The sequence below is a fragment of the Perna viridis genome, chromosome 11 (assembly GCF_037379345.1).
Source record: "Perna viridis isolate PV_CMFRI_1.1 ecotype Kerala chromosome 11, ASM3737934v1, whole genome shotgun sequence".
NCBI classification, from domain to species: domain Eukaryota; kingdom Metazoa; phylum Mollusca; class Bivalvia; order Mytilida; family Mytilidae; genus Perna; species Perna viridis.
The window spans coordinates 6987088-7044260 of NC_142455.1; the positions used below are offsets into that span (position 1 = coordinate 6987088).

Consider the following 57173-nt stretch of genomic DNA (forward strand, 5'->3'; position numbering starts at 1 on the left):
TTAAATCAATGCAAGGATAAAAATTAGCAAGAAAATGGCAAACATTTTGAAAGCGGCCACTAGAACAACCTTTCGTCATCACTATTCAACTTACAAAACCATGTTTTCTTAACAACCAAATCATCGGAATCCGAGCAACTAGTAAATACAGCATAGTCGCAAAATGGCTAGAAAAATCAATACTGGTAGTCAACACAGAATAACAGTCATGTTTATCTTTTGAGTAGCTTCCATTTTCATGAAAATGATTATTCTTCTAGCAAAAAAGCATTTTGACATATACGTTTTATTTTTAGTAACATTTCAACATTTTCAAACAATTAGTTTGTACAGAATACCCTGAAGATCTATCTGAGTTTCAATAGGAGGTTCGAGGTTCAGAGAACATTTGTTTGAAAAAGTAGCATAAAATAGCCAAATATGTCGAAAAGGGGCAATAACTCAAACATCAGCGGACAGATTTTCACGAAAATGCTAAATACCGTTGTTTGACTCTTATGTTCTATTTTAGGAACGGCAGCCATGTTATTCGACAGATCAAAAAGAGAAACATGAACTTTGCGCATAATACCGTAAGGAACAGTCATGCTAAGTTTCATCCAAATCCATTATGTGGTTTGAGAGGAGAAGATGTTTGAATAAATTGTTAAGGACGACGACTCGTGCCAAGTGATAGCAATAGCTCACACGAAGTTCGGCCAGGCGAACTAAAACTTCATTCGAATTTTGTACGGACGGTGTGTTCAACCCGTAGTAAATGAGAAATAAAAGGGATATTGGATTAATGTAAAAATAAACATGTCTTTAGGAAATACGAATATCTTACAATTATGAAGTTCTTGGCGTCTACCTCATGCAGTTCTACCCAACATTTGTTTTGCCCGTACTACAGCTACTATGTGTAGTTTTAAAGATCCGTTGTGTTATATATGTACTATCTAACATTTATAAGGTTTGTGAATATACCACAACTGACTTCTTTTTTTAGTTTAGTTTGACATACCCGGTCAAAAGTGCAACAGTGTCCGATATTTTGTGTGCGTGGATGTTTCCAATTTTTTTAATACTGATATTTCACTAGTAATTATTTCAGATATTTTATGCATACGCAAGGGACATGAACTGTATTATAAGACTTTTTTTATACTGTCCTTAATCATAAACATTTGATATATGCACACAAAAACAAGCAGTATATATATATAACGTCTCAGAATGTGACGACTCTATTCACTACACTGCTCCATCGGATCAAATTGATACAGGGAAGATAACGTAAACTTATAGAAGGGTATGAAAAATTCCCAACGATGTTAGAACTGTCAAATTTGCGAAGCAAATTTTTGTCGTTCCCTCCGCGGGACTCGAACTCGTACCGCTGTGACATCTATGGCAACACCGCCTGCACTAAGTCCAGCGCCCTAGACCCCTCGGCCAGCTAGGCTATATAAAATATAGCTTTCGCTGGCCGGGTGATTCCTCCTGGTAGGATTAATCTAGGGCTGTAACTTAGTACACACATATATATATAAAGTATAAAGGAATCTGCCAACCAGCAAACTTTTCAGTCAACAAATGACCTTCTTCCATGCCTTAAATAATCTGAGTGTGTATGAAAGTAAATGGTCTGTGAACACAACTCGCTACCTAATCAGGTGAATACCTGTGACGTATAATTTTTTTTTTTTTACCGACAGTAACAAAGATCTTGAACATTGTGCTATAGACACACGTTGCGTGTTGATCTTGAATACTGAACTATAAAAATAAAAATATTTACAAACACTGTTATAAGAAACTATACAAAATAGGAAGAACTTCATGTTTTTTTTGTTAATTCCGTCTGGGTGTAAAACACGGAGTTATTTTATCCAAAATCCCTCCCGCTTCACTCTCTGTAGATCACTCCAGATCGTGTCTTGTTCCACGATGAAGATTTTCATTTTGTTGAAATCATCGAGGCAGTGGTTAGGTAATCTAAAGTGTTGACTCACTGGGAGTAAAAGCTTTTTTGTTAGGTCGCTCCTGTGCCCGTTCAAGCGCTTGTGAAAAGGCTGTTTAGATTCACCAACATATTGAAGGCCACAAATGGGACAGTGGAGCAAATATATTACATTAGCACTCTTGCAGTGCACGTTGCAAAATATTTTGTAGCGTTTCCCCGTGACTTTGCTGGTGAATGATGACGAGTGGTGCATTTGGTTGCAACATTTACACCTTTTGTCACCACAGGAGCGACTCTCGCCTGGAGTCAAGTTGGGCTTAGATATTTCAGCCCTCACAAGTAGACTACGCAAACTGTCTGGCTGTCTGAAAGCAATCATAGGTGGTTCGGGAAAGACTTTGGATAATGTTGAGTTTCTCTCGACAGAGGCCCAGTGCTCACGAATGGTGTTGTGGCTATATATATATATATATAGACAACGTCTCAGATGACTCTATTCGATACACTGCTCCATCGGATCAAAGTAATACAGGGAAGATAACGTAAACTTATAGAAGATCTGAAAAATTCCCAACGATGTTAGAACTGTCAATTATGCGAAAAAAAATTTTGGTCGTACCCTCCGCGGGAATCGAACTCGTACCGCAGTGACATCTATGACAACACCGCCTGCACCAAGTCCAGCGCCCTAGACCACTCGGTCTAGCTAGGCTATATATATCACAGCGGTACGAGTCCCGCGGAGGGAACGACCAAAAATTTGCGTCGCAAATTTGACAGTTCTAACATCGTTGGGAATTTTTCAGACCCTTTTTCAGTCCCTATATATATATATGTTGTTTGAATGGCATTGAGTTATAAAGAAAAGTAAAAAATAATAATCTTCAGTTATAACCCAAGAAACAACGACATCAAGAAAAATACACAAAATTAATCCTAAATTCAATGAGAAATGATGCCACATATGAATGGCCATCCGATTTTTATGTATGATTATCATATGTGTCAATTTTATAGGTGATTATCATTTACATAATTCACTACAATCACATGACTATCTATTGCGTCTTATTATTTAAATGAGGAATCGAGTAATATATGATGATCATATCAAGAATTTTAGCCTGTGTACTTAATATTACAATTTGCTAGCTTTTATTGTCAAACAACCACTTTTTATAATGACGACACGTGTTACAGGACATTTCCAATTGTTGATTTTAAGTAAAATAGGTCAGTGTGTTTTGGCCATCCACTATCAATACATTATAATATAATATAATAACAAATAATAGATAAACGGTTTAGATTTAATATAATTTAATTTCTGATTCATCACCGGTCAGTAATTACGAGTATATTTAATTCAAAATGCCACGTCAAATTCTTTTTTGTGGCTGTAGTTTGCTCTAAATTATCAGATCCAACATAGAGAGGACACAGCTGTAACATTACTTCTGATAAAGATGTGGAAATATCTTATTATTGTGTTTATGTTAGCTGTTAGCCCAACAACAGGTAGGACTACTGTTAACGAAGTGTTCTTTTTTGTTGCTAATTTTGGCGGATTCTTCCACGTGAACATAATTATATATTATATCATATCAGCGAAAAATCAGTTATTTTAATTGGATAAAACATTTTCACGCGATATTAATTAACCTGCATTGTAAAGTTTTACCAGCCAATACCATATGGTGAGAATGCCCGGTTACGAATTTAGTTACATCCCCTTATTAAAACGTATTCGCGATCAAGCAGTTGTCAATGTAAATATACAGAAACACGATTTGCATGACTTTACGAAAAAAATGAGGAAACGGTTCCTCAATGAAATAAACACAATAGTTGTTGATATACTGGTCGATATCATGACATTTAGAGTGCCCGTAGCACAGTGGTATTGACTGCGACAGCGATGATAACCCCTCCTACGGCTCGGTCATTACCAAGGTCTTAGTCAATACCACTGTCCTGTTGGCAGTCTTAATATCACGATATTGACCAGTTTATCGACAACTATCATTTAAATAGTTGTCGATAAACTAAAGCATTTTTGTAATTTTGGCTACTTTTCATATTTCGTTGAGGCAAAAATCTTATATTATATTTTTGATAATACCAAGCAGATAATGCTAAACAGTAAATAACATACAAATCATTTTTGTTATACTGAATCATAACTACTCTAAGGTTATGACATTGAAAAATATAACAATCGAAGCGATTTTTTGGTGAGGTAGGGGTACATTTTTTTTCGTTTTACTCCAAACCCCTAAGTTTTATCAAAACTTTCTTTATATCATCTTAAAGCTTCGACATTTGGCTTTATGGTTATACCTGTCCCAGGAAGACTTAGACATTCGAACAGTTGAGTCACAAAAATCTTGGTTTTTGACCAAGTCGGATACAAATATAGGCTTATACCGAGAATATTCCTTGGCGACAAATCGATTCAGTAATGGGAGGTATAAAAGTACCTGCAATCACCATGAAGTTGATGAGTTGGGGTGCACGGTGGACCTTCCCAGCCCATGGACTAAAAGGGGGATTGTGATCAGACCAAAGTACGTTTACTCCACCACATTTTTGCGTTCTATTATATATTAGAGTTAGCTGCATAGATTCGATAAACTTGTTCTTGGACGAGTTAAGCCGATGCAGCCAGCTTGAGTACATCTTCGCTAAAATATTCTAATCGAAGTCGTTTTACAGGCAAATTGTAGCAAGACACGTGTGTAAATTTGTTACGGTTTTTAGGAGCCTTCGACTATACTTTTGACTCTTTTTTGACTTGTTTTTTATTGGAAGCGAGCATGCTAGGGCTATTACAAAAACAAACTCGAGTTGTTTAATATATTAAAAAATCTCATATTATTTGGAATATATTAATATTTTAGGTTTTTATCAACCGCGACTTCGCTGTCCAGACTCACTGGAAGATTGTCCGCATGGTTTTATGAGTTGTTTTATAAGTCCTTGTCACTTTTCGATGTGCCCGTTTGGAACTGTATGCTGGTTAGTACTACAAATATCATCACCTTTAGTTATCAGGTGTAATGTTTAATGTATTGGGTACTAAGTACATCTCATCAACCCATTTTTGAAAGTACTCTCTGTTTGTTTGGCCTGGCTAATTACTTAAGTACCAATCCATATGAAATTCAAACACTGCCAAGGGTAAAGGGATTCATGGTGTATAAATACCCACCAAACAAACAATGCTTTTTCAGTCAATATATGCTATATTTTCACATTACGATGATCGTTTCTGCATTCAAATCTGCATTTTTAGAAAATCATACATTTATCTTCCACTAAAATCAACCAAATGAAACCACTTCAAGAACGATAACTCTTTCAAAGTGCCAATGTCATGCACAATCTTTATGATTTTTATCTTTTATCTCAAAAGCGCAACAACCAAGTGGTAAAAGCTAAGACTGGTTAAGTGACCAATAACTCTTTAAACAAGAAATTAGATTGAATTCGGTGGGTTTTTGACATGCATGGATCACCTCCTGTCTGATTTTTATAAAGACTGCTACTTGCTGATTTGATTCGGTTTAACACTTCTGCTTCATTTATGACACAAAAGTGCTTCCGCTCGACTAACAAGAAATCTTTTCGACACATAATTGACTTTTGACTTTACCTCAGATCGAAAACTATAATTGGAAGAAACGCTTGTTAATTTTTTTCCGCAAAAGCTAGAAGGTACATTTGTGATACTGAGCTCATGATCAGATTCTATTTTGAAATTTCGTTTTTACACTACAGAATAAAGAATTTGTCTGCCCAAACATCAGAAACATGATATTTTAACACAGAAGACAGAAAACAAGAACTATAAAACATTAATTTGCCTTTTTATAATGATATAGCTTTTAGTACTCCGAGTTATTTTTTTTTATATTTTAACAGCCCAGACTACTGTGGTGGATGTAGCTCTCAATGTATTCACTAAACAATGGCATTATTCAACCTTGGTAGCTGATCATTTAAAATAGAATTGACACTGGTATTGTGTTTTGCTTTCGTATCTCAGTTACATCAAGCAACTTCAAATATAATTGTTTGGGACATTCAAAAATACGATTTATGAAATAATAAACAGTATTTCGAGTACAACATCTGGAAAGAAATGACTCCGTCAGAATTACGTGACAAAATCCAGAAAACAACTGCATTAAAAAGTTTTTACTTTATCGATATCAGTACGAAAAATAAATTTTGAATTTAAATCGAATAAGTTAAAAAAAAAACAGACAAAATCTAGTTGTACAGTTTTCCTTTCCTCTTCCGTCCACCCCGGACTTGACTGTTTATAAGCAGCTCGGCTGATGTTCTTTAGAAAAGTAGAGGACGCTTATCCTACCGGTGCACCTGGTCGATGCTCCCAGTTTTTAGAGGAGTCCCTAGTTGCTCATTTACTTTTGTTATTTGTATGTATTATTTTAGTTACTTTATGTTCTTTGTTGTGTTTGTCTGTTTTCTATGTTTGGTCTTTGTCCCTGGATTACATTCTTTTGATTTCTTCTAGAATCTTGGTTACCATAGTACTCTTTCAGTATAATAATTTCAACGTAACTTAAGAATCAATACATCAATCCGCCTAAACGTGATTCGCACATAAGCCTTATAAAACATCAAGCGCTTTACTGTAACACTAACTTGACCTCATTACGAAAATCGTGGTGGTTGTTCATAAGTACTATTCCTTTGTATTATAAAAAAATAATTATATTGATATGTTTATTAACGTTTTTTTTATTTTACCCAGAAATATTTGTTTTTGAAATGCCTTTGCATTCTGACCACAATGGCTTGACGTTCATAAAAGGTACATATTTAAAACTTTGAATTTTTTTGTTATTCCAGTATATTTTAAAATAAAACAGGAAAAACCACATTGTAATTATAAACATTCAACAGTACCCCACTGTCGTGGTACCTATATACAACATTTATATTAAAACCATACAAAGAAACAATGCTTGTGTCATAAGAAAATAAGATGATTGCCCTAGTTACTAAAAGCAACTACAAAAAATCGAAAACAATTCTTTCGCAATAAATATTAAAAAACGCAGGTTAGAAGGTTTTTCTAATTTTTAATCAAATTCTATCCTAATAATTCATTTTTACACAAATGTAGACGCAAACATTATCGTAATTCAATTTGACATGATAATTATTTCGGATTGAAAAGCCTCGTACAGGTCCGGGTGTCAAACGAATAGGCCTGCAGCAGCGCTAAGCTTGTCGTAAAAGGCGACTAAATAGTGCTCAGGAACCTAGCCGGGGCTAGGCGCTCTGCCCACAGAGCAACTTGGATGTGTGTCCCAGTTGGTGGAATGGGGTACCCCTGGCGTATTACATGCTGGGGTTGTCAGGCTATAATACGGTAAACCTGAACGCAAACCATAGTGGTGCACCGTGTTGGGAAAGATGTCAAGTTCCTTGCACGTTAAAGACTCCTGCTGTGTGGTATTCTATAGGAGTAGGAACCTTTGCGCTCCGTCACAGGAGGCTAAATTGCCCGATCCTACCCATCCCTCCTTTTTTCTAGTGGCAATCTAACTTTTCGAACCCGTTGCCCTTGTTTCCCGTTCCTTTTTTACGTCATCATCATTTCATGTTCATTTTATCATCCATTTCGTGTTCATCGTCTGAATATAGCTGAAATATTGCTGCTCGGACGTTAAACCCCAACAATCAATCAATCAATCGGATTGAAAACGTGTAGGGTGATTTGTTAAAGACTAATAAAAACGTTTTGCAACAAACGGTAGTTAAGTACTGGTTATTTTTGTTTTCAAAATGTTTTTTATTGTTTGAAACATGGTGATGGTCGGTATAAAAAAGAGTACAGGACAAGATCAGTATTTACATGTATGTCTTGATGAACATAATGTTGGTCGTCGTCGTGTTGACCTCTCTGTTAGTCCTCTGTCGAACAAGTAAGACCTTTGGCACCATCTTAACAATTTAAATTATAAAAATTCATCATTTCATTATAATGGTTTATACTTTCCGTTTTGCAACCTTTAAGTAAACATAGCCTTTGATCATTTGGCCACACGCTTGTCTAGATATTTTTTCAAAACTTTCAAAAAATTTGTTTTTGTTCTGTTTTGCAAATATAGTCATTCAATTTGTTTTGCATTATTATTTTTGAGCGATCACGTATCTATTAAACTAAGAAGACTATTCCAAAACAATAAACTTCTTTCCATAGAGTTTCGACTTCCTGTTTATCCTGTGAGAAATACAAACATAGTTTTTGTTCCTAACAATTATTTGCATTTTATGTTCGGCAGGTAAGTGAAAAGCCTAACCCTAACGCTAAGTGAAAAGCCTATTCCTTAACCCTAACCCTAACGCTAAGTGAAAAGCCTATTCCTTAACCCTAACCCTAAGTAAAAAGCCTATTCCTTAACCCTAACCCTAACCCTAAGTAAAAAGCCTATTCCTTAACCCTAACCCTAACCCTAAGTAAAAAGCCTATTCCTTAAATATGTGAATAATGAGCAAAACATACAAAATAATAAAAATAAACATTAGGACTGATTACCATTCAAAATATGTATGAACAAATCATATATTAAAACAATTTATCCCTTTTAAAGTCAATCTTGCTTTTAGCATTGGTATATGATACCTTGGTTTTTGTCGGTCAAAATTGTTCTAATAAACGTAATTTACAAATTATGGTAAACTTAGTTCAGGGAACAAACCGCGAGGATCTTGGCCTTTAGGTGCAATTTTAAGACGAAAATCACGCCACATTTTATTGTGCGAAATACTAAAAAAAAAAAGGTCCATAGAGTGATTGCATTTGGCCATATTTTTTATGCTAACCGTTTCGTAGAGATTTGTATCTTTGAACCTTTCCCCGTCTCTGTTTTTTTCTGTATATAGTGTAGGAATTATTTGTATGTGTCATCGTGACCTTGAATGTATGTCTCGGATTTTATGCCTTAGCAAAAATACGTGAAAAAAAAAGTTTCATATTTCGTTGAAAAAATTCAGTAATTAGGTGGTAGATATAGGACACTTTGTTTAAATGTGTGCTTATTTTCACAAATTAAACATAACTCAGTGTAAACAGGTCTGAATGCCCTGCCAATTCGGTAAAATTCATGTACAATCAAATTGTACTTGCTATGATAAATTATTCATGTAAACTGAAGGTTAAAGAGCTTTCTCAGTTTATTAGAACATGTTTAATAGTCCCTCCATGTTACATAAAATGTAATCCATTTTGACTGAAATTAAAACCAACGAAGTAGAGTTTCAGAAAGGGTTAAAACTTTACACTTTATGGACTTTAATTGTCGTTTTATTTTTGTTCTCTTTAACCACTAGAACCTACACCAAGTGAGGTCTATATGTATTGGTCACAATATCCAGAAAGCGTTTAGAATTAGTCATTGTTAGTTTTGAGTTTATATGTACTAAGTTCAGTATCGTAGACAACTTGGTCAGAGATGCTTTCTAAATAAATATAGCTTTTACTGACTGGAAGATTCCTTATTGTAGAAATCGTGAAGGGTTGTAACATAGTACACGATGTATAAAAATTCACAGAAAAATAATCTAGATGGTGTTCATATGTAGTATAGAATATCAAATTAACGATCAAGTCACATAAAAAAACGAATCTCTTTATTACGACCCAAATATGACCACTCAATTAACTATTTAATAGAGAAGTTTATGGAATAAGTTCCCATTATCCTTTAAATTTCTGTTGGGTACAAATATTAAGTTCTTCATTTTATGAACCTTGTTATTGTTCTGAGGGCAGTTACATTATTTGAAAATAAATTTGTTGTTGACTATGTGTAAAATCAGGTTTAGGTGGAAACCACCCTCTTCATGAATGTAATTTAATAGTTGTTCTTACGTTAACTATGTAGATCTGGTAAATTTGTATATTCCGGGCGTATAACTCTGCGTAAATTTAATATTCGATTAGCAAAATCCTAAATCTTTCAAATAGGAAACATTTCAACGTGAGCTTCGGTACAAAAGATTAATTAGGGGAACTAAGATTCTGGCGGAAATCAAAAGAATGTAATACAGGGACAAGGACCAGACATGAAAAAAAGATAACTCTACAAAGAACACAAAGTAACTAAAATAATGCATACAAAGTAACAAAAGTAAATGAGCAACTCGGACTCCAATAAAAACTTACCAGTTGCACCTGTAGGGTAAGCGTCCTCTGCTTTTCTAGAAACATCCGCCGAGTTGCTCATGAGTCAAGTCCGGGGTAGACGAAAGAGGAAAGGAAAACTATGACACGATGAACAAATCAGTTATCATAGTGCAACTGAATACACTGTAATGATCCACGAGTTCATGATGATGACCACAAAACTTCTGTAGTGATGACTTCAATCTTGTAGCATTAACATATCCCTGTTCCAGATGTAACGTATGAGTTGTGATACATGTATGAAAAGTCCATACACAGGTGCTGAAGGGATCAAAGATGACACAGGTGAAAGGAAAGTTCACAATTCGGAATGAAAAGTCATTGCGTTTAAAAAGTCGTAGTTTGTCATCACTGCAGACTGCCGAGTAAGGTTGCATTGAATCTTGTTGCGTGTTTATCAAAAACAAATTATGTACTTTTCAACAACATACAATTAACAAAAAGGCATGCATATAAAAATCCATGATTAGGAGAAAAAAAGGAGTGCTTAGGTTACTGTTTATACACGTGAGTAATGATTTAACATTAGGAAATATTTATTTAAGTGAGTTCCATCGTTACGTGCAGAACACAACCATCAAAAAAGATGAGATTAGATTACTTTTTTGTCTTTGTTTTAATTTTGACGAGAATGACATGAAGTAAGTACAGCTATCTTTTATTTCTTTTTTTTAGACGTATATCCACTAAACTGAACCACGTATTTGTCATTATTTTATCAAAGACAAAAAAAACTATAACAGTCATTTCTTTAATGCACTTATAAATTTGATGTGATCGGCTTTGTTAACATGATTTTCATATAGTAAATACAAAAATAAATAATTCAATATGAAGCAACTATAGATAACTTTGATTTTAGCTGTTTTATCTTCGGATTGCACAAGTCCAAACTGCACCACTAATGTTCATTGTTTGATTAATCCATATACTTTTGATCTGTGTCAGAATGAAACATGCTGGTAACTACAATTATTATCGCCAACTCTGTTATCTAACCAACATTATTAAAGGGTGTTTTCGTAACAGAAGTAAACATCTTGCATATAACTAACCTATTTTTAATTGACCATGCCTAACATTTCTAGCTTTTAACGCTTTCAGAGTCTGTATGCTGTCAATTCTATTGAACATCATAATACTGGTGTCGTTTGTGGATTAAAATCATCACTTAAACCAGGGTCGAACGAATATGCATCTTTACATTATACATTTTTTTTTCAATATGTCATTATGTAATGAAATCCTTTTAAAATGAATGCAAACTGTTATTTGTTTTTGGATTGGGTGGTAAACTGCCATCTTCAAATGTTTGGAATCAGCAAAGAATCAAATATTGTAACGGTGCAAGTTGTAGGCAATGAACATGTTACCCCTCAATTTCGTTCGAAACATATCAAGGCCGCATCAATAAATATAACCCGAATAATGTCAGTGGTTACATTCCGCCGATCTCCAAGGACTTTGACCGACAGAGAGTGCTGAATTATTCGAGTTATACCAAACAATAAATCTTAATACTAGAGGTCATTGTTAAGCTCGCATGTGTGCATCATTTGTCTTTTTTTTCTACAGGTCAAATGAAAAAGTATAACAATTTAAAACTAATAATGTTTATTCATCTAGTCAGAAATTCAATAAATATTGCACCAGGGGCCGGTTTCATAAAAAAAACGAAACTTGTGATTTCCTCAACTCAAATTTCGACCAATCAAATTACTTGAAATTGAAGACTTGAGGAAAACTTCCATTTAGCAGTTTTGGTTAAAATTTCAGTTAGAAACTTTGCATGAAGGGTAGAACGGACGGATGGACAGCATGATCTTTATATACCCTCCGCTTTGAACCAGAATAATATTAGTTTAAAGGGTCATGAACTTCATAATTATTTATGTACATATATCCACCATATGTACTTAAAGAAACTATACATATAAAATGCAACACTATAAACCAAATACAAAAATATCAATTCTATACATTGCACATAACTAAAACTAACGAATAAGGAAGCCAAATCTATCACTGAGAGGTTCTACCATATGCAATGTAAGGAATGAAGCCGTTTCTTTACGAATAAAAACCAAAACGAAACAATACATAATTAGATAGTATACATATTCTCAATAAAAGGCTCTACATACCCCACAACTTCGCATATATGTAGCGGTATCTGTAAAATATAGCCATCCGTATAAATTTTCTTTGGTTAATAACCCAAGTACAATGAACCAGAAGAACTTACCGTGACATCCGAGTGCAACTTTACATCATGTGTGATATGGTAACTTTATATCATGTGTGATATGGTAACTTTATATCATGTGTGATATGGTAACTTTATATCATGTGTGATATGGTAACTTTATATCATGTGTGATATGGTATTTGGGTGGCGGCAATATTAAATAGCTATATCTAAAATTCTATAAAAATGTCAGTTATTGTTGTGGTCGTGGGTAAAACTACGCATTTATATACTTTGGAAATTGGCGTCAGTAGAAATGTATTCCGACAGTTTCCAAAGTTAGGTGAATGGTTTTGTCTAATTATATTTGGTTTTGAATTAGCAAATCGCACACCTTGTATTGTAAACTGTAGAACTTCTTTTTGAATATCTAAAAAAAATCAGTGCCTTATGAGAGTGCAGTTTTATGAACTGTTTTGAAAATTTAGTAAATCCACAAGAATTGTAAGCTGTCTGATGATACATTATGATACATGCATTTTGTGAGTTTATCTAAAACCGTGTTAGAAATTATAGACTCTAAAAACGTCTTTGTTCGTAGTATTGAAAATAAGTTGCTCATTTACTTTTGTCTTTTTGTAGGTGTTATATTGGTTATTTCATGCTCTTTGTTGTGTGCGTCTGTTTTAACTGCCCAGTTTTTATCCTATATTTCCGCTCGAATCTTAGTTCACTTGATTACTCATTTTTTTCTGTACGTATTTGTATTTGATACTAGATAATATAAGTCCGTATGACAAAATAGGACCTTTCTAAGGTAATCCGCTAAAAAAAAACTTAACTTCTCTGAACAACCATGTTACCAAATATACAAATTAAATGTGGCTGCACAAATAAATGAAATGTGACACTTACCATAGGACATAACGATGAATCACAAGGTTTGCCTCTCAAACTGCTGTTTTCCAGCCGCCATGGTATACATACGAAACTCGGGCACTAGTTTGTAGATAACCCTTCAATATGAAATCACTATTGTTTAGCATGTGCTCAGTTAGAATATTATACATCATTAAAAAATCTAGTGTTTCTTTTGGACAATCAGCATATACATTGTATTTTCTGTACTTGCTTCTCAATGATTTGATAAATTTAAACCGCCAAGATAGATCACACTAATATACAACTCTCTTTAGTTAGGAACCCATTTTATCTGATTCATTGCATCATTAAATGCATCACAACTCCAGACAGTCGCAAATAATGTGAAAGTAAAAGACATATTACAATAACAAAACAAAGGACATAGCCAGTCTTTAAGGCTACGAAAATGTGAACGTGATTCCTATTTAATACCAGTCAACAAAAAATCCAGGCAACGTCAAGATGCAGAAAAACCTATCGAAAAAACTATGCCTTTTCGGTTCACACACGCCGTGTTTTACATTACTTTTTATAGTCTTTTGAGTATTCTAATCTGCATTTTGGAAACAAAAAAAAACATTATGCAATCAAGAACAATTACTATTGCAAAGTGTAATTTTCATATACAATACAATCTATACTGTTCTTGTCACAAAAGTCAACAATCGAGTGACTTAGACTGGTAATGCGGCATGTGATGTCGCTGTAGAAGAAATGATTGAATTTCGGGGGTTTTAGATATGTATGTATTATGCCTAATATTTATAAAGAATGCTACTGTAATCGTCATGTTTTTATTTTTTTTATTTATCAATAGCTGTTTCATAGCCGAATACTTTAGATTATATACATACAACTGATCAGAAGAACAATATATGGAATTGCGGTCTTATAGCTGTTTTCTTTTCTTTATCATATTCGGGTAAGGTATCTTATTTCATTAAGGACAAGTTGGCCAGATTTTTTCACATTTATCATTTTTCGTAAGAATGGAAGTCCTGTAACCAGTCATGTAATCCAAAAGTAAAACATATGTCGTATATTGGACGATTTGCGACGTTTAAATCTTGATCACACAGACATATAAATTTCTGTCGTCAAGTAAGGAGGTAATTGTGTTTTAATAAAAGATTAAGACGCATCAAGCTGGGCTTTGACAGAGGCAAATTAAGTTTACTGGAGACGTCAAAGCAGAGTCAGTTAATGGACATTTACTACCGTCAAATCTAGATTGTCGATGGCGAATTTTAAAATACAATTGTTTTATTCAATGGAAATTTATCTGTGAAAAAAATTAAATAATTTTGTATGGTTCATAATTCAGGATCTTTTTTAGTCATAGTTTCCCGGGTAAAGGCATGTAGAATTTACTGATCACGCTTTCCATCCGTCCATTCTTCCATTTTTTTCTGTGTCAATGCTCAGTTCCTAACTGCAACTGTGTTTCTACAAAAGGCAGAGTACCCTACCGGTGCATCTGGTCCATGCTCCCAGCTTTTAATGTCCGAATCAGAGTTGCTCATTTGCTTTTGATACTTTGTATGTATGATTTTAGTTACTTTATGTTCTCTGATGTTGTGTTTGTCTGTTTTCCATGTTGGTCTTTGTCCCTGGATTAAATTCTTTTGATTAACGCTTTAACCTTGGTTCCTATGATTACTCTTGCAAATCTTACGAAACTTCTGAATACAATTTGACATAACTTGCATGCGTTTAATTTTCATCAGATGATGCCAGTGACTTATTTTGGTATCTTGGGAGAGAACAATGAGATTATGTTTTCTAGTTTATTTCTGTGACGAGTTCCACATAAAATTCCACAGACTATTTGAGTCATTTAAAAGAAAACTTTAATTGTCCTACAAGTTTCTACTGGTCTTGATCATGTTTAGCCTCATTAATGTTTATGTGATACTTTTGTTCATCTGAATTACTGATTGTCATTGCAACATATGATTCATCTAAAATTGTCATTTCAATACACACAAAAATCACGGACAAAAGACTTTTATATATGTTTTTTATTAAAAAAAAGCATACTTAATGGCATACTATTTTACTATCTAAATACATTAGAACTATTACTTTTATAGTAATTATCCGTGTAGAACAAAATACTCAAACATGAATCGAATGAAACAACTCCTTTTCTGTTGAATACAGGTTAGAAAAAAGGAAGACAGCGCGCGCGTAAACCGTGCAATTAAATAGCTTCGAAGTTGAATCGGCATTTTTGCGAAAATATTTCGGTTACAGCTTGATCCATACTTAATACTTTGGCAATGACTAATGGCTGAATCTGCTTGTAGTTAGAGATTGTAGAGGATTAAAATGTTGATCTGCATGCTATATAATCACTTAATAGGGTTTACTGTCGCCTCCTGTAATAAACAGGCAAAATTTGTTACATTGAAATTTATGTACAGAAAGTTCACATGATATTTTCACTTCACATCATTTTGGTTTGAAATTTTTATTTAAAGATCACTAAATACGAATTTTAAGTGAAGTTACTAACTTGATTTGCTACATTCAAATAAAAATGAATTTTGGGTGGGCATGTTGTGTCGTTCGTGGTTTTAATTACATGATAATTTTTTTGTTGAATCATCCTTAGAACAGCAAAAGTATTTAAATCTGTATGCCATTGATAAAACTGATAATATAGTTAAAAAAGCATAAACTTTTGTATCAATTCGATAATTACGCATTCAACTGAAATTTAATTATATCCATAACTCACAATGTACTTGTACATTTTATTTCCTTAATAAATTTACAGAATTATGTTGTAATTCATCAGCCCTGGCCCCGGCGCACTAAAGTTAAAAACATACAAAAAATACCAGTTATAAATTATAAATTTCGATATGCTGTACACGTGTTTCAAGGAGTAACCTCTCATCAGCAGCATTAAAATCAAATATGTAGTAAAGTCATGATCAAAATATTAGAAGAAGTACTCAAAACCGAAACTATCGAAAGAGGAAGCCAAATACATCACCGAGGGGTTCTACCACATGCAATGCAAGGAATGAAGCTTCAGTGTTCTAGGTATTTTTTAAAATTTGGAATAAGATTAGACTACCCATAAAAAGAGTAGATAAAATATGATATTATTTAGGGGGTCAGACAAGTCTGACTACTGGGTCGGATGAATACCCTCGGTATAGCGATAGCGAACCATTGGTTCTTAAATACCAGTTTAGTTTATTGTACAAAATATTTACAAGACTGGGAATATTCTTAATTTCCAAGGAAATTCCAATCGAAGTATTTATAATCGATGACATAGTAAGCACTTAAGAATGTTCTCAGACTAAAGTCATTTTTTTTTCTTATCGATATTACATCATTGGAGAAGCTGGTACCACAATGCTCCTGACTTGATACAGGCACTTCAAACGAAATGATGGGTTACATATAGGTTTTACAGCGCGCTAAACCTCTCTCCTCTATTGCCAGTGGCTGTTAAAAGGCATAGAAATTTGCATGTTATTGTCATAATCGATAAATCAACGGTCCCATCAGCACAAAGAACAAGAAGACTGTCAGATTAATCATGAAAATCTAATTCAATAAGAAGTATCAAATTTGAAGATGTACCTTGAATTTTTTGTTTCATAAGAATATGTATTTATTTTCTTTTCTTGATCAAATCATCTTCTTCGTGAAACAAATCGATTCATCGCCTTCACGTTTGTTCTGGTTTTAATTTTAGATTTAGTTTGTTTGTTTGTTCTTTTCTTTGTATGTTTTGAGGGAAATTTCCACGAAACAAATATCACAGTAGTTTTAATAGCAAAATCCACACAATCTAGAAGAACATATCAGATAGAGAAAGGGCAATCGCATGGTCGAAGATCTTATGCTACTATCCATTCTCTTCCGCAGGTCGACATTATGACATTTTCCTGATTTGGACAATACATTACATAATACTAATATTAACATTTTATTATAATAAATGACCCAATGAACAAATCTTTTTGACATAGTCATAAAAAGCCATTTGATCTTCTTTTTCTTTTTGTCGACTGGATTCTATAAACATTTATGGTTACAGCCACCACAATAATCACTACTGAAAACGAAATGATAAAAAAATAATTAATTAACATTATATGGAAAAAGAGCAGAGTTTTCATTGTACAATAAAGCAAAAGAGTAAGGCCACCTTCCCGGTATTTTTTCCATAGGAATGTACTTACGAATTAATTCTATATTTAGGTCATTCAAGTACACCACGAATGCATTATATATTTGGCTGTAGGGAAAAACCCATTATCATTAGATGTAATAACATAAAAGTTAAGACACTTTCTGGCCTAATATTTTTTTTCATTTCAAATATTTGACTAAAACTCATTTTCAGGTAATAGTATAAGTATAAAAAAATGGTTTCAAATACATAATTCTTAAAACTTAGTCTTAAAATAACATTATATTGTTATGCACAATATACTAGACCTTGGAATTTTAATATTTCTACAACTGTTAAGTGGCTGCACACGTGTTCACTCAAGATATTTGTATTTAAGTTGTATTTGACTATATTTAACGAATATATGAAACTTGAAAATAAATGCCCATGCTGTCAATGATAAAAGTGCACAAAATGTGCAAAATTTTGCATTTTTTCAGCATTTTTCGCAGATTTTTTTTCAAATTTTAACCAAGTTCCCCGAGCAGACTGGACCGTACATGTTCATATTTTAACCATAAACCAATCGAATCGACTGAAATAAACCTTAAAAGGTTTGAGAAACATCAAACGATTTTTTTTAAACACATATTGATTTTCAGGCAAAATTCCATTTTCAACTATATCTATTGGAAATTTGTTTCAGGAAATGCTATGACAAAACATTTAATCATTTTATCTATTTGTTGATAAAGTTAGTTGTCACTGTCGAAACCATAAACTGTCATTATAAGTACCAGTCCACATATAATTCAGACACTACCAATGGTAAAGTATTTCAGGGTTTAGAAAAACCCACCAAATAAACGATGCTTTTTCAGTTTATACGTGAAACACATTCATATAACGATTATCATTTATGCATTTAGATATGCACTTTATAGAAAATCATACATGAATCTCCTACTAAAATCAACCAAATGGAACCGAATCGAGAACGATAACTCTTGCAAAGTGCAAATTTTTCATCTCTGTACAATCTAGATAAGTTTTATCTCTGTACAATCTGAGCCTTTACTTCCGAATGGAACTGAAAGGAGACATGCTCTTTAACTACTTCAAGAATTGTAGCTGAGCCTTTACTTCCGAATGGAACTTCACAACGTCGAACCATCAAAATAATAAGTGCCAACTCAACTTGTATAATGTAACGGTCCACAAATATTGTAAAAGAGAAAAGTAAACTTGCAAAACAATTTAAGTTGTTTAAAACATTTGGTTCAGTGCACCAAAGAAATTTAACAAGTTTAATGTAAAAATATGTAGTGAAATCCTGTCTGAACCAACCGCTTTGTAAAGTTATTTTACATCAATTTTAGAGTATTTTGAATCTTGGTAAGTCCAACATCTGTCATAAGTCTAAAGGGGTTCGATTTAGACATTTTTTACTCTACCGTCATACATAAGTTTTTCACACTGTGTTTGATGGAACATGAACAAAATGAAAATGTATTTGTGGCATTATTTTTGTCATTGAATACATACGGAAAACGTTAACTAGTTGCGTCGTAAAGAAATTATGAAACATTGTTTTTTTTTTTTGCTTTTTTATGACTTCTAATTCAAAATTTGATTTGTGAATTAAGAGTCTATGGCTGAAAAATTGATGAAAGGTACATTTGGGTTATATTTACTTCATTAAAACAAAAACCGAGTGATCATTTTCTTTATAATATTGCAGTCGAACCTCCAATAACATTTTTATTTATGAGATTATTGTTTGCACTTTGGTTTTCGTGTAATCCTTGTGCGGACTGACAAAGTCTATGATTAATACAATATTCATTTATATGATCACCATTTTAAAAAAAAACCATAAGTCCCAAATAGAATCGTTTGTAGAACTAAATGTCAAATCCAGTAAAAATCGACTGAGATTCAGTTCTAATAAGCATGCATACATCTTAAATAAAAGTGCGTAGAACAAATTTGACTTTATAGGATAATTTATTGTATATAATACATACCAGCATGAACCGCTCTCACACGGATTAGACATACATGGATCCACAAAACAATTTACAATATTTGGGCACTTTGGATTGGTGCAGTCATACGATAAAACACCTAAAACAATGATATATACCGTCAGCTTATATAGTAGATATAAATTCAATTTTAAGTTTCTATTTAATGGAGAACAAGTCTTAAAATCTGTTGCATATCATATTTCAAATGTTTCATAATATGCCCTTCATTTATTAAGTGCCAGTTTTTGAAAAAAAAAACAGAAACATGCATGTCAAAACCCTTACGATCTAACAATATAATTTCACTCAAATATGCTTTCTCCATTTAAAAAAAAATATTATTTGATCTCTGCATCACTGTATAAGCTCAGAATTTTTTCAATAGAATTTTAGAAAAATGAGGTTTTTGACAGAGTTATTTGCTCTGGAAATTTTAATTTCGGTGCATTCCAATGATATTATAACTCAATTTACCAACATGACATGAAATATCTTCTCTTTTTTTCTTGATTCTGATGGTGCAAGTATTCAAATTTTCAAAATGGTGGATTTTTTTACCATGTTTCACCTACTGCCTTATTAATACAGGGACTGACACTTAAGTATAATATTGTTATTTCACAAGAGAAAACGTAAAAATGCATAATTCCAACGCTTTAAAGCACGCCAAAATTGCTAAAGAATAATATTGTAATATATACCAAAATGACAGTTGGGCGATTTTCGGATGTATATGAACGTATTTCTGGTGTTAAAATAGCATCAGTCGACCGTCTTATTAAACATAAGTTGTATTTGTTACTATTTTGTCTTTATCTAGGAAAACTATCCTGCTAAAACACATTCGGAATGTTACAGGAAGTTTTTTTTTGCAGGGTCTGACATGTATTACATTACAAGTATATTACAGATTCACATATGTAATGAGCACATATGCAATTGTACACATGTACAGCCTTTTTGTGTGCGTACAACGGCTTAAACTTTGTATTTAAGCCTTCATTGAATGTGTAAAAACATACTTTGGCGTGCATTTGGACTTTTGCTGTATTTTCTGTATTACATCGGGTGTGTGCCATGAGCCTTACACCAACAAGATAATGTGTTGTTCATTGAATCCATTGTACAATACTTACAGTTGTTAACTTTTCTCTATTTCAAGCTTAGATGTGTAGAGTATTTGATATGGTTTGTTATTTTGTTATTTAATATTTCAATCTTTTTATCCAAGTATTAAGTACTTTCCGTATAAGAATCAGACAAAATGTGTATAAGGTGTTGCAAATGCTTTCAGATAAATTTAAATAACTTATCAGTTGTTTTCTAGATGTATTGAATATAATTGAGAAATATTGAGAAATATAATGTGCCATTTCCTGATTCTTACACAGAATGGTACTTAATTAACAGTCTACTTTAGAAATATTTAAAACACAAAAACAAAAACAAATGCAAAAACAAAACAAAAACCAGTTACTGATATACGAATCTAAAGAGAATCCCAAAGGTTTATTTCAACATCACATGAACCTAAACGTGATTTCCGAATTTCAACGAGTCATCAAAATATATTCATTAGAACGTATCGTTTATATCAAACCTAACTTAAATCAGGTGTAATAGATAAAGGGTTAAAAAGTACTATTCCATATAAAATTTAATGGCAGTGGGGAGGTTCATGGAGCAGAAAACCAATCGAACAAAAGATGCCTGTTCAATCTGAGTTATGACGCCATATTTTTAGAAACAATTGTCCTTTCTATATGCAGAACTGTATTTTGGAGAAATAACAAATGTTCATGTCTCAGTTAAATCAGCAAAATCAAGAACTATAACTCTTGCCTAATGCCTATTTCATATGATATCTATAAAGTCTTTATCACAGAAGTGCAACAACCGAAAAAAATCTAAGACTTTTTTTGTGGTCTGTAGCTGTTCAGAACACTTGTCTTACAATAATAAAGAATGTTTCTTAATTAAAATAATAAATAATTTTAGCTAGAATTTTTGCTAAATGTTCATACCTGACATTAAAAGTGTTGCAGTGATAAAAATTCCTATAAAAAAAGCCAACTTCATTTTTCAGCCGCAAATGATGATAAAACAGAAAGTCCGCTTTCCACGGATTTGTTAAACTGACTGAATGTTTTTCCCTGAAGGACCACCTTTACAACCGGATATACATCTACTAAAATTCTGTTTAAACAACATGTTAAGCTTACTTTGTTTTGTCCTTAACCCTTAACATCATTTCTTGTAAAATGACGTTATATCTTGTTTTCGTTTGCGGTATATTTTGTAAACAAACTATGTGTGGATATATTTATGCATTGTCTACTGATAAAAAGGTTACTGTTTGAATCACGTGTACAATATATCGAAATTTGCAATACTTATATGATCGGTATATTTTGTTTTTAAACCACTGAGTGAATTTTATTATTTACCTAAATTTGATGTATCACTAATTTAAGACCACTAAAATCCTGTCGTCGTTCCTTGCATACAAATGCTGTGGCACGCGAAGAAAAAATACACAGATTTCATTGCATTTTCCAAGTATTCATACATCATAACCTCAACCTAGATATGACTGTCAAAGTGTTTGTTAAGTTTGCTTTTTTAAGATACTTATGGTTAAAATTTAGTTGAAATGAAGCGTGAAAAATGGCGGGAAATTTTTCTCGAACTTTTCATTATATAAGTAAAAAAAATATCTATGTCACCAATGCTTCAGTATCAATTTAAATAGCTTTTCAGCTGTTTTCTACATGTATTGAATATATTTGTGGCAAAAAAAATGGGAAATATGATGTGCCACCCACTGCCTGATTCTTGCACAGAATGTACTAAATTTGTTATTTCGTTGTGATTGGATTGCCGTACTTCAGATATATGTGATTGTAATGTACTTAACGGAAGGTTACTTCTCCAGTCACGAGTACATCATACATATTTTATTTCGGTATTTTTCATTTTTTATTTCCTTTCATTTGCATGACAAATTAATCCAAAAATAACTTCTATCTATGCTAGTTTTCCCTACTGTTGATTTTATTATGTTAATTAAACACATGGTTTCAAAAGAATTTATAAAACTATGAGTAATACATTATTGAGTCATTCTAATGTGTATCCAAAACGTATCTATTATTTTCAAAGTGAAATTCCGAAAACAGAATTGTTGTTGCAAATCTAATGACATAACAGAAGAAGAAATCGGCGTTAAGATATGTTAACTGTTGGTTAAGAAAAATGATGTTATTGTCGGTACGTGAAAGGCAGATTTTTTTGATAAATAATTTTCGTGGATTCAGATTTGCAGTCACTATTCGAACAAAAATAGCAAATGTTATTTAGTTATCTGAGATACACGCTTCGTAAATAAAAAGTTGCATGCTGGGGTTGTCAGGCTATAATACGGTAAACCTGACCGCAATCCATAGTGTTGCACCGTGTTGGGAAAGATGCCACGTTCCTCGTATGTTAACGAACCCTGCTGTGGTATTCGATAGGAGAAGGAACCTTTGCTCTCCACCACGAAAGGCTAAATTGCTCGACCTTACCCATCCCTCCCTTTCTCTAGTGGCAGTCTAAATTTGTCGACGCTGTTGCCCTTGTGTCCCCATCCCTTTTTTATTTCATCATCATTTCATGATCATTTTAACATCCATTTCATGTTCATCGTCTGAATATAGCTGAAATATTGCTGCTCGGACGTTAAACCCCAATAATCAATTAATCAGTCATTAACGCCCGAGCAGCAATATTTCAGTAAATTCAGGCGATAGATAATTCTGTAAATGACACTAAAATACAAAAGAAACTGTTGGATTTTCGATGTGAAAAGACACATTGGAATGAATGATTATTCATGTCATTATATAGACCCATTTAGCAACTTAATAACAAACATGTGTAGCCTCTTTCAAATTATAACTCAATACATCAATATGATATGGAAAATCTCATCTTTTTTCCTTGATTCTGATTGTGCAAATAGTCAAATTAAACTTTCGACCTATGTGTTTTTTACCATTTTCCACGCACTGCCTGATTCTTACAAAGACTGACATTTAAACCCGCTTCATGACATTTACATCATTAATTGCTAATCCAAACAAATTGCAAATTGCTACATCATACAGAAAAAAATTTAAATACAAATTCATCATCCAAGGTTTATAGATAATTTAAAACGCAATTTCTTATAACATCGTCATGACTACGCATGTTATTTTATTTATAGCAAGTATTGTACATGGTATATAATAGCAGTTATAAGGTGATGTACATGAAAATAATCACCGAAAAATAAACATGTGGAATTACGTTGTTTTAGCTATTATACTTACACTAACGCGTCCTTGTAAGACATATTGTTTTATTTAAAGTATGTGTGAGTTGCTGAAATTTACAGGATGTTTCAATGCGTGAGAAACACAAATTCTACATTATAAGCTGCGTCAATCAAATTTATCATAGATAATCACTAATGAATAGGGTATATGCGTTGTGGCTAGATTATGAGATATCACTATATCACTATATGCCCCTGATCTTAAATTCAAGTACATAAAATCGTTATTTTTGACATTTTCAGTGTTATTGGCACCACAGTGTCCGAGTTTTGTATGTCCACCATGGCGGCTGGAAAACTGTAGTTCGAAAGGCATTCCTTGTGATTCTTCCCCGTGTCCAACTGGACAATATTGCTGGTGAGTATCATTACGTCTACTAAAGCATATCTAATTTGATAAAAAAAAATCGTATGCTGTAAATACGCTTTTTATCACATGTTCTTCAATGATGTCTATGTCTGTGAATTGTTTGATACACAGAAATCTCAAAATACAGGGCAATATAATATATGTTGAACTGGCGAGCTGATAAATTTCTGCGCTGTCATGTGGGTTCGGTTTGTCCAGTGTCAAGTTTACTGACATTCAGAAGACACAGAATCAACTTCAATACTAATTTTGCATTAAAGCAAACAAATATCATAGTGCATAAAACATCGGACACAGCATAAATCAAAGCGTCGGAAGATACCGATTTTTAATGTCTCATTAACGTATCCAACAGGATTTATCGTGATGGCATAAAGTTGGCGATTATTTCATTACTTTTTGTGATATTATAAACTTCTCTAATTAGTTGTCAAGCTATGCAGAAACATGAAATTAAAACATTGAATACTAATACACTATATTATTCACATTTTTTTTTCATTTATTGCAGTAATGTCTGTGGTTGTACCCATACTTGTATAGACGGAACGACTGCAGGACCTCCTTGATGACAGATTTTTAATGCAGATTTGTTTATTGAAATTTTATTGCCATCGCTTCCTTTCAGGCTGTTAATTTCACCTTTTCAAAATTCAATAGATAGGGAAGGCAGTGTTTGCAGTTTCAAATGTCAATATAACCCAGATGACAAAATCCAAAAGCAGGCCAAATGATAAAAAATAAATACTTAATTTTATCAAGTCAGAAATTCAAATATTTATGAACATTTGTATTATACAAGAGACCAGTTTTTTAAAAAAAAAAATAAATCTCAACTTGAGGAAAACTCCAGGGTTTAAGGAAAATCTCAAATTGAGATTTGTTTTATGGAATCGTATCAAGGTATTTCTAGTTTGTTTGGTAACATGTTAAGATGACAACTGTCAATAATTGTGGTGTTCGTGGGTAAAACTAAACATGTATGTACTCTGAAAATTGACGTTGCCACTTCCAATAAATTCCTACACTGTTCATTACAGTTTTACCTGAGTATATTTAGGAAAATTATAATATATGAGATAAAAACGAAAACTGGGTTGATCCCCCACCCCCGTCTCCCCTAAAAAAAACAAAAAACTTTCTTTATGGTGGTCCTTCAACTCTCCCTATATGTATAGAGGCACCTCAGATATTACTGCAATAGATAATCGAAGTAAAGTGAACGGTTTGTTTAATTATATTTGATTTTTAATTAGCAAATTGCACGCCCCTTAGTGTAAACTGTAGAACTCCTTTTAGAGAATTTTATATAAAAAAAAGTCTCAGAAAAAGCCTTACGAGGGCGCAGATTTATGAACTGTTCTAAAGAATTTGTATATCCACAAGAATTGTACGTTGTTTGACGATACATTATGATACATTATGTTATCTGTATTTCGCGTATTAATCCAAAACCGTGTTAGAAATTATAGACTCTAAAAACGTCTTTATTCGTAGTATTAAAATAAGTTGCTCATTTACTTTTCTCTTTTTGTACGTTTTATATTGGTTATTTCATGCTCATTGTTGTGTGCGTCTTTTTTCACTGCCCAGTTTTTCTACTTTCTGCTTGAAATTTGGTTCCCATCATTACTCATTTTTTCTGTTCGTGTAGATATTAGATAATGGACAATATAAGTCCGCATGACAAAATAGAACCTTTTTAAGGTAATCTGCTAAACAATAATTAACTTCTGTGAACACCCAGGTGACCAAATATACAAATAAAATGTGGCAGCATACATGAAATGTGACACGTACCAGCGAACATGATGATGAATCACAAGGTTTGCCTTTCAAAATACTATTTTCCAGCCGCCAGGGTATACATACAGAACCCGGACACTTTTTTGCACACTATTTTGCAGATAACCCTTCAATATGAAAATACTATAGTTTTACATATACTCAGTTGGAATGAGGGATATTTTATTCATTCAAAAATCAAAGAGTTACTTTTGGACAATCAGCATGTACATTGTATTTTCTTTACTTGCTTCGTTCCCTTCTCGATGATTAGAAAGATTTAAACAGCAAAGATTGATCACACTAATATATCACTCTCCTCAGGAGGAAATACAATTTTTCTGATCAATTGTATCATTAAATGCATCACAAAAGAGGTATTCGCAAATAATATGAAAGTCAAACATATAACAAAATCCAACATATTGCAATAATACATCAAAGGTCATAGCCAGCCTTTAAGACTCAGAAAATGTGAACGTGATTTCAAAAACCAATCCATACAAATTTCAGGCATCGTCAAAATGCAGAAAACCCTTTCGAAAAATCTACGCATTTCCGGTTCACACACGTCATATTTTTCATTATCATATATAGTCCTTTGAGTACACTGATTTGCATTTTGGAAAACATCATACACTCATGAACGATTAATATTGCAAAATGTCATTTTCAGCCCCGTGAAAGTCCTGGTTTCAAAAGAATGCAGCAGCGCTAAGCTTGTCGTAAAAGGCGACTTAATAGTGCTCAAAAACCTAGCCGTGGGCTAGGCGCTCTGCCCACAGAGCAACTGGGATGTGTGACCCAGGTGGTGGAATGGGGTAGCCCTGGCGTGTTACATGCTGGGGTTGTCAGGCTACAATAAGGAAAACCTGACCGCAAACCATAGTGGTCCACCGTATTTGGAAAGATGCCACGTTCCTCGCACGTTAAAGGACCCTGCTGTGATATTCCATAGGAGTAGGAACATTTGCGCTCCACCACAGGAGGCTAAATTGCCCGACCCTACACATTATGACTGGTAAAGCGGTCTGTGATGTCGCTGCAGAAAAAATACAATTGGTGTTCGAGGGTTTTATATATGTATGTATTATTTAATGCCTTATACTTATAAAGAATGCTACTGTAATCGTAATGTTTTTCTTATGTTTTTATATCAATAGCTGTTTCATAGCCGGATACTTTAGATTGCATACATATAACTGATCACGAGAACAATATGCGGAATTGCGTTCGCCTAGCTGTTTTCTTTACTTTAACACATTCGGGTAAGATATATGATTTCATTATGGAAAAGTTGGCCAGATTATTTAACATATGCATGTATCACTATGCCTAAAATTAGAACTAATGTAACCATTCATGTAGATCAAAAGTAAAACATATGTCGTATGTAGGATGTATTGAAACAATTAAGTTTTTTCCACACATACATAAAAATATTTGCTGTTCAAATTATGAGATAATTGAATTGTATTAAAAATTGAGAAGCATCAATCTTGGATTTGACAGAGGCAAATTACTGGAGACGTAAAAGCAGAGCCAGTTAATGGGTATTTACAACCGTCCAGTCTAGAGTGTCGACAACGAACTTTAAAATACATTAGTTTTTTTTTTAATTCTGATGCAAATTTAACTGTGAAAATAGAAATTGAATATACATTAAAAAATCGATTTTATTCAATTAAATCACAAGAGACAACGAATTTTGCGAAGAACATAGTAATTTTCAAATTATGTATTTACCACGACCTTTAATAATAGAAAAAAATTATATAATGACACTCATATATATCCAAGTCTATCAACTATGATACAACAGAAAAAAATATTCGCTTTCGGGGTGAATTAAGAGCTATTAAGTGTAAGTGTTTGTAAGAATCGGGCAAAATGGAAAAAAAAATCAGAAACATTGACGGCAAAACCTACCGATCTCACAATGTAATATCACTAAAGGATGCTTTCTCTATTTGCAAAGAACATTATTTGATTTCTGCATCACTGGCTTTGCTAAGATATTTTGCAATAAAATCTTTTAAAAATGAGATTTTTCACATGATTATCTGCCCTTGAAATGTTCATTTTCAGTGCATTTCAATAAAATTATTACTCAATGCACAAACATGATATGGAAAACATTGTCTTTTTTTTTTTAGTCTGATGGTGCAAATAGTCAAAAGATGATTTTTTTTTTTCAAAACACATTTCACCGACTACCTGCTTTGTACAGAGATTGATATTTAATGCATATGCATTGTCTCAACTGCAGTGTTGTTAAAACAAAGGCGCTATTTGATATTTTAGTAATATTTCGACCTGAGTGTCCACGTTTCGTATGTCCACCATGGCGACTAGATAACTGTAGTTCGAACGGCAACCCTTGCGACTCTTCGCCATGTCCACCTGGGCAATATTGCTGGTAAGCCTCTCTTTTCGTGTATTTAAGCTTTTTTGTTACGAAATACAATCATTTCTTTTAAATCCCACTTGTATCACATAGATGTATGCCAATTCTTCGTGTGTGAATATACTGCTAGGCAGAATATATTGATGTTCAAGGGAGTAGACTTCCTATTTTGTATTGGGGCTGATAATTTCCAGCGTCAAGTACATTAATATTCAAATGTCAGAAGTCTAGGACGGTCATGGAGTCTGATGTTAATTAAATTTCACTTTCAGGCAAGAAATAAAACAGTATCAAAACTTGAACAGGTAACATTCTGGCTGACATAAATATTCATCATACCAGTTTATATAGTGTAGTTTCGCAGAATACTGACATGGAGATGGCCTCATAAAAGACAACAAATACATCAATTGGCGTTTTTCGAACTAAAACAAATTGGTTGAAAACTTAATATAATTTAACATATTCATATTGCGATGTTAAATAATATAATTTTATGTATGTCATAAAACATATTTTTAGGAAATAGTACTGTTTAGCATAGGGCTAGACTATATTCACTTTATTTTAATTATTCATTGCAGTAATGTCTGTGGATGCACCCATTTCTGTATAGGAGGAGTAAATGCAGGACCTCCATGAAGATAGAGTTGTTTAATAAATACATAAATTGGTTTTATTGTTTTTTTTAAATTTACTTTTAATGTTGTTTTTATTATTTTTACAATTTGTTTCCTTTTTTTCCTTGCTAGGCTGTTTATTTCGCTGTATAAATTTTGAATTGAAAATTTGCCTTGTAATATGTGATAGTATGTTTTATGGAACACTTAAAGCTGATATTGACTGAGGCCACTGTATCCAGACCGTAATATGGGGGTTTGTATTCATTCAGTCTATGCTTTGTTTCCTTGTTGCCTAGGGTTGTTGTGTTTAATTGTATTATGTCTCTATACAAGAAGAACAAAATGTGGTTAATTTTGTATGTTTCATAATTTATACTCATAGTTTCCCGGTTACAGGGAAGTAGTATTTATTGATCACTCTGTCCATCCGTCCAGTCTTTCATTTTTCTGTGTCAATGCTCAGTTCCTACCTGCAAATCTTACGAAACTTCTTATTGGAATTGGACAAAACTGAAATGTGGAATACGCTTTCATCAGATGATGCGAGTGCATCTTTTTTTTAATTGTATTTCAATTTATTTTAAGATGGTCCTGATACAATAGATAAACTTGGCAATACGTCGACTTAGGAGAGACTGTCTGTAATCTGTAACTCCCCTGGAATCACAAAATAAAATTCGATATAACTTGCTCACATATTTCATTATGCAGTGAACTTGTGCATTCATATTTTTCATTTTCATCTGAATGACTTTTTGTGGTGTCGTGGGAGGGAAACTATCAGATTTTCTTTTCTAGTAAACAGCCTCTTTTGTTTAGTCTCTTTAATGTTTGTGTGATAATTTTGTTCATCTGAAATAGCTGATAGTCATTTTGATACACACGAAAAACACGGACAAAAGACTTATTTTTTTTTTAAAGATTGGTTTTGCGTTTTCATAAAAAGCAAACTTAATAGCATACTATTTTACTATCTAAATATCTTAAAACTATTATAGCAATTATCCGTGTAGAAAAAAAATACTAAAAAATGAATCGCATGGAACAACTCCTTTTCTGTTGAATACAGGTTAGAGAAGAGAGAGAGAGAGAGAGAGAGAGAGAGAGAGAGAGAGAGAGAGAGAGAGAGAGAGCGTGTAAGCCGCGAAATTAAATAGCCATTTTAAATATTATTTTTGCGAAAATAATTCGGTTACAGCTTGATCCATACTAAATAATTTGGCAATGATTACTGGCTAAAACTGCATGCAGTTAGAGATTGTGGAGGATTAAAATGTTTATCTGCTTGCTACATGATTAATTTATAGGGTGCACTGTTTCTGTCGCCTCCTGTAATAAACAGGCAACATTTGTTCCCTTGAAATTTATGCACAGGAAGTTTAACATGATATTTTCACTTCACATCATTTTTATGTGAAATTTTTACGCAAAATTCATGTAAAAATCACTAAATAAGAATTTAAGTGAAGTTACCAACTTAATTTGCTGCATTCAAATTAAAATGAATTTTGGGTGGGCATGTTGTGTCTTTCGTGGTTTTAATTACATTATAATTATATAGTTTGTTAGTAGATTTCTAAGTGTTGAATCATCCATAGAACAGCAAAAGCAGTTAAATCTGTATGCCATTGCGAAAACTGAAAAAATAGTTAAAAAAGCATAAACATTTGTATTAATTTGATATTACGTATTCAACTGAAATTTAATAATATCCATAACTTACTTGTACGTCTTATTTCCTTAATTAATTTACAAAATTATGTTGTAATTCATCAGCCCTGGCCCCGGCGCACAAAAGTTATAAAACAATACAAAAAAATACCAGTTTTATTTATTGTTATTTTCGATACGCTGTACACGTGTTTCAAGGAGTAACCTCTCATCAGCTGCATTGAAATCAAACATGTAGGAAGATCATAATGAAAATATTAGTTGATACAAGAAGTACTCAAAACCGAAACTATCGAATAAGGAAACTAAATCCATCACTGAGAGGTTCTATGATATGAAATGCAATGAATGAAGCCTCAGTGTTTTCCGTTTTTTATATTTGGAATACTGCAAGATTAGACTACCCATAAAACGGGTATATAAAATATGAAATAAATTGGGGTCGGTAAATCAACGGTCACATCAGCACAAAGAACAAAAAGGCTGTCAAAGTTTTCAGTCGGGCTAATCATTGAAATCTAATTCAATAAGAAATATCAAATTTGAAGATGTACCTTAATTTTATTGCGTCATAAGAATATGTATTTATTTTTCTTTCTTGATCAAATCATTTTATTCGTGAAACAAATTGATTCATCGCCTTCAAGTTTGTTCTGTTCTTTAATTTTAGATTTAGTTAGTTTGTTTGTTCTTTTCTTTGTAAGTTTTGAGGGAAATTTCCACGAAATAAATATCACAGTAGTTGTTTTTATAGCAAAATCCACACAATCTAGAAGAACATATCAGATAGAGAAATGGCAGTCGCAAGGTCGAGGATCTTATGCTCCTATCCATTCTCCTCCGCAGGTCAACCTTATGACATTTTCCTGATTTGGACAATACATTATATAATACTAATAATAATGAGATTAATTTTACTTGAATAAATGACCAGATGAACAAATCTTTTTGACATAGCCATAAAAAGCCATTTGATCTTTTCTTTCTTTTTTGTCGACTGGATTTTATAAGCATTTATAGTTACAGCCACCACAGTAATCACTACTGAAAACAAAATGATAAAAAAACAATGAATTAACATTATATGGAATAAGAGCAGCAGTTTTCATTAAACAACAAGCTAAAGAGTAGGCCCACCTTCCCGGTATTGTTTTCATAGAAATGTACTTACGAATTAATTCTATGTTGAGGTCATTCAAGTACACCACGAATGCATTATATATTTGGCTGTAGGGAAAAACCCATGTCATTAGGTGTAATAACACAAAAGTAAAGACACTTTCTGGCCTAATATGTTTTTCATTTCAAATATTTGATTAAAACTCATTTTCAGGTAATAGTATAAGTATAGAAAAATGGTTACAAATACTTAATACGTGCATGTAAGTCACCTTCAACGAAAACTTATTCTTAAAATTACATTATATAATTATGCAAAATATACTAGACCTTGAACTTTTAATATTTCTGCAACTGTTAAGTGGCTGCACACGTGTTCGCTCAAGATATTTGTATTTAAGTTATATTTGACTATATTTAACAAATATATAAAACTTGAGAATAAATACCCATGCTGTCAATGATAAAAGTGCACAAAATGTGCAAAATTTTGCATTTTTTCAGCATTTTTGTCAAATTTTAACCAAGTTCCCCGAGCAGACTGGACCGTACATGTTCATATTTTAACCATAAACCAATCGAATCGACTGAAATAAACCTTAAAAAGTTTGAGAAACATCAAACGATTTTTTTAAAGCACATACTGATTTTCAGGCAAAATTCCATTTTCAACTATATCTATTGGAAATTTGTTTCAGGAAATGCTATGACAAAACATTTAATCATTTTATCTAAGTGTTGATAAATTTAGTTGTCACTGTCGAAACCATAAACTGTCATTATAAGTACCAGTCCACATATAATTCAGACACTATCAATGGTAAATTATTTCAGGGTTTAAAAAAGACCACCAAATAAACGATGCCTTTTCAGTTTATACGTGAAACACATTCACATAACGATTATCATTTATGTATTTAGATTTGCACTTTATAGAAAATCATACATGAAAAAAAAGGTCCATAGAGTGATTGCATTTGGCCATATTTTTTATGCTAACCGTTTCGTAGAGATTTGTATCTTTGAACCTTTCCCCGTCTCTGTTTTTTTCTGTATATAGTGTAGGAATTATTTGTATGTGTCATCGTGACCTTGAATGTATGTCTCGGATTTTATGCCTTAGCAAAAATACGTGAAAAAAAAGTTTCATATTTCGTTGAAAAAATTCAGTAAGTGGTAGATATAGGACACTTTGTTTAAATGTGTGCTTATTTTCACAAATTAAACATAACTCAGTGTAAACAGGTCTGAATGCCCTGCCAATTCGGTAAAATTCATGTACAATAAAATTGTACTTGCTATGATAAATTATTCATGTAAACTGAAGGTTAAAGAGCTTTCTCAGTTTATTAGAACATGTTTAATAGTCACTCCATGTTACATAAAATGTAATCCATTTTGACTGAAATTAAAACCACCGAAGTAGAGTTTCAGAAAGGGTTAAAACTTTACACTTTATGGACTTTAATTGTCGTTTTATTTTTGTTCTCTGTAACCACTAGAACCTACACCAAGTGAGGTCTATATGTATTGGTCACAATATCCAGAAAGCGTTTAGAATTAGTCATTGTTAGTTTTGAGTTTATATGTACTAAGTTCAGTATCGTAGACAACTTGGTCAGAGATGCTTTCTAAATAAATATAGCTTTTACTGACTGGAAGATTCCTTATTGTAGAAATCGTGAAGGGTTGTAACATAGTACACGATGTATAAAAATTCACAGAAAAATAATCTAGGTGGTGTTCATATGTAGTATAGAATATCAAATTAACGATCAAGTCACATAAAAAAACGAATCTCTTTATTACGACCCAAATATGACCACTCAATTAACTATTTAATAGAGAAGTTTAGCGAATAAGTTCTGTTGGGTACAAATATTAAATTCTTCATTTTATGAACCTTGTTATTGTTCTGAGGGCACTTACATTATTTGAAAATAAATTTGTTGTTGACTGTGTAAAATCAGGTTTAGGTGGAAACCACCCTCTTCATGAATGTAATTTAATAGTTGTTCTGACGTTAACTATGTAGATCTGGTAAATTTGTATATTCCGGGCGTATAACACTGCGTAAATTTAATATTCGATTAGCAAAATCCTAAATCTTTCAAATAGGAAACATTTCAACGTGAGCTTCGGTACAAAAGATTAATTAGGGGAACTAAGATTCTGGCGGAAATCAAAAGAATGTAATACAGGGACAAGGACCAGACATGGAAAAAAGATAACTCTACAAAGAACACAAAGTAACTAAAATAATGCATACAAAGTAACAAAAGTAAATGAGCAACTCGGACTCCAATAAAAACTTACCAGTTGCACCTGTAGGGTAAGCGTCCTCTGCTTTTCTAGAAACATCCGCCGAGTTGCTCATGAGTCAAGTCCGGGGTAGACGAAAGAGGAAAGGAAAACTATGACACGATGAACAAATCAGTTATCATAGTGCAACTGAATACACTGTAATGATCCACGAGTTCATGATGATGACCACAAAACTTCTGTAGTGATGACTTCAGTCTTGTAGCATTAACATATCCCTGTTCCAGATGTAAAGTATGAGTTGTGATACATGTATGAAAAGTCCATACACAGGTGCTGAAGGGATCAAAGATGACACAGGTGAAAGGAAAGTTCACAATTCGGAATGAAAAGTCATTGCGTTTAAAAAAGTCGTAGTTTGTCATCACTACAGACTGCCGAGTAAGGTTGCATTGAATCTTGTTGCGTGTTTATCAAAAACAAATTATGTACTTTTCAACAACATACAATTAACAAAAAGGCATGCATATAAAAATCCATGATTAGGAGAAAAAAAGGAGTGCTTAGATTACTGTTTATACACGTGAGTAATGATTTAACATTAGGAAATATTTATTTAAGTGAGTTCCGTCGTTACGTGCAGAACACAACCATAAAAAAAGATGAGATTAGATTACTTTTTTGTCTTTGTTTTAATTTTGACGAGAATGACATGAAGTAAGTACAGCTATCTTTTATTTCTTTTTTTTTTCGACGTATATCCACTAAACTGAACCACGTATTTGTCATTATTTTATCAAAGACAAAAAAAACTATAACAGTCATTTCTTTAATGCACTTATAAATTTGATGTGATCGGCTTTGTTAACATGATTTTCATATAGTAAATACAAAAAAAAAATAATTCAATATGAAGCAACTATAGATAACTTTGATTTTAGCTGTTTTATCTTCGGATTGCACAAGTCCAAACTGCAGCACTAATGTTCATTGTTTGATTGATCTATATACTTTTGATCTGTGTCAGAATGAAACATGCTGGTAACTACAATTATTATCGCCAACTCTGTTATCTAACCAACATTATTAAAGGGTTTTTTCGTAACAGAAGTTAACATCTTGCATATAACTAACCTATTTTTAATTGACCATGCCTAACATTTCTAGCTTTTAACGCTTTCAGAGTCTGTATGTTGTCAATTATATTCAACATCATAATACTGGTGTCGTTTGTGGATTAAATTCATCACTTAAACCAGGGTCGAACGAATATGCATCTTTACATTATACATTTTTTTTTCAATATGTCATTATATAATGAAATCCTTTTAAAATGAATGCAAACTGTTATTTGTTTTTGGATTGGGTGGTAACCTGCCATCTTCAAATGTTTGGAATCAGCAAAGAATCAAATATTGTAACGGTGCAAGTTGTAGGCAATGAACATGTTACCCCTCAATTTCGTTCGAAACATATCAAGGTCGCATCAATAAATATAACCCGAATAATGTCAGTGGTTCCGCCGATCTCCAAGGACTTTGACCGACAGAGAGTGCTGAATTATTCGAGTTATACCAAACAATAAATCTTAATACTAGAGGTCATTGTTAAGCTCGCATGTGTGCATCATTTGTCTTTTTTTTTTCTGCAGGTCAAATGAAAAAGTATAACAATTTAAAACTAATAATGTTTATTCATCTAGTCAGAAATTCAATAAATATTGCACCAGGGGCCGGTTTCATAAAAAAAACGAAACTTGTGATTTCCTCAACTCAAATTTCGACCAATCAAATTACTTGAAATTGAAGACTTGAGGAAAACTTCCATTTAGCAGTTTTGGTTAAAATTTCAGTTAGAAACTTTGCATGAAGGGTAGAACGGACGGATGGACAGCATGATCTTTATATAACCTCCGCTTTGAACCAGAATAATATTAGTTTAAAGGGTCATGAACTTTATAATTATTTATGTACATATATCCACCATATGTACTTAAAGAAACTATACATATAAAATGCAACACTATAAACCAAATACAAAAATATCAATTCTATACATTGCACATAACTAAAACTAACGAATAAGGAAGCCAAATCTATCACTGAGAGGTTCTACCATATGCAATGTAAGGAATGAAGCCGTTTCTTTACGAATAAAAACCAAAACGAAACAATACATAATTAGATAGTATACATATTCTCAATAAAAGGCTCTACATACCCCACAACTTCGCATATATGTAGCGGTATCTGTAAAATATAGCCATCCGTATAAATTTTCTTTGGTTAATAACCCAAGTACAATGAACCAGAAGAACTTACCGTGACATCCGAGTGCAACTTTACATCATGTGTGATATGGTATTTGGATGGCGGCAATATTAAATAGCTATATCTAAAATTCTATAAAAATGTCAGTAATTGTTGTGGTCGTGGATAAAACTACGCATTTATATACTTTGGAAATTGGCGTCAGTAGAAATGTATTCCGACAGTTTCCAAAGTTAGGTGAATGGTTTTGTCTAATTATATTTGGTTTTGAATTAGCAAATCGCACACCTTGTATTGTAAACTGTAGAACTTCTTTTTGAATATCTAAAAAAAATCAGTGCCTTATGAGAGTGCAGTTTTATGAACTGTTTTGAAAATTTAGTAAATCCACAAGAATTGTAAGCTGTCTGATGATACATTATGATACATGCATTTTGTGAGTTTATCTAAAACCGTGTTAGAAATTATAGACTCTAAAAACGTCTTTGTTCGTAGTATTGAAAATAAGTTGCTCATTTACTTTTGTCTTTTTGTAGGTGTTATATTGGTTATTTCATGCTCTTTGTTGTGTGCGTCTGTTTTAACTGCCCAGTTTTTATCCTATATTTCCGCTCGAATCTTAGTTCACTTGATTACTCATTTTTTCTGTACGTATTTGTATTTGATACTAGATAATATAAGTCCGTATGACAAAATAGGACCTTTCTAAGGTAATCCGCTAAAAAGAGCTTAACTTCTCTGAACAACCATGTTACCAAATATACAAATTAAATGTGGCTGCACAAATAAATGAAATGTGACACTTACCATAGGACATAACGATGAATCACAAGGTTTGCCTCTCAAACTGCTGTTTTCCAGCCGCCATGGTATACATACGAAACTCGGGCACTAGTTTGTAGATAACCCTTCAATATGAAATCACTATTGTTTAGCATGTGCTCAGTTAGAATATTATACATCATTAAAAAATCTAGTGTTTCTTTTGGACAATCAGCATATACATTGTATTTTCTGTACTTGCTTCTCAATGATTTGATAAATTTAAACCGCCAAGATAGATCACACTAATATACAACTCTCTTTAGTTAGGAACCCATTTTATCTGATTCATTGCATCATTAAATGCATCACAACTCCAGACAGTCGCAAATAATGTGAAAGTAAAAGACATATTACAATAACAAAACAAAGGACATAGCCAGTCTTTAAGGCTAAGAAAATGTGAACGTGATTCCTATTTAATACCAGTCAACAAAAAATCCAGGCAACGTCAAGATGCAGAAAAACCTATCGAAAAAACTATGCCTTTTCGGTTCACACACGCCGTGTTTTACATTACTTTTTATAGTCTTTTGAGTATTCTAATCTGCATTTTGGAAACAAAAAAAAACATTATGCAATCAAGAACAATTACTATTGCAAAGTGTAATTTTCATATACAATACAATCTATACTGTTCTTGTCACAAAAGTCAACAATCGAGTGACTTAGACTGGTAATGCGGCATGTGATGTCGCTGTAGAAGAAATGATTGAATTTCGGGGGTTTTAGATATGTATGTATTATGCCTAATATTTATAAAGAATGCTACTGTAATCGTCATGTTTTTATTTTTTTTATTTATCAATAGCTGTTTCATAGCCGAATACTTTAGATTATATACATACAACTGATCAGAAGAACAATATATGGAATTGCGTTCTTATAGCTGTTTTCTTTTCTTTATCATATTTGGGTAAGGTATCTTATTTCATTAAGGACAAGTTGGCCAGATTTTTTCACATTTATCATTTTTCGTAAGAATGGAAGTCCTGTAACCAGTCATGTAATCCAAAAGTAAAACATATGTCGTATATTGGACGATTTGCGACGTTTAAATCTTGATCACACATACATATAAATTTCTGTCGTCAAGTAAGGAGGTAATTGTGTTTTAATAAAAGATTAAGACGCATCAAGCTGGGCTTTGACAGAGGCAAATTAAGTTTACTGGAGACGTCAAAGCAGAGTCAGTTAATGGACATTTACTACCGTCAAATCCAGATTGTCGATGGCGAATTTTAAAATACAATTGTTTTATTCAATGGAAATTTATCTGTGAAAAAAATTAAATAATTTTGTATGGTTCATAATTCAGGATCTTTTTTAGTCATAGTTTCCCGGGTAAAGGTATGTAGAATTTACTGATCACGCTTTCCATCCGTCCATTCTTCCATTTTTTTCTGTGTCAATGCTCAGTTCCTAACTGCAACTGTGTTTCTACAAAAGGCAGAGTACCCTACCGGTGCATCTGGTCCATGCTCCCAGCTTTTAATGTCCGAGTCCGAGTTGCTCATTTGCTTTTGATACTTTGTATGTATGATTTTAGTTACTTTATGTTCTCTGATGTTGTGTTTGTCTGTTTTCCATGTTGGTCTTTGTCCCTGGATTAAATTCTTTTGATTAACGCTTTAACCTTGGTTCCTATGATTACTCTTGCAAATCTTACGAAACTTCTGAATACAATTTGACATAACTTGCATGCGTTTAATTTTCATCAGATGATGCCAGTGACTTATTTTGGTATCTTGGGAGAGAACAATGAGATTATGTTTTCTAGTTTATTTCTGTGACGAGTTCCACATAAAATTCCACAGACTATTTGAGTCATTTAAAAGAAAACTTTAATTGTCCTACAAGTTTCTACTGGTCTTGATCATGTTTAGCCTCATTAATGTTTATGTGATACTTTTGTTCATCTGAATTACTGATTGTCATTGCAACATATGATTCATCTAAAATTGTCATTTCAATACACACAAAAATCACGGACAAAAGACTTTTATATATGTTTTTTATAAAAAAAGCATACTTAATGGCATACTATTTTACTATCTAAATACATTAGAACTATTACTTTTATAGTAATTATCCGTGTAGAACAAAATACTCAAACATAAATCGAATGAAACAACTCCTTTTCTGTTGAATACAGGTTAGAAAAGAGGAAGACAGCGCGCGCGTAAACCGTGCAATTAAATAGCTTCGAAGTTGAATCGGAATTTTTGCGAAAATATTTCGGTTACAGCTTGATCCATACTTAATACTTTGGCAATGACTAATGGCTGAATCTGCTTGTAGTTAGAGATTGTAGAGGATTAAAATGTTGATCTGCATGCTATATAATCACTTTATAGGGTTTACTGTCGCCTCCTGTAATAAACAGGCAAAATTTGTTACATTGAAATTTATGTACAGAAAGTTCACATGATATTTTCACTTCACATCATTTTGGTTTGAAATTTTTATTTAAAGATCACTAAATACGAATTTTAAGTGAAGTTACTAACTTGATTTGCTACATTCAAATAAAAATGAATTTTGGGTGGGCATGTTGTGTCGTTCGTGGTTTTAATTACATGATAATTTTTTTGTTGAATCATCCTTAGAACAGCAAAAGTATTTAAATCTGTATGCCATTGGTAAAACTGATAATATAGTTAAAAAACATAAACTTTTGTATCAATTCGATAATTACGCATTCAACTGAAATTTAATTATATCCATAACTCACAATGTACTTGTACATTTTATTTCCTTAATAAATTTACAGAATTATGTTGTAATTCATCCGCCCTGGCCCCGGCGCACTAAAGTTAAAAACATACAAAAAATACCAGTTTTATTTATTATAAATTTCGATATGCTGTACACGTGTTTCAAGGAGTAACCTCTCATCAGCAGCATTAAAATCAAATATGTAGTAAAGTCATGATCAAAATATTAGAAGAAGTACTCAAAACCGAAACTATCGAAAGAGGAAGCCAAATACATCACCGAGGGGTTCTACCACATGCAATGCAAGGAATGAAGCTTCAGTGTTCTAGGTATTTTTTAAAATTTGGAATAAGATTAGACTACCCATAAAAAGAGTAGATAAAATATGATATTATTTAGGGGGTCAGACAAGTCTGACTACTGGGTCGGATGAATACCCTCGGTATAGCGATAGCGACCCATTGGTTCTTAAATACCAGTTTAGTTTATTGTACAAAATATTTACAAGACTGGGAATATTCTTAATTTCCAAGGAAATTCCAATCGAAGTATTTATAATCGATGACATAGTAAGCACTTAAGAATGTTCTCAGACTAAAGTCATTTTTTTTCTTATCGATATTACATCATTGGAGAAGCTGGTACCACAATGCTCCTGACTTGATACAGGCACTTCAAACGAAATGATGGGTTACATATAGGTTTTACAGCGCGCTAAACCTCTCTCCTCTATTGCCAGTGGCTGTTAAAAGGCATAGAAATTTGCATGTTATTGTCATAATCGATAAATCAACGGTCCCATCAGCACAAAGAACAAGAAGACTGTCAGATTAATCTAATTCAATAAGAAGTATCAAATTTGAAGATGTACCTTGAATTTTTTGTTTCATAAGAATATGTATTTATTTTCTTTTCTTGATCAAATCATCTTCTTCGTGAAACAAATCGATTCATCGCCTTCACGTTTGTTCTGGTTTTAATTTTAGATTTAGTTTGTTTGTTTGTTCTTTTCTTTGTATGTTTTGAGGGAAATTTCCACGAAACAAATATCACAGTAGTTTTAATAGCAAAATCCACACAATCTAGAAGAACATATCAGATAGAGAAAGGGCAATCGCATGGTCGAAGATCTTATGCTACTATCCATTCTCTTCCGCAGGTCGACATTATGACATTTTCCTGATTTGGACAATACATTACATAATACTAATATTAACATTTTATTATAATAAATGACCCAATGAACAAATCTTTTTGACATAGTCATAAAAAGCCATTTGATCTTCTTTTTCTTTTTGTCGACTGGATTCTATAAACATTTATGGTTACAGCCACCACAATAATCACTACTGAAAACGAAATGATAAAAAAATAATTAATTAACATTATATGGAAAAAGAGCAGAGTTTTCATTGAACAATAAAGCAAAAGAGTAAGGCCACCTTCCCGGTATTTTTTCCATAGGAATGTACTTACAAATTAATTCTATATTTAGGTCATTCAAGTACACCACGAATGCATTATATATTTGGCTGTAGGGAAAAACCCATTATCATTAGATGTAATAACATAAAAGTTAAGACACTTTCTGGCCTAATATTTTTTTTCATTTCAAATATTTGACTAAAACTCATTTTCAGGTAATAGTATAAGTATAAAAAAAATGGTTTCGAATACATAATTCTTAAAACTTAGTCTTAAAATAACATTATATTATTATGCACAATATACTAGACCTTGGAATTTTAATATTTCTACAACTGTTAAGTGGCTGCACACGTGTTCACTCAAGATATTTGTATTTAAGTTGTATTTGACTATATTTAACGAATATATGAAACTTGAAAATAAATGCCCATGCTGTCAATGATAAAAGTGCACAAAATGTGCATAATTTTGCATTTTTTCAGCATTTTTCGCAGATTTTTTTTCAAATTTTAACCAAGTTCCCCGAGCAGACTGGACCGTACATGTTCATATTTTAACCATAAACCAATCGAATCGACTGAAATAAACCTTAAAAGGTTTGAGAAACATCAAACGATTTTTTTTAAACACATATTGATTTTCAGGCAAAATTCCATTTTCAACTATATCTATTGGAAATTTGTTTCAGGAAATGCTATGACAAAACATTTAATCATTTTATCTATTTGTTGATAAAGTTAGTTGTCACTGTCGAAACCATAAACTGTCATTATAAGTACCAGTCCACATATAATTCAGACACTACCAATGGTAAAGTATTTCAGGGTTTAGAAAAACCCACCAAATAAACGATGCTTTTTCAGTTTATACGTGAAACACATTCATATAACGATTATCATTTATGCATTTAGATATGCACTTTATAGAAAATCATACATGAATCTCCTACTAAAATCAACCAAATGGAACCGAATCGAGAACGATAACTCTTGCAAAGTGCAAATTTTTCATCTCTGTACAATCTAGATAAGTTTTATCTCTGTACAATCTGAGCCTTTACTTCCGAATGGAACTGAAAGGAGACATGCTCTTTAACTACTTCAAGAATTGTAGCTGAGCCTTTACTTCCGAATCATCGAAATAATAAGTGCCAACTCAACTTGTATAATGTAACGGTCCACAAATATTGTAAAAGAGAAAAGTAAACTTGCAAAACAATTTAAGTTGTTTAAAACATTTGGTTCAGTGCACCAAAGAAATTTAACAAGTTTAATGTAAAAATATGTAGTGAAATCCTGTCTGAACCAACCGCTTTGTAAAGTTATTTTACATCAATTTTAGAGTATTTTGAATCTTGGTAAGTCCAACATCTGTCATAAGTCTAAAGGGGTTCGATTTAGACATTTTTTACTCTACCGTCATACATAAGTTTTTCACACTGTGTTTGATGGAACATGAACAAAATGAAAATGTATTTGTGGCATTATTTTTGTCATTGAATACATACGGAAAACGTTAACTAGTTGCGTCGTAAAGAAATTATGAAACATTTTTTTTTTTTTTTTTTGCTTTTTTATGACTTCTAATTCAAAATTTGATTTGTGAATTAAGAGTCTATGGCTGAAAAATTGATGAAAGGTACATTTGGGTTATATTTACTTCATTAAAACAAAAACCGAGTGATCATTTTCTTTGTAATATTGCAGTCGAACCTCCAATAACATTTTTATTTATGAGATTATTGTTTGCACTTTGGTTTTCGTGTAATCCTTGTGCGGACTGACAAAGTCTATGATTAATACAATATTTATTTATATGATCACCATTTTAAAAAAAAAACCATAAGTCCCAAATAGAATCGTTTGTAGAACTAAATGTCAAATCCAATAAAAATCGACTGAGATTCAGTTCTAATAAGCATGCATACATCTTAAATAAAAGTGCGTAGAACATATTTGACTTTATAGGATAATTTATTGTATATAATACATACCAGCATGAACCGCTCTCACACGGATTAGACATACATGGATCCACAAAACAATTTACAATATTTGGGCACTTTGGATTGGTGCAGTCATACGATAAAACACCTAAAACAATGATATATACCGTCAGCTTATATAGTAGATATAAATTCAATTTTAAGTTTCTATTTAATGGAGAACAAGTCTTAAAATCTGTTGCATATCATATTTCAAATGTTTCATAATATGCCCTTCATTTATTAAGTGCCAGTTTTTGAAAAAAAACCAGAAACATGCATGTCAAAACCCTTACGATCTAACAATATAATTTCACTCAAATATGCTTTCTCCATTTAAAAAAAAATATTATTTGATCTCTGCATCACTGTATAAGCTCAGAATTTTTTCAATAGAATTTTAGAAAAATGAGGTTTTTGACAGAGTTATTTGCTCTGGAAATTTTAATTTCGGTGCATTCCAATGATATTATAACTCAATTTACCAACATGACATGAAATATCTTCTCTTTTTTTCTTGATTCTAATGGTGCAAGTATTCAAATTTTCAAAATGGTGGATTTTTTTACCATGTTTCACCTACTGCCTTATTAATACAGGGACTGACACTTAAGTATAATATTGTTATTTTACAAGAGAAAACGTAAAAATGCATAATTCCAACGCTTTAAAGCACGCCAAAATTGCTAAAGAATAATATTGTAGTATATACCAAAATGACAGTTGGGCGATTTTCGGATGTATATGAACGTATTTCTGGTGTTAAAATAGCATCAGTCGACCGTCTTATTAAACATAAGTTGTATTTGTTACTATTTTGTCTTTATCTAGGAAAACTATCCTGCTAAAACACATTCGGAATGTTACAGGAAGTTTTTTTTTGCAGGGTCTGACATGTATTACATTACAAGTATATTACAGATTCACATATGTAATGAGCACATATGCAATTGTACACATGTACAGCCTTTTTGTGTGCGTACAACGGCTTAAACTTTGTATTTAAGCCTTCATTGAATGTGTAAAAACATACTTTGGCGTGCATTTGGACTTTTGCTGTATTTTCTGTATTACATCGGGTGTGTGCCATGAGCCTTACACCAACAAGATAATGTGTTGTTCATTGAATCCATTGTACAATACTTACAGTTGTTAACTTTTCTCTATTTCAAGCTTAGATGTGTAGAGTATTTGATATGGTTTGTTATTTTGTTATTTAATATTTCAATCTTTTTATCCAAGTATTAAGTACTTTCCGTATAAGAATCAGACAAAATGTGTATAAGGTGTTGCAAATGCTTTCAGATAAATTTAAATAACTTATCAGTTGTTTTCTAGATGTATTGAATATAATTGAGAAATATTGAGAAATATAATGTGCCATTTCCTGATTCTTACACAGAATGGTACTTAATTAACAGTCTACTTTAGAAATATTTAAAACACAAAAACAAAAACAAATGCAAAAACAAAACAAAAACCAGTTACTGATATACGAATCTAAAGAGAATCCCAAAGGTTTATTTCAACATCACATGAACCTAAACGTGATTTCCGAATTTCAACGAGTCATCAAAATATATTCATTAGAACGTATCGTTTATATCAAACCTAACTTAAATCAGGTGTAATAGATAAAGGGTTAAAAAGTACTATTCCATATAAAATTTAATGGCAGTGGGGAGGTTCATGGAGCAGAAAACCAATCGAACAAAAGATGCCTGTTCAATCTGAGTTATGACGCCATATTTTTAGAAACAATTGTCCTTTCTATATGCAGAACTGTATTTTGGAGAAATAACAAATGTTCATGTCTCAGTTAAATCAGCAAAATCAAGAACTATAACTCTTGCCTAATGCCTATTTCATATGATATCTATAAAGTCTTTATCACAGAAGTGCAACAACCGAAAAAAATCTAAGACTTTTTTTGTGGTCTGTAGCTGTTCAGAACACTTGTCTTACAATAATAAAGAATGTTTCTTAATTAAAATAATAAATAATTTTAGCTAGAATTTTTGCTAAATGTTCATACCTGACATTAAAAGTGTTGCAGTGATAAAAATTCCTATAAAAAAAGCCAACTTCATTTTTCAGCCGCAAATGATGATAAAACAGAAAGTCCGCTTTCCACGGATTTGTTAAACTGACTGAATGTTTTTCCCTGAAGGACCACCTTTACAACCGGATATACATCTACTAAAATTCTGTTTAAACAACATGTTAAGCTTACTTTGTTTTGTCCTTAACCCTTAACATTATTTCTTGTAAAATGACGTTATATCTTGTTTTCGTTTGCGGTATATTTTGTAAACAAACTATGTGTGGATATATTTATGCATTGTCTACTGATAAAAAGGTTACTGTTTGAATCACGTGTACAATATATCGAAATTTGCAATACTTATATGATCGGTATATTTTGTTTTTAAACCACTGAGTGAATTTTATTATTTACCTAAATTTGATGTATCACTAATTTAAGACCACTAAAATCCTGTCGTCGTTCCTTGCATACAAATGCTGTGGCACGCGAAGAAAAAATACACAGATTTCATTGCATTTTCCAAGTATTCATACATCATAACCTCAACCTAGATATGACTGTCAAAGTGTTTGTTAAGTTTGCTTTTTTAAGATACTTATGGTTACAATTTAGTTGAAATGAAGCGTGAAAAATGGCGGGAAATTTTTCTCGAACTTTTCATTATATAAGTAAAAAAAATATCTATGTCACCAATGCTTCAGTATCAATTTAAATAGCTTTTCAGCTGTTTTCTACATGTATTGAATATATTTGTGGCAAAAAAAATGGGAAATATGATGTGCCACCCACTGCCTGATTCTTGCACAGAATGTACTAAATTTGTTATTTCGTTGTGATTGGATTGCCGTACTTCAGATATATGTGATTGTAATGTACTTAACGGAAGGTTACTTCTCCAGTCACGAGTACATCATACATATTTTATTTCGGTATTTTTCATTTTTTATTTCCTTTCATTTGCATGACAAATTAATCCAAAAATAACTTCTATCTATGCTAGTTTTCCCTACTGTTGATTTTATTATGTTAATTAAACACATGGTTTCAAAAGAATTTATAAAACTATGAGTAATACATTATTGAGTCATTCTAATGTGTATCCAAAACGTATCTATTATTTTCAAAGTGAAATTCCGAAAACAGAATTGTTGTTGCAAATCTAATGACATAACAGAAGAAGAAATCGGCGTTAAGATATGTTAACTGTTGGTTATGAAAAATGATGTTATTGTCGGTACGTGAAAGGCAGATTTTTTTGATAAATAATTTTCGTGGATTCAGATTTGCAGTCACTATTCGAACAAAAATAGCAAATGTTATTTAGTTATCTGAGATACACGCTTCGTAAATAAAAAGTTGCATGCTGGGGTTGTCAGGCTATAATACGGTAAACCTGACCGCAATCCATAGTGTTGCACCGTGTTGGGAAAGATGCCACGTTCCTCGCATGTTAACGAACCCTACTGTGGTATTCGATAGGAGAAGGAACCTTTGCTCTCCACCACGAAAGGCTAAATTGCTCGACCCTACCCATCCCTCCCTTTCTCTAGTGGCAATCTAAATTTGTCGACGCTGTTGCCCTTGTGTCCCCATCCCTTTTTTATTTCATCATCATTTCATGATCATTTTAACATCCATTTCATGTTCATCGTCTGAATATAGCTGAAATATTGCTGCTCGGACGTTAAACCCCAATAATCAATTAATCAGTCTTTAACGCCCGAGCAGCAATATTTCAGTAAATTCAGGCGATAGATAATTCTGTAAATGACACTAAAATACAAAAGAAACTGTTGGATTTTCGATGTGAAAAGACACATTGGAATGAATGATTATTCATGTCATTATATAGACCCATTTAGCAACTTAATAACAAACATGTGTAGCCTCTTTCAAATTATAACTCAATACATCAATATGATATGGAAAATCTCATCTTTTTTCCTTGATTCTGATTGTGCAAATAGTCAAATTAAACTTTCGACCTATGTGTTTTTTTACCATTTTCCACGCACTGCCTGATTCTTACAAAGACTGACATTTAAACCCGCTTCATGACATTTACATCATTAATTGCTAATCCAAACAAATTGCAAATTGCTACATCATACAGAAAAAAATTTAAATACAAATTCATCATCCAAGGTTTACAGATAATTTAAAACGCAATTTCTTATAACATCGTCATGACTACGCATGTTATTTTATTTATAGCAAGTATTGTACATGGTATATAATAGCAGTTATAAGGTTATGTACATGAAAATAATCACCGAAAAATAAACATGTGGAATTACGTTGTTTTAGCTATTATACTTACACTAACGCGTCCTTGTAAGACATATTGTTTTATTTAAAGTATGTGTGAGTTGCTGAAATTTACAGGATGTTTCAATGCGTGAGAAACACAAATTCTACATTATAAGCTGCGTCAATCAAATTTATCATAGATAATCACTAATGAATAGGGTATATGCGTTGTGGCTAGATTATGAGATATCACTATATCACTATATGCCCCTGATCTTAAATTCAAGTACATAAAATCGTTATTTTTGACATTTTCAGTGTTATTGGCACCACAGTGTCCGAGTTTTGTATGTCCACCATGGCGGCTGGAAAACTGTAGTTCGAAAGGCATTCCTTGTGATTCTTCCCCGTGTCCAACTGGACAATATTGCTGGTGAGTATCATTACGTCTACTAAAGCATATCTAATTTGATAAAAAAAAATCGTATGCTGTAAATACGCTTTTTATCACATGTTCTTCAATGATGTCTATGTCTGTGAATTGTTTGATACACAGAAATCTCAAAATACAGGGCAATATAATATATGTTGAACTGGCGAGCTGATAAATTTCTGCGCTGTCATGTGGGTTCGGTTTGTCCAGTGTCAAGTTTACTGACATTCAGAAGACACAGAATCAACTTCAATACTAATTTTGCATTAAAGCAAACAAATATCATAGTGCATAAAACATCGGACACAGCATAAATCAAAGCGTCGGAAGATACCGATTTTTAATGTCTCATTAACGTATCCAACAGGATTTATCGTGATGGCATAAAGTTGGCGATTATTTCATTACTTTTTGTGATATTATAAACTTCTCTAATTAGTTGTCAAGCTATGCAGAAACATGAAATTAAAACATTGAATACTAATACACTATATTATTCACATTTTTTTTTCATTTATTGCAGTAATGTCTGTGGTTGTACCCATACTTGTATAGACGGAACGACTGCAGGACCTCCTTGATGACAGATTTTTAATGCAGATTTGTTTATTGAAATTTTATTGCCATCGCTTCCTTTCAGGCTGTTAATTTCACCTTTTTAAAATTCAATAGATAGGGAAGGCAGTGTTTGCAGTTTCAAATGTCAATATAACCCAGATGACAAAATCCAAAAGCAGGCCAAATGATAAAAAATAAATACTTAATTTTATCAAGTCAGAAATTCAAATATTTATGAACATTTGTATTATACAAGAGACCAGTTTTTTAAAAAAGAAATAAATCTCAACTTGAGGAAAACTCCAGGGTTTAAGGAAAATCTCAAATTGAGATTTGTTTTATGGAATCGTATCAAGGTATTTCTAGTTTGTTTGGTAACATGTTAAGATGACAACTGTCAATAATTGTGGTGTTCGTGGGTAAAACTAAACATTTATGTACTCTGAAAATTGACGTTGCCACTTCCAATAAATTCCTACACTGTTCATTACAGTTTTACCTGAGTATATTTAGGAAAATTATAATATATGAGATAAAAACGAAAACTGGGTTGATCCCCCACCCCCGTCTCCCCTAAAAAAAACAAAAAACTTTCTTTATGGTGGTCCTTCAACTCCCCCTATATGTATAGAGGCACCTCAGATATTACTGCAATAGATAATCGAAGTAAAGTGAACGGTTTGTTTAATTATATTTGATTTTTAATTAGCAAATTGCACGCCCCTTAGTGTAAACTGTAGAACTCCTTTTAGAGAATTTTATATAAAAAAAAAGTCTCAGAAAAAGCCTTACGAGGGCGCAGATTTATGAACTGTTCTAAAGAATTTGTATATCCACAAGAATTGTACGTTGTTTGACGATACATTATGATACATTATGTTATCTGTATTTCGCGTATTAATCCAAAACCGTGTTAGAAATTATAGACTCTAAAAACGTCTTTGTTCGTAGTATTAAAAATAAGTTGCTCATTTACTTTTCTCTTTTTGTACGTTTTATATTGGTTATTTCATGCTCATTGTTGTGTGCGTCTTTTTTCACTGCCCAGTTTTTCTACTTTCTGCTTGAAATTTGGTTCCCATTATTACTCATTTTTTTCTGTTCGTGTAGGTATTAGATAATGGACAATATAAGTCCGCATGACAAAATAGAACCTTTTTAAGGTAATCTGCTAAAAAATAATTACCTTCTGTGAACACCCAGGTGACCAAATATACAAATAAAATGTGGCAGCATACATGAAATGTGACACGTACCAGCGAACATGATGATGAATCACAAGGTTTGCCTTTCAAAATACTATTTTCCAGCCGCCAGGGTATACATACAGAACCCGGACACTTTTTTGCACAATATTTTGCAGATAACCCTTCAATATGAAAATATTATAGTTTTACATATACTCAGTTGGAATGAGGGATATTTTATTCATTCAAAAATCAAAGAGTTACTTTTGGACAATCAGCATGTACATTGTATTTTCTTTACTTGCTTCGTTCCCTTCTCGATGATTAGAAAGATTTAAACAGCAAAGATTGATCACACTAATATATCACTCTCCTCAGGAGGAAACACAATTTTTCTGATCAATTGTATCATTAAATGCATCACAAAAGAGGTATTCGCAAATAATATGAAAGTCAAACATATAACAAAATCCAACATATTGCAATAATACATCAAAGGTCATAGCCAGCCTTTAAGACTCAGAAAATGTGAACGTGATTTCAAAAACCAATCCATACAAATTTCAGGCATCGTCAAAATGCAGAAAACCCTATCGAAAAAGCTACGCATTTCCGGTTCACACACGTCGTATTTTTCATTATCATATATAGTCCTTTGAGTACACTGATTTGCATTTTGGAAAACATCATACACTCATGAACGATTAATATTGCAAAATGTCATTTTCAGCCCCGTGAAAGTCCTGGTTTCAAAAGAATGCAGCAGCGCTAAGCTTGTCGTAAAAGGCGACTTAATAGTGCTCAAAAACCTAGCCGTGGGCTAGGCGCTCTGCCCACAGAGCAACTGGGATGTGTGACCCAGGTGGTGGAATGAGGTAGCCCTGGCGTGTTACATGCTGAGGTTGTCAGGCTACAATAAGGAAAACCTGACCGCAAACCATAGTGGTCCACCGTATTTGGAAAGATGCCACGTTTCTCGCACGTTAAAGGACCCTGCTGTGATATTCCATAGGAGTAGGAACATTTGCGCTCCACCACAGGAGGCTAAATTGCCCGACCCTACACATTATGACTGGTAAAGCGGTCTGTGATGTCGCTGCAGAAAAAATACAATTGGTGTTCGAGGGTTTTATATATGTATGTATTATTTAATGCCTTATACTTATAAAGAATGCTACTGTAATCGTAATGTTTTTCTTATGTTTTTATATCAATAGCTGTTTCATAGCCGGATACTTTAGATTGCATACATATAACTGATCACGAGAACAATATGCGGAATTGCGTTCGCCTAGCTGTTTTCTTTACTTTAACACATTCGGGTAAGATATATTATTTCATTATGGAAAAGTTGGCCAGATTATTTAACATATGCATGTATCACTATGCCTAAAATTAGAACTAATGTAACCATTCATGTAGATCAAAAGTAAAACATATGTCGTATGTAGGATGTATTGAAACAATTAAGTTTTTTCCACACATACATAAAAATATTTGCTGTTCAAATTATGAGATAATTGAATTGTATTAAAAATTGAGAAGCATCAATCTTGGATTTGACAGAGGCAAATTACTGGAGACGTAAAAGCAGAGCCAGTTAATGGGTATTTACAACCGTCCAGTCTAGAGTGTCGACAACGAACTTTAAAATACATTAGTTTTTTTTTTTAATTCTGATGCAAATTTAACTGTGAAAATAGAAATTGAATATACATTAAACAATCGATTTTATTCAATTAAATCACAAGAGACAACGAATTTTGCGAAGAACATAGTAATTTTCAAATTATGTATTTACCACGACCTTTAATAATAGAAAAAAATTATATAATGACACTCATATATATCCAAGTCTATCAACTTTGATACAACAGAAAAAAATATTCGCTTTCGGGGTGAATTAAGAGCTATTAAGTGTAAGTGTTTGTAAGAATCGGGCAAAATGGAAAAAAAAATCAGAAACATTGACGGCAAAACCTACCGATCTCACAATGTAATATCACTAAAGGATGCTTTCTCTATTTGCAAAGAACATTATTTGATTTCTGCATCACTGGCTTTGCTCAGATATTTTGCAATAAAATCTTTTAAAAATGAGATTTTTCACATGATTATCTGCCCTTGAAATGTTCATTTTCAGTGCATTTCAATAAAATTATTACTCAATGCACAAACATGATATGGAAAACATTGTCTTTTTTTTTTTAGTCTGATGGTGCAAATAGTCAAAAGATGATTTTTTTTTTTTTGAAAACACATTTCACCGACTACCTGCTTTGTACAGAGATTGATATTTAATGCATATGCATTGTCTCAACTGCAGTGTTGTTAAAACAAAGGCGCTATTTGATATTTTAGTAATATTTCGACCTGAGTGTCCACGTTTCGTATGTCCACCATGGCGACTAGATAACTGTAGTTCGAACGGCAACCCTTGCGACTCTTCGCCATGTCCACCTGGGCAATATTGCTGGTAAGCCTCTCTTTTCGTGTATTTAAGCTTTTTTGTTACGAAATACAATCATTTCTTTTAAATCCCACTTGTATCACGTAGATGTATGCCAATTCTTCGTGTGTGAATATACTGCTAGGCAGAATATATTGATGTTCAAAGGAGTAGACTTCCTATTTTGTATTGGGGCTGATAATTTCCAGCGTCAAGTACATTAATATTCAAATGTCAGAAGTCTAGGACGGTCATGGAGTCTGATGTTAATTAAATTTCACTTTCAGGCAAGAAATAAAACAGTATCAAAACTTGAACAGGTAACATTCTGGCTGACATAAATATTCATCATACCAGTTTATATAGTGTAGTTTCGCAGAATACTGACATGGAGATGGCCTCATAAAAGACAACAAATACATCAATTGGCGTTTTTCGAACTAAAACAAATTGGTTGAAAACTTAATATAATTTAACATATTCATATTGCGATGTTAAATAATATAATTTTATGTATGTCATAAAACATATTTTTAGGAAATAGTACTGTTTAGCATAGGGCTAGACTATATTCACTTTATTTTAATTATTCATTGCAGTAATGTCTGTGGATGCACCCATTTCTGTATAGGAGGAGTAAATGCAGGACCTCCATGAAGATAGAGTTGTTTAATAAATACATAAATTGGTTTTATTGTTTTTTTTAAATTTACTTTTAATGTTGTTTTTATCATTTTTACAATTTGTTTCCTTTTTTTCCTTGCTAGGCTGTTTATTTCGCTGTATAAATTTTGAATTGAAAATTTGCCTTGTAATATGTGATAGTATGTTTTATGGAACACTTAAAGCTGATATTGACTGAGGCCACTGTATCCAGACCGTAATATGGGGGTTTGTATTCATTCAGTCTATGCTTTGTTTTCTTGTTGCCTAGGGTTGTTGTGTTTAATTGTATTATGTCTCTATACAAGAAGAACAAAATGTGGTTAATTTTGTATGTTTCATAATTTATACTCATAGTTTCCCGGTTACAGGGAAGTAGTATTTATTGATCACTCTGTCCATCCGTCCAGTCTTTCATTTTTCTGTGTCAATGCTCAGTTCCTACCTGCAAATCTTACGAAACTTCTTATTGGAATTGGACAAAACTGAAATGTCGAATACGCTTTCATCAGATGATGCGAGTGCATCTTTTTTTTAATTGTATTTCAATTTATTTTAAGATGGTCCTGATACAATAGATAAACTTGGCAATACGTCGACTTAGGAGAGACTGTCTGTAATCTGTAACTCCCCTGGAATCACAAAATAAAATTCGATATAACTTGCTCACATATTTCATTATGCAGTGAACTTGTGCATTCATATTTTTCATTTTCATCTGAATGACTTTTTGTGGTGTCGTGGGAGGGAAACTATCAGATTTTCTTTTCTAGTAAACAGCCTCTTTTGTTTAGTCTCTTTAATGTTTGTGTGATAATTTTGTTCATCTGAAATAGCTGATAGTCATTTTGATACACACGAAAAACACGGACAAAAGACTTATTTTTTTTAAAGATTGGTTTTGCGTTTTCATAAAAAGCAAACTTAATAGCATACTATTTTACTATCTAAATACCTTAAAACTATCATAGCAATTATCCGTGTAGAAAAAAAATACTAAAAAATGAATCGCATGGAACAACTCCTTTTCTGTTGAATACAGGTTAGAGAAGAGGAAGAGAGAGAGAGAGAGAGAGAGAGAGAGAGAGAGAGAGAGAGAGAGAGAGAGAGAGAGAGAGAGAGAGAGTGTGTGTAAGCCGCGAAATTAAATAGCCATTTTAAATATTATTTTTGCGAAAATAATTCGGTTACAGCTTGATCCATACTAAATAATTTGGCAATGATTAATGGCTAAAACTGCATGCAGTTAGAGATTGTGGAGGATTAAAATGTTTATCTGCTTGCTACATGATTAATTTATAGGGTGCACTGTTTCTGTCGCCTCCTGTAATAAACAGGCAACATTTGTTCCCTTGAAATTTATGCACAGGAAGTTTAACATGATATTTTCACTTCACATCATTTTTATGTGAAATTTTTACGCAAAATTCATGTAAAAATCACTAAATAAGAATTTAAGTGAAGTTACCAACTTGATTTGCTGCATTCAAATTAAAATGAATTTTGGGTGGGCATGTTGTGTCTTTCGTGGTTTTAATTACATTATAATTATATAGTTTGTTAGTAGATTTCTAAGTGTTGAATCATCCATAGAACAGCAAAAGCAGATAAATCTGTATGCCATTGCGAAAACTGAAAAAATAGTTAAAAAAGCATAAACATTTGTATTAATTTGATATTACGTATTCAACTGAAATTTAATAATATCCATAACTTACTTGTACGTCTTATTTCCTTAATTAATTTACAAAATTATGTTGTAATTCATCAGCCCTGGCCCCGGCGCACAAAAGTTATAAAACAATACAAAAAAATACCAGTTTTATTTATTGTTATTTTCGATACGCTGTACACGTGTTTCAAGGAGTAACCTCTCATCAGCTGCATTGAAATCAAACATGTAGGAAGATCATAATGAAAATATTAGTTGATACAAGAAGTACTCAAAACCGAAACTATCGAATAAGGAAACTAAATCCATCACTGAGAGGTTCTATGATATGAAATGCAATGAATGAAGCCTCAGTGTTTTCCGTTTTTTATATTTGGAATACTGCAAGATTAGACTACCCATAAAACGGGCATATAAAATATGAAATAAATTGGGGTCGGTAAATCAACGGTCACATCAGCACAAAGAACAAAAAGGCTGTCAAAGTTTTCAGTCGGGCTAATCATTGAAATCTAATTCAATAAGAAATATCAAATTTGAAGATGTACCTTAATTTTATTGCGTCATAAGAATATGTATTTATTTTTCTTTCTTGATCAAATCATTTTATTCGTGAAACAAATTGATTCACCGCCTTCAAGTTTGTTCTTTTCTTTAATTTTAGATTTAGTTAGTTTGTTTGTTCTTTTCTTTGTAAGTTTTGAGGGAAATTTCCACGAAATAAACATCACAGTAGTTGTTTTTATAGCAAAATCCACACAATCTAGAAGAACATATCAGACAGAGAAATGGCAGTTGCAAGGTCGAGGATCTTATGCTCCTATCCATTCTCCTCCGCAGGTCAACCTTATGACATTTTCCTGATTTGGACAATACATTATATAATACTAATAATAATGAGATTAATTTTACTTGAATAAATGACCAGATGAACAAATCTTTTTGACATAGCCATAAAAAGCCATTTGATCTTTTCTTTCTTTTTTGTCGACTGGATTTTATAAACATTTATAGTTACAGTCACCACAGTAATCACTACTGAAAACAAAATGATAAAAAAACAATGAATTAACATTATATGGAATAAGAGCAGCAGTTTTCATTGAACAACAAGCTAAAGAGTAGGCCCACCTTCCCGGTATTGTTTTCATAGAAATGTACTTGCGAATTAATTCTATGTTGAGGTCATTCAAGTACACCACGAATGCATTATATATTTGGCTGTAGGGAAAAACCCATGTCATTAGGTGTAATAACACAAAAGTAAAGACACTTTCTGGCCTAATATTTTTTTCATTTCAAATATTTGATTAAAACTCATTTTCAGGTAATAGTATAAGTATAGAAAAATGGTTACAAATACTTAATACGTGCATGTAAGTCACCTTCAACGAAAACTTATTCTTAAAATTACATTATATAATTATGCAAAATATACTAGACCTTGAACTTTTAATATTTCTGCAACTGTTAAGTGGCTGCACACGTGTTCGCTCAAGATATTTGTATTTAAGTTATATTTGACTATATTTAACAAATATATAAAACTTGAGAATAAATACCCATGCTGTCAATGATAAAAGTGCACAAAATGTGCAAAATTTTGCATTTTTTCAACATTTTTGTCAAATTTTAACCAAGTTCCCCGAGCAGACTGGACCGTACATGTTCATATTTTAACCATAAACCAATCGAATCGACTGAAATAAACCTTAAAAAGTTTGAGAAACATCAAACGATTTTTTTAAAGCACATACTGATTTTCAGGCAAAATTCCATTTTCAACTATATCTATTGGAAATTTGTTTCAGGAAATGCTATGACAAAACATTTAATCATTTTATCTAAGTGTTGATAAATTTAGTTGTCACTGTCGAAACCATAAACTGTCATTATAAGTACCAGTCCACATATAATTCAGACACTATCAATGGTAAATTATTTCAGAGTTTAAAAAAGACCACCAAATAAACGATGCCTTTTCAGTTTATACGTGAAACACATTCACATAACGATTATCATTTATGTATTTAGATTTGCACTTTATAGAAAATCATACATGAATCTCCTACTAAAATCAACCAAATGGAACCGAATCGAGAACGATAACTCTTGCAAAGTGCAAATTTCATGTGCAATTTATGTAATTTTTCATCTCTGTACAATCTAGATAAGTTTAATTTCTGCACAATCTGAGCCTTTACTTCCGAATGGAACTGAAAGGAGACATGCTCTTTAACTACTTCAAGAATTGTAGCTGAGCCTTTACTTCCGAATGGAACTCTTCAACTATAACTTCACAACGTCGAACCATCCAAATAAGAAGTGCCAACTCAACTTGTATAATGTAACGGTCCACAAATATTGTAAAAGAGAAAAGGAAACTTGCAAAACAATTTAAGTTGTTTAAAACATTTTGTTCAGTACAGCAAAGAAATTTAACAGGTTTAATGTAAAAATATGTAGTGAAATCCTGTCTGAACCAACCACTTTGTAAAGTACTTTTACGTCAATTTTAGAGTGTTTTGAATCTTGGTAAGTTCAACATCTGTCTTAAGTCTAAAGGGGTTCGATTGAGACATTTTTTGCTCTACCGTCATACAAGTTGTTCACACTTTGATGGAACACGAACAAAAT

General features: G+C 32.4%; 6 long non-coding RNA genes across 9 annotated transcripts; 4 read left to right on the plus strand and 2 right to left on the minus strand.

Annotated features, from left to right (window-relative positions):
* The first annotated feature begins 3251 nt into the window (after window positions 1-3251).
* Window positions 3252-6539, plus strand: LOC148602775 (uncharacterized). The gene is made up of 3 exons (XR_015916718.1): window positions 3252-3463; window positions 4846-4963; window positions 5870-6539. It is a non-coding gene; the product is annotated as an uncharacterized LOC148602775 (long non-coding RNA).
* Window positions 6540-14120: 7581 nt separating this feature from the next.
* On the plus strand, window positions 14121-25684 carry LOC148602776 (uncharacterized). 2 transcript variants are annotated; one of them, XR_015916729.1, is made up of 3 exons: window positions 14121-14206; window positions 24062-24176; window positions 24700-25683. It is a non-coding gene; the product is annotated as an uncharacterized LOC148602776 (long non-coding RNA). The 2 variants fall into 2 exon arrangements; XR_015916728.1 differs by lacking the exon at window positions 14121-14206 and adding an exon at window positions 23774-23827 and having other exon boundaries at window positions 24700-25684.
* On the minus strand, window positions 17227-21652 carry LOC148602777 (uncharacterized). The gene is made up of 3 exons (XR_015916675.1): window positions 21483-21652; window positions 19456-19555; window positions 17227-17368 (listed from the first exon to the last, which is right to left on the minus strand). It is a non-coding gene; the product is annotated as an uncharacterized LOC148602777 (long non-coding RNA).
* Window positions 25685-27085: 1401 nt separating the features above from the next.
* Window positions 27086-29055, plus strand: LOC148602778 (uncharacterized). Its single transcript, XR_015916727.1, has 3 exons — window positions 27086-27241; window positions 28278-28392; window positions 28965-29055. It is a non-coding gene; the product is annotated as an uncharacterized LOC148602778 (long non-coding RNA).
* An 8911-nt stretch (window positions 29056-37966) lies between these two features.
* LOC148602779 (uncharacterized) lies at window positions 37967-52891 on the plus strand. Of its 3 annotated transcripts, XR_015916599.1 has the most exons (6): window positions 37967-38063; window positions 38478-38497; window positions 47893-48007; window positions 48531-51074; window positions 52114-52228; window positions 52801-52891. It is a non-coding gene; the product is annotated as an uncharacterized LOC148602779 (long non-coding RNA). The 3 variants fall into 3 exon arrangements; XR_015916601.1 differs by lacking the exon at window positions 38478-38497; XR_015916600.1 differs by lacking the exons at window positions 37967-38063; window positions 38478-38497 and adding an exon at window positions 47581-47658.
* On the minus strand, window positions 41073-45482 carry LOC148602780 (uncharacterized). The gene is made up of 3 exons (XR_015916602.1): window positions 45313-45482; window positions 43287-43386; window positions 41073-41214 (listed from the first exon to the last, which is right to left on the minus strand). It is a non-coding gene; the product is annotated as an uncharacterized LOC148602780 (long non-coding RNA).
* Window positions 52892-57173: the final 4282 nt, after the last annotated feature.